Source organism: Sapajus apella, unplaced genomic scaffold, assembly GCF_009761245.1.
Source record: "Sapajus apella isolate SASKATOON/1434 unplaced genomic scaffold, GSC_monkey_1.0 scaffold31, whole genome shotgun sequence".
Lineage (NCBI taxonomy): Eukaryota > Metazoa > Chordata > Mammalia > Primates > Cebidae > Sapajus > Sapajus apella.
This window is the reverse complement of record NW_022436971.1, coordinates 14,135,422-14,207,204: the sequence shown is the minus strand read 5'-3', so window position 1 is coordinate 14,207,204 and position 71,783 is coordinate 14,135,422. Positions and strand designations below refer to the sequence as shown.

The 71,783-nt window shown below is 44.2% G+C and overlaps 2 protein-coding genes and 1 pseudogene across 9 annotated transcripts in view; 2 read left to right on the top strand and 1 right to left on the bottom strand.

Moving 5' to 3' along the window:
* Positions 1–8,698: 8,698 nt before the first annotated feature.
* LOC116561902 lies at positions 8,699–10,361 on the top strand (annotated as a pseudogene).
* Positions 10,362–29,449: 19,088 nt separating this feature from the next.
* E2F6 (E2F transcription factor 6) lies at positions 29,450–49,984 on the bottom strand. Of its 8 annotated transcripts, XM_032294110.1 has the most exons (8): positions 49,581–49,977; positions 41,710–41,764; positions 39,924–40,056; positions 38,459–38,675; positions 36,142–36,297; positions 34,557–34,671; positions 32,513–32,660; positions 29,450–31,597 (listed from the first exon to the last, which is right to left on the bottom strand). In XM_032294110.1, exons 4-8 carry the CDS (start codon positions 38,611–38,613, stop codon positions 31,551–31,553), a joined length of 621 nt encoding a protein of 206 aa, XP_032150001.1. In that variant the 5' UTR covers positions 38,614–38,675; positions 39,924–40,056; positions 41,710–41,764; positions 49,581–49,977; the 3' UTR covers positions 29,450–31,550. The 8 variants fall into 8 exon arrangements, 7 of the variants coding, with proteins under 7 accessions (XP_032150001.1, XP_032150000.1, XP_032149996.1 ...); XR_004273710.1 differs by lacking the exon at positions 39,924–40,056 and having other exon boundaries at positions 34,553–34,671; positions 49,581–49,984; XM_032294109.1 differs by lacking the exon at positions 39,924–40,056 and having other exon boundaries at positions 32,582–32,660; positions 34,553–34,671; positions 49,581–49,984.
* A 17,333-nt stretch (positions 49,985–67,317) lies between these two features.
* GREB1 (growth regulating estrogen receptor binding 1) overlaps positions 67,318–71,783 on the top strand; it is a 159,738-nt gene continuing 155,272 nt past the window's right edge. Inside the window, exon 1 of the mRNA XM_032294100.1 lies at positions 67,318–67,442. The gene's annotated coding sequence lies outside the window, so the exon portion shown is untranslated. The remainder of the gene's footprint in view (positions 67,443–71,783) is intronic.

Here is a 71,783-nt window from a genome sequence, read left to right as displayed (position 1 = left end):
ACATGACCACTCACATGTCTGGTGGTTGATCTGGTTGTTGGGCAGAACCTCAGCTAGGGCTGCTAATTGGAGAATCCACACGTGGCCTTTCCACGTGGCCTGGGCCTCCTCACAGTGTGGAGCCTTCAGGGTAGTGGTACTTTTCATACGGAGACTCATGACTCCAAAAGCATGAGCCCCAAGGAACAGGGAAGAAACTGCATTGCCTTTTTAAGGTAGCCTTGGAGAGCATCACTTCTGCACAGTCTGTCAATTACAAGCAAGTTCCAAGCCTGCCTAGATTCAAGGATCCAGGAAATAGACCCTTCCTCCTGATGGAAGGGCGGCAAGGTCACGTTGTAGGGGAACATGCAGGATGGGAGATATTGCCGCAGTCATCTATGGAAAATACCCTCTGCCGTTCTAGTGAGGACGTTCACCTCTGGGCTTTATCAACAGTAGTGAAGGGACATGCGCATCTGCCAAATACTGTTAAAGTACTGCTGGGACTGTAGCTCATGGCCAGTGACAGCTGCTTGGGTTTGAATCAGGTCTCTTAGCCAACAAACCAAATAATGCAGGAACCAGCCTATCTACAACAACACCCTATAAGAGTCAAATACTGGGCCAAGAACCAAGGATACAATAACGAATTTAAAAGGTCCCTACCCTCAAGGATCACCTGAATCTTAAATGTTAGTGTACATAAAACTAGTGGAGGAAAAGTTTAAAATACAGATGGCTGTCTGCCTTCCTCCATTCTAATTCAGTTGTCAGTTGCAGCTGGAGCCCAGGAATTTGCGTTGTAACAAGCCCATAGTGTGGTTCTAGCATAACAGATCTGAGGAGGGCACTTTGAGAATCATTGCTGCAGCAGAACTAGTGCTTTGAGGCGGGGCACAGTGGCTCACACCTATAATCCTAGCACTTTGGGAGGCTGAGGCAGCTGGATCACTTGAGGTCAGGAGTGATCACTTGAACCAGCCTGGCCAACATGGTGAAACCCCATCTCTACTAAAAATACAAAAATTAGCCAGGCATAGTGGCACACGCCTGTAATTCCAGCTACTCAGGAGGCTGAGATGGGAGGACTGCTTGAACCTGGGAGGTGGAGGTTGCTAAGATCGTGCCATTGCACTCCAGCCTAGGCAACAGAGCGAGACTGTATAAAAAAATAAAAAAAATTTAAAAAGTGGCTTCTCCAGTGAACAGCTCCTGCAGCACACATAGCTTCTCAAGCACACAGCTCCTGCACAAACTGTGGTGCATCCATGCCGTGGAAAATTATTCAGCAACAACAACAAAAAATGAGCTATCAAGCCACAAAAAGACATGGAAGAACCTTAAATACATATTGCTAAGTTAAAGCAGCCAGTCTGGAGAGGCTACAACTGTGTATCATTCTGGAAAAGGCAGAACTATAGAGACAGTAAAAAGATCAGCGGTTGCCAGGGATTAGGGGTAGGGAAGGGGAGATGAATAGGTGAAGCACAGGGGATTTTTAGGGTGGTGAAACTATTGGGTATGATACTGTAGTGGTAGATATAAGACGTCATGCGCTCAGCAAAACCTGTAGAGATGTACAACAGAAAGTGAATCCGAATGGAAACTACAGGCTTAATAATAGTGCATTAATATTGGGTCATTATTGTTAACAGGGGTACTACATCAATGTAAGATGGTGTTAATAGCAGGGAAACTGCACAGAAAGAGGGGGTTATATGGGAATTTTGTACTTTGCGTCATTTTTCTGTAAACCTAAAACTACTCTAAAAATATAATCTATTTTTAAAAGTCATCGAAGGCAAAAAAAAAAAAAGTTTCAGCAAACATTGATTTTAGAATTTTAGGTTCCCCTCCTCCCACAATTCTGCCTAATGTATTTGATGATTTCTTTTCACATTTACAGTGGCACAAAGGGAAAATAATGGACACTTTACATTTTACCTAAGACCATTTTGCAGTTCTATATAGAGGTGTTTACATTTCATTTTAATATTTATTTATTTTTTTGAGACAGAATCTCACTCTGTTACCCAGGCTGGAGTGCAGTGGCACAAAAAATCTCGCTTCACTACTGCCTCCGCCTCCTAGGTTCAAGCGATTCTTGTGTCTCAGTCTCCTGAGTAGCTGGGATTACAGGTGTGCGCCTCCACGCCCAGCTAATTTTTTGTATTTTTAGAAGAGACGGGGTTTCTCCATGTTGGCCAGGCTGGTCTGGAACTCCTGACTTCAAGTGATCTGCCCTCCTCTGCTTCCCAAAGTGATGGGATTACAGGCATGAGCCATCATGCCTGGCCTCATTTTTATCATATGCAACTCATCCATTCAAATTGCTGATGTATCAGCTAGGCACAGTGGCTCACACCTGTAATCCCAGCACTTTGGGAAGCCAAAGCAGGTAATCACCTGAGGTCAGGAACTCAAGGCCAGCCTTGCCAACAGAGTGAAACCCGGTCTCTACTTAATAAAAAAGAAAGAAAGAAAGAAAGAAATTAGCCAGGTGTGGTGGGGCCTGCCTGTAGTCCCAGCTACTTGGAAGGCTGAGACAGGAGAATCCCTTGAACTTGGGAGGCGGAGGTTACAGTGAGCCAAGATCAGGCCACTGCACTCCAGCCTGGGTGACAGAGTGAGATTTCATCTCAAAACACAAAAAAGAAAAAAAAAACTACCAATGTTTTCACTTCATAAGCCATGGTTTTATGCATAGGGTTTACTACAAAATCTTCATAGGAAAGGGAGAGTCCATGAAAAAGCTAAATTCTCCCTTTCAGGTTTGTCCACTATGTGCTAGTGGTAACAGCAATTTCTAGAAGAAAGGTCGTGGACAGCACTGCCAAGTTGCAGCTTCATAAACTATCAAGTGAGCTGTTTTCCACGAGGACAACGCACACACTTGCTATCACCATACACAGTGAGCTGCTAAAGATACCGCAGCTCTCAGGGCTGACGTCAAGCGGATATGAGAATGCGACACAGCTGATTGCCTGCTCCAAGTCCCAAATTGGAAACATGAGCTTGCCCACATAAGACGTTCCAACTAACCTGACAAATGAATCCTCAAATGCTCCTCACGATCATTTGTTTTAAAAAGCTCAAGTGATTTTTCATTGTCTCAGACGGCTGCTGTGGAAGATTGCCTATTAGGAAAAAAAACAAGGACAGAATCAAATGGAATATTTCCTAAGGTGGGGCAGAAAGAACAAAGTATTAAAAAGGACAAGAAGTTTCATTGCTGTAACAGAGATGGAGATTCTTGATCAAGAAGCCACATTTTTAGGAAAGTGGAATGTGCCGTTTTATTTTTAAAATGAGATGCAATCAGTGACACACACTGTACAGCATGCATTCTGTGTCCCAGCCTCTCCCCTGGTTTCAAATTATTTTTCTCTTATTTGCCCTTTGCCCCAGTTTGCTTAACTCTTTGAGAAAATACTGTATATTTTCATAAGATGTTGGAAATCCTATTTGATACATTGTGAAGTATAAATAAGCAGAAAATGCCATATTTCGAGCATGAATGATAACTTTCTAAATTTGCTGCAACTGATTATTTTTGGTGATTCTACTTAAAATATCTCAGATCAAATTCTCTATTTGAGTATAAGCATAAATATTACAGATTTCTGAAATCATGATTTAAAGGGGTCATTCCAGCATACGTGTATATACATACACATCCGTGTAACTTTCATGAGACATGTATTACCAGCTGTTCTAACTACGGTTCCAGAGGTTCACTGACCAACAGAAATAATCTTAGTAGTGAAGTACAAAACCAAACCCAGAAACCAGACCACGGATTTAGTAGCATCATTCAGTATGTATTCCTACCCACACATGCCGGTCAAGGGAAGAAAGAAGTGGTCAGTAGCAGAAGAAATGGGCTTAGGTAGTGATATGGTTTGGATTTGTGTCCCTGCCCAAATCTCATGTTGAACTGTAATCCCCAGTGTTGGAGGAGGGGCCTGGTGGGAGGTGATGGGATCATAGGGGCAGATTTCCCCCTTGCTGTTCTCACAATAGCGAATGAGTTCCCACAAGACCTGGTTGTTTAAGCGTGTAGTGCCTCCTTCACTCTCTTCCTCTTGCTCCAGCCACGTAAAATGTACTTCCTTTCTCTTCGCATTCCACCATGACTGTAAGTTTCCTGAGGCCTCCCCAGCCATGCTTCCTGTACCGCCTGTGGAACTGCGAGTCAACTAAACCTCTTTTCTTTATAAATTACCCAGCCTCAGGTAGTCCTTTATAGCAATGCAAGAACAAACTAATACAGGTGGTATTGTCATTATGATTTGCCTGTTTGCCCTAACTGTTGAAGAGCTATCTGACAATTAAGACCATCTCTAGCAACTACAGCATGAGCCAAAAGAATTCCATACCTCAAATCACATAGCCTGACAAGGCGTCACCTTCATTTTTAAAGGGAATATGGCTTGTGAACCATACTGTCTGGGGTCCAAATCCTGGCTCTCGTATTTCCCAGCCATGGAGTTCTGGGCAAGCCCACCCTTACCCTCCTGAGCCTCAGCAATGACACTTACCTGACAAGGTAACACAAATATTAACTGTTTCTCCTAGTCCAGGGGCCAGCACATAACAGGGGCTGACATTATTATGAATAGGTAATTATAACAGTAACAAAGTGTTAGAAGATTCCTGAAACTACAAGAGCCTTGAAATTGCTATAAACCACTCCCCAAACATGATATAATGTTTACCTACAACCCAGTTTTTCATTTCACACCAACTAAAATCCAGCTGTGCAGCTGAGAGGCGGTGAAATTGAGAAGAATGACTCTAAATTGTTGTAAATATATTTTCAAAGGATTGTAAATATATTTTCAAAGTTAAATGTAAAATGAGAGCCTGTTTGTAGACTACTGAGTTGGCTTGTGATGACATTTTTTACTAAAGCTGTCAGAGGATCTGAAAGAATTTTGCAAAGTACTGGACGTGATGTTCAGCTTCTCTAGAGAGCTGATGAGCACTAAGCAATATGCTGCCTTGTTGTAAACAGTAAGTCAGTGTCATGGTTTTACTCTCCTTCACCAGATAATATGATTGAGTAAGTAGCCACATGTTAGGTGGAAACAAATTTTAAAAGGTTCATGACTAAGCAACATTTCAATATTTGTTTGTTTGTTTTGAGATAGGGTCTTTCTCTGTCACCAGGCTGGAGTGCAGTGGTGTGATCACAGCTCACTGCAGCCTCAATCCTCTGGGCTCAAACGATCCTCCCACCTCAGCCTCCAGAGTAGCTGAGACCACAGGCATGCAGCACCACACCTGACTAATTTTACAATTTTTTTGTAAAGACAGAATCTCCCTATGTTGCCTAGGCTGGCCTTGAACTCCTGGGGTCAAGTGATCCTCCCACCTCAGGCTCCCAAAGTGCTGGGATTACAGGCGTGCACCTGTGCCCAGCTTCAATATTTCTTTTAAGTCTGGTTTGCTTGTTTTTTCCCTGTCAACACATTTTTATCTTAATGTTACACCCAAGTCAACCAGAAGTCATTTAAGAAATAGCCGGTGTAGAAAATAATTTTGCAAAATGAGAAATTAGTTCAATGGATGGATTCCAAACTGGCATGAGTCTGTCCCAGTGTTGGTGTCTCTTCTCCATATGGTCTTTTGCCAACTCATCTGCTTTTGCCCCCAGCCTGCACTTGGGCAGAATCCAAGGCAGATTCTCATGAATTTAGGAATGGTGTCTGAAGGCTTATTCAGGAGCCACCAATCATGACATCTTCAGCATTTTCTATTATGACGTTCAAACAGGTACCCGTGTATGAGGAGAAATGGAGGGCAAGCAACGTTAGACGATGCATGCTTCTCCTGACTGGTAAAACGCCCTTCCCTGGCAATATTAGCTCCACTGGTGGAATGGTTGTCTGTGACAGGAAGAGGTCATGGGGTAGGAGTAATCCAGTTTCCCTGCATCCTCACTAGCATTTGGTGGTGTCACTTTTTACATTTTAGCCGCTTTTTTTTTTTTTTGAGATAGAGTCTTGCTTGGTTGCTCAGGCTGGAATGCAATGGCGTGATCTCAGACACGGCAACATCCGCCTCCTAGGTTTAAGCTATTCTCCTGCCTCAGCCTCCTGAGTAGATGGGATCACAGGTGTGTGCCACCACCTTTGGCTAATTTTTATATTTTTAGTAGAGATGGGGTTTCACCATGTTGGCCAGGCTGGTCTCTAACTCCTGACCTGGTGATCTGCCCACTTCAGCCTCCCAAAGTGCTAGAATTACAGGTGTGAGTCACTGCGCCCGGCCTGTAGCTGCTTTTAAAATTTTAGATACAAAGGAATTAAAACCATTGTGCATTAAAGCCACTATGCAACTTGCATTTCTATAACACTAATGATGTCAAATGTCTTTTCACATGCCGATTTGCTATCTGTATATCCTCTTCGGTGAAATAATCTGTTTATGTCTTTTGCCAACTTTCTAGCTGAATTTTTTTTAACTGTTGAGTTTTAAGAATGTTAAAATGTTAGCTGAGCGTGGTGGCATGCGCCTGTAATCCCGGCTACTCGGGAGGTCAAGACAGGAGAACCATTTGAACCCAAGAGGCAGAGGTTGCAGTGAGCTGAGATTGTGCCACTGCACTCCAGCCTGGGCGACAGAGCGAGACTCCGTCTCAAAAAAACAAAAACAAAAACAAAAACAAAAACAAAAAACAGCTTTATTGAAGTATAAGTGACATAAATAGCAAATATTTTTAAAAATGTTAAAATGTAATCTATATACTGTTTCTGTGTTAGATATGTAATTTGCAAATATTTTCTCCAGTCAGTAGCTTGTTTTTGCATCCTTATCATACAGGCTTCTGCAGAGCAAAATTTTAAATTTTGATGAAGTCCAGTGCATCCATTTTCTCTTACATGGATTATGCTTAAGGTGTCAAGTATAAGAATTTTGCCTATCCCTACATCTGGAAGATTTTCTCCTATTTTTTTTCTAAAAGTTTTATGGTTTTACATTTTACATCTAAGTTAATGGTCCTTTTTGAGTTAATTTTTGTATTAGGTGTTGCAGGGCTGTTGGCCCCACAGGGTCGTGGGGTGTCCCTTATGCTGTGCTGAGGTGCAGGATCTGAGAAGTAAAGAGACAGGACACTGAAGAGCTGGAGAAGAGCAGCTGGACTCGGGGGGGGGGCACACCACCTATGAGCAGAGATCAGTGAGGCCCCGAACGCACAGAAGCATCTGTATTTATTAGGTACAAGCAGGGGAAAGGGTCATAAGTGAGGTCATCATCTATAGGCTTAGTGATAGGGCATACATAATCACGTGAGTAACAAGCGAGGGGGCCACCCCATTATGTCACCTGGGCTGAGAGGTGGGCCGTGCACAGTAGGGGCCATGCCGGGTGCAGTAGTAGAGGGTCATGTACAAAAAGAGTCCACCTCCATTAGGTCACCGAGGCAAGGACGTGGGCTGTGTGCAACAGGTGTCATGCGCAACCCTTTTTATGTGGGGGCTGGAGACTTCAAAGGATTTCTAATAGAAGGATACTGTAAGCCAATGCAGTGGGAGCTGACAGAATTATGCTCTTCTCTAAGATATTTATGGGAGGATGATTTGAGCTAGCACAGAAGTGAGAAAAGGCTGACAGGGTGTACAGCCATCGTGACCCGGTCACACCAGAGGGGTTCTTCTCCCTCGGTTATTTGCAGGATCTCAGGCCTGAGGCCCACTTTCCACAGGAACTGGATGTAAAGTACTCCAAATCCTTTTTCAGGAGGAGAGGCACTTGCTCCAAGCCTGCCATACAGTGTATGCCCTTTCAGGCAGGGACGCCACTGCCTGGGTCTTTGGTTCTTGTCCTGGTCTGGCTGTTTCCCCATGTACTGCTTCTGTTCTGTGACTGCTCTAGGCATTCCTCCTACTACAAACTACTATATGGTTATCTGGAAGGATTCTATAAATCAGCATTAAATGTGTAGGTACAGCTCCGACTATAATATCTATATGATTATATGGAAAGATTATATGGCGCTAAGTATGCTACATATAAGTTCTAAGTATGATTATATAAGCTAGATGTATGTAAGCCGTAAGTTATACTTCAGGCACTAATTCTGTAAACTAATATATGATTATATATAAAGGATTATATAAAGGAAATAGCTGAGTAATAACACTATAAGATATTCTTCAGGCACTAATTGCGCCTGGGGTCTGCACAGCTCTCCTTCCTTGGGGCCCATGTAGGGGTTATCCACAGGTGTGAGGTTTAGGCACCATTTCGTTCTTTTTTTTTCCTGTGGACATCTTAATGCTTCATACCATTTGTTGAAAAAACTATCCTTCAGGCCAGGCGCAGTGGCGCACATCTGTAATCCCAGCTGAGGAGGTCAGGTCACGAGGTCAGGAGACAGAGACCATGCTGTCCAATATGGTGAAACCCTGTCTCTACTAAAAATAAAAAAATTAGCCAGGCATGGTGGTGGGCACCTGTAGTCCCAGCTACTCAGGAGGCTGAGGCAGGAGAATCGCTTGAGCTGGGAGGCAGGGGTTACAGTGAGCCGAGATTGCGTCACTGCCCTCCAGCCTGGAGACAGACGGAGACTCCGTTTCAAAAAAAAAGAAAAAGAAAGAAAAGACTACCCTTCCTCCATTAAATTGTGTTTGTACTTTAGTCAAAAATTAATTGAGCGACCAAGAAGCAGCTTCTCCGCTCTTTCTGGAATCTCACTCCTGCCTCCACCATGTCCATCAGGGTGATGCAGAAGTCCTCCAAAGTGTCCATCTTTGGCCCCCGGGCCTTCAGCAGCCACTCCTACACGAGTGGGCCTGGTGCCTGCATCAGCTCCTTGAACTTCTCCCCATTGGACAGCAGCAGCATCCAGGGTGGCCTGGGCAGAGGCTATGGTGGAGCCAGTGGCCTGGGAGGCATGACCGCCGTCACGGTCAACCAGCCTGCTGAGCCCCCTTAACCTGGAGGTGGACCCCAACATCCAGGCCATGTGCACCCAGGAGAAGGAGCAGATCAAGACCCTCAACAACAAGTTTGCCTCCTTCATCGACAAGGTGCCGTTCCTGGAGCAGCAGAACAAGATGCTGGAGACCACGTGGAGCCTCCTGCAGTCGCAGAACACGGCTCGGAGCAATGTGGACATGTTTGAGAGCTACAGCGACAACCTTCGGCAGCAGCGGGAGACTCTGGGCCAGGAGAAGCTGAAAGTGGAGGCACAGCTGGGTAGCATGCAGGGGCTGGTGGAGGACTTCAAGAACAAGAATGAGAATGAGATCAGTAAGCCTACAGAGATGGAGAATGAATTTGTCCTCATCAAGAAGGATGTGGATGAAGCTAACGTGAATGAGGTGGAGCTGGAGTGTCACCTGGAAGGGCTGACTGACGAGATGACCTTCCTCAGGCAGCTGTATGAAGAGGAGATCCGGGAGCTGCAGTCCCAGATCTTGGACATGTCTGTGGTGCTGTCCATGGACAACAGCGGCTCCCTGGACATGGACAGCATCATTGCTGATGTCAAGGTGCAGTACAAGGAGATGGCCAACCACAGCCGGGCTGAGGCGGAGAGCATGTACCAGATCAAGTATGAGGAGCTGCAGATGAAGGCTGGGAAGCATGGGGATGACCTACAGCGCACAGAGTGAGATCTCTGAGATGAACCAGAACATCAGCCGGCTCCAGGCTGAGATTGAGGGCCTCAAAGGCCAGAGGGCTTCCCTGGAGGCCACCATCGCAGATGCCAAGCAGCGTGGGGAGCTGGCAGTTAAGGATGCCAATGCCAAGCTGTTCAAGCTGGAGGTCGCCTTGTAGTGGGCCAAGCAGGACATGACGAAGCAGCTGTGTGAGTATCAGGAGCTGATGAATGTCAAGCCGGCCCTGGACATCCAGATTGCCACCTACAGGGGGCTGCTGAAGGGCGAGGAGAGCTGGTTGGAGTCTAGGATGCAGAACCTGAGTATCCATACGAAGACCACCGGTGGCTGTGCAGGTGATCTGAGCTCGGCCTATGGGGGCCTCACAAGCCCCAGCCTCAGCTACAGCCTGGGCTCCAGCTCTCTCAGCCGCACCAGCTCCACCAGGGCCGTGGTTGTGAAGATCAAGACCCGCAATGGGAAGCTGGTTGTCCGAGTCCTCTGACGTCCTGCCCAAGTGGACAGCTGCGGCAGCCCCTCCCAGCCTGCACCTCCTGTGGCCACCCCAGAGCCCGGGAGGGAGGCTGCTGTGCAGGGGCCATCCTTAATGAGATCCTTAACCACCTGAGGCTCAGCCCTAGCACTCAGCCCACCATGGGGGAGTTTACTCTCTGGGGACCCCCCTTGCCCACGCCTCCAGCTATAAAACAATTCAATTGCCTTTTTTTTTTGGTCCAAAATAAAATCTCAGCTAGCTGCCCAAAAAAAAAAAAAAAATCCATTGAGTGCACTGGTATGGGCCTATTTCTTGATTCTCCATTCTTTTCCATTGATCTCTGTGTCTGTTCCTCTGCTAACACCGCATTGTTTTTGTTACCATTTAGTAGTTTTAATATTGTGTAGAGTCCTCTTATGTTACTCTTTTTCAGATAGATAGTTGTAGCTATTCTAGGGCATGTCCCTTTTTTTTTTGAGATGGAGTCTTGCTCTGTCCCCAGGCTGGAGTGCAGTGGCGGGATCTCAGCTCACTACAACCTCTGCCTCCCGGGTTCGAGCAATTCTCCTGCCACAGCCTCCTGAGTAGCTGAGATTACAGGCATGCATCGCCGTGCCACGCTAATTTTTGTATTTTTGGTAGAAATGGGGTTTCACCACGTTGGCCAGGCTTGTCTCGAATTCCTGGCCTCAAGTGATTCAGCCTCTCAGCGTCCCACAGTGCTGGGATTACAGGCATAAGCCACCACGCCTGGCCTAGGGCACGTCCTTGCTATCTAAATTTTAGAATGAGCTTATCTATATCTACAAAAAACCTTGCTGAGATTTTAATAGGAATTGCCTTAAACCTACAGATTGATTTGGAGAGAACTGATATCTTCACTATGTTGAGTCTTCCAATTCATGAACATAAGATATTTTTCCATTTATTTAGGCCTTCTTTGATTTCTTTCATTAGCATTTAGCAATTTTCAGCATACAGATCCTGTACATGTTTTGTTAAGTGTACACCTGAGTATTGAATTTTCTTTGGAGTAATTATACATGATAGTAAGATTAAAGTTTTTTATTAATTGAGTTATTAATAACAATAAACAAAAGGCACAGATCTTAAATGTGCAGTTATGAGTTTTGGCAATTGTATACATTCATATAATCACTACCCACAACAACAAATAGACTGTTTCCATTACTACAAAAAGTTTGCAACATGCTCTACCTCTTTCTATTGTATTTCCAGTCATGTCCTCATACCTACCCCATAACCAGGTCTTAATTTTTTCCAGCGCTAAGGTCTATCTAATACATGGAATTTTACATCATCTTAGGATAGATTGTCCCACATGAAGGAGACTATCTGCAGTGGTTTATGTTGGAACAATGACATATTGATGTCAATTCATACATTTTGTGGCCTTGTTTAAAAAATGCTCCTACTAGTAATTAAAATTGTAAAGACTTTTTCTTGTGAAAGTATAAAGTGATGCTTTTTTCTATTTTGAACATTATGAGTTTAAAAGCTCATTATTCTGATAGAAAATTTTATTTTGCATGTTTTAACTATGTAGGGAAATATGTATGGACAGAAATAAAACTAGGAAGAAATATAGATGATTCTTTATACTTCTTTGCATTTTCCAAATTTTATGTTAAAACCATGTATCACTTTCATTGGTATAATAAAGCAGTCACATCATTGTAAAATGTACTTATTTTTTCATAATTATGTTAAGTCTCTTTATATTTGTTTTGATCAAAGCGTCTTAGAGATGTGTTTTCAATTAGGAAGTCCCAGGGTCTCCAAGCTCAGTGGCACTGTCCCGTTTCTTCTCACACAAATGCTAATTGCCGTGGACAATGACACAGTCCTGGGAAGAACCCATGAGAGATCATTAGAGATAAGAGAGATTATTCACCATGTTTGTTTCACTCCCAGGAATATGTACGGTTTTCTTTCTCAAGGTTTTATTTTTATTTTTTTGAGACAGACTCTTGCTCTGTCATCTGGGCTGGAGCAATTCTTCTGCCTGAGCCTCCCAAGTAGCTGTGATTACAGGCACCCGCCACCACACCTGGCTAATTTTTTGTATTTTTAGTAGAGATGTGGTTTTTCCGTGTTGGCCAGGCTGGTCTCGAACTCCTGAACTCAGGTGATCCACCCGCCTTGGCCTCCCAAACTGCTGGGATTACAGATGTGAGCCACTGCGCCCAGCCTCAAGGTTTTAATTTACACTCTTTCCATCTCATAATGTGTAGTGATCATAAAATTGTCTTTATTCTTTTTTGGGGGGGAAAATGGGTAGCGATTAAAAAAAAAATGACAGCTTACATTCACGACAACTATGATATGACAGACTTATCTGGCCATGTGCTGTCAAGACCTGAACACAAACACTGCACCGTGTTGTCAAGCAGTCACACTCCAGGCAGCAAGCTCATTGTTGAATTCGTATTTGATGTACACGAATTCCCTATTTGTGGTTACCATAAAATTAATTGCTAAACTGCTTTATTGATAACTGTGCTCACATATAACTATTTTAATCGCTTAATGCCTGATTAGAATCACTATCATTAATCTTTGACACCAAAACATTTCTGATTAAATATTTTAAATAATGAAATGTAATTGGTAGAGCTCAGTTACAATGTAATAACCTTTTTGGAGGGAATATTATAATAAAAGTTGATAGCAGCATTGTTTACAAGAACTTTCTGTATGACAGAAATGTTCTCTGTGCCGTCCAGTGTGGCAGCCACTAGCCATATGTGGCTACTAGGCATGAGAGATGTGGCTAGTATGACTCAGGAATTGAATTTTACATTTTCATTTTAAATTAATTATAATTTTGATTTAAATAGCCACATGTGGCAAGTGGCCACTACATTAGATGGTGAAGGTTTAAAGAATAAGGCTTAAAACCAAAATGAAAGTCTGCTCCTACTATATACAAGGTTTTTTGCCTTCTATGAATTAGAAATTTAGTGTCTAAGAATCACTGATATTAATAAATCTGTGATAAACAACAGACTTTATTGAGACCAAAGCAGTAAAATGATTATTCGTTTTCATCTTTAGTTTGATTTATGGGACTATTTGGCCAAAGAAGAATGTTTTTCTTTTCTGATACAAAAGGAAGAGATCAATTCAGCAGAATTCATATTGTCTTAACTCGCATGTCGTAAGTTATTATTAGCCTCAGATGGCCTGAAAATAATGACTAAGATGAATGTTTGTGTGTTTTGGTGTCAGACTCATTTCCTTGTAATTAGAGTCATGAACAACCTCATGGAATTTCAGACAGTGGCAGACCACATGTATAGTGGTGGTCCCATGAGATTATGATACCATGTCTTCGCTGTACCTTTTCTCTGCTGAGACATGTTCAGACGCACACACACTTACTGTTGCTACAGCTGTCTCCAGCATTCAGCACGGTGGCCTGCGGGACAGCTTTGTAGCCTCGGAGCAGCAGGCTCCACTACATCTACTCGTGTGCAGTCGGCTGTACCAGCTGGGTGTGTGTGAGTGTGCTCCTTGATTTCACACAACACAACTGCCCAGCAATGCATTTTGAGGCAGAGTCTTGTTCTGTTGCCCAGACCGGAGTGCAGGGGTGTAATCTCGACTCACTGCAACCTCTGCCTCCTGGGTTCAAGCAATTCTCCTGTTTCAGCCTCCTGAGTAGCTGGGATTACAGGCACGTGCCACCATGCCCAGCTAATTTTTAGTAGAGTTGAAGTTTCTCCTCCATGTTGGCCTCAAACTCCTGACCTGAGGTGGTTTGCCCGCCTCAGCCTTCCAAAGTGCTGGGATTATAAGTCTGAGCCTACACGCCCGGCTGCCACCATTCTTTTTTTTTTTTTTTTTAAGATGGAGTCTTACTCTGTCACCCAGGCTGGAGTGCAGTGTCACAAAATTGGCTCACTGCAGCCTCCACCTCCTGGGTTCAAGCAATTCTCCTGCCTCAGCCTCCTGAGTAGCTGGGATTATAGGTGCACACTGCCACACCTGGCTAATTTTTGTATGTTTAGTACAGATGGGTTTTCATCATGTTGGCCAGGCTGGTCTCAAACTCCTGACCTCATGATCTGCCCGCCTTAGCCTCCCAAAAGTACTGGGATTACCGACATGAGCCACCACCCCCGGTCCATCCATTCTTAATGGAAGACTTACTTTCATCATTTTCTTTACACACTCTGACCACTCCTTCCTACATTTTCTGTTGTGTTCTCTATTGCAGGAATGGAAACAGCTTTTGGGGAAGCCTCGCTTTGTGTTATTATAAAGATGACAATTTCTAAGCCCCCAAGCAGCAGTTTTACAGTTGGAAAGGACCTCAGCCCTGCCACCGCGACCCCAGTGGCTTTGCATTCAGACTATTAGGCCTGGACAGCCCTATGGATACCATTGCTTGGCCTGTGCCACCTTTCAACAGGGACTTGCAGAGAGATAACAGTCAAATCCTCACGTGTCATTCCACATCGAGGTTCCTCATTTAGACACACAGACTGAAGAACGTCTGCATTCACCTTCTTGACTAGGGGTCTAGGTCTCCTTTGACTGGTTGGTTCTCCTTCCCTAGCAGGGCACATTTTTCAGCAGAGATTTCTAAAGCAATCAGCTGAAGACGTCACACCTCAGTAACCTAGACGTCCTCCTGGTTGGCTGCCTGCTAGATCTTGTGAAGCAAGACAGCTGAGCTTTCCCTCCTCCTGGGAATGGCTGGCCAGGAGGGCCTGTGCGCCCACATTTTAAGTGGGGTTGAGAAAAGCCTTGGGCATCTTCAGAAACCTTGACATAGTTTAGCTGCTTCCTCTTTCTGGCAGGACTACAAGTATAGCCACAGAAGGCTCCGTGCACAAAGTAAAGACACACCCTTGAGGACAGCACAGCCACAGCAAACTACTAATTAACCACAAAACCAGCTCTAACACATCCAGCTCTTGGGCATAACGTTACTTATACAATGGGCTTAACAAAACTGATACCCAGACAAAGACAGCCTAGGTAGGCCCTTTTGACAATTATTCCTGAAGACAACAGCACTGTGGCTGCTTTAGGAAATTAACAGCAAATGTGTGAAAATTTCTCACCTTCTTAAAACTTGTGAATCACCATCTACTTCTCTGGGAGTGGGAAACTCATTTGGTTTTGGCTGGAGCTTTCACTGGGACAACAATCCGTTCATGGAGGGTCTGAATGCTGCAGAGAGCTTCATAGGTCACGTGTGCTAGCATGCAGCTCAGCCTAGGATGCTTCAAAAGAAGAAGTGTGCCCTCCACCATGTAAAAAGACCCTAGGGTGAATTACTGTAAGAGTCTAAGTAAAAATATTCATTTAGTTACAGCCATAATTAACATAGAATTCAGACCAGCCTTAATTCTACTAATTAGAATTTTAATCAAATACTTACTGATACAATTTGAATGTACATTCCCGCCAAATCTCATGTTGATTTGTAATCCCCACTGTTGGAGGTGTGGCCTGGGAAGAGTATTTGGATCATGGGAGCAGGTGCCTCATAAATGGCTTGGGTCATCCCCTTGGTGATGAGTGCACGCTCTGAGTTCACAGGAGATTTGGTCATTTAAAAGGGTGTGGTGCCTCCGCCCCCACTCTCTCCCTTACTCCTGCTCTTGCATGTGATGTGCCTGCTCCCACTTCACCTTCCACAATTATTGAAAGCTCCCTGAAGCTTCATCAGAAGCCAGGCAGATGTCAGCACCATGCTTCCTGTAAAGCCTACAGAACTGAGCCAGATAAACCTCTTTCTTTACAAATTACCCAGTATCGGTATTTTTTCACAGCGATGCAAGAACGGCCTAAAACACTTACATCGTACTTACTGTATGCCAGGCCCCATACTTTAAAAATACCTTTAAAATAATTAAATAATAATAATAAAAATAATAATAAAAATACTAACTCAAACAGGCACGGTGGCTCATGCCTGTAATCCCAGCACTTTGGGAGGCTGAGGCGGGAGGATCACTTGAGGTCAGGAGTTCATGACCAGCATGGCCAGCATGGTGTAACCCCATTTCTACTAAAAAATTTTAAAAAAAAATTAGCTAGGCATGGTAGCGTGCGCCTGTAATCCCAGCTACTTGGGAGGCTGAGGCAGCAGAATCACTTGAACCTGGGAGGTGAAGTTTGCAGTGAGCTGAGATCACGCCACTGCACTCCAGCCTGGACGACAGAGAGAGACTCCATCTCAAAACAAAAACAAAAAAAAAAATGAACTCATTTAATCTTCACGTAGCAAGCTGTGTGTTTGAGTACTCTTGGGCACATGGTAAGTGCCTCTCCTTTAGTTCCTAACGGATGCTAGAGCCAAACCCGGAACACAAATCCCATTTGTGCTCCGAAGGAGCCCTACACCACGTTTTGAAAATTAATCCAAGTATTTAAAAGCAAAATGTCCTAATCAATATATTCAGTACATTTTCTAAAATGACTGAACCAGAAAATAAAAATAATCTTGTTTCCTGGCTACTAGTCACGTCTCTCCTCAAGCTGCTTTCAATCCTAGAAGGGACAGAGTTGACATTTACTGAACACTTATTTTAAGCCAGAACATGCCTCCCTGTTCCCTCTCCCCACTTAACACTTCAGTAGTAAGCCTGAGGCTCACGGAGGTTCAGCAAAGAACTTATGGTTTTAATGCTGGTAAGTGGAAGACAGATCAGACCTATCAGTCTGAGACCTTCTTCATGGTGAGACCTTGGCTGTTTACCTCTGTGTATCTAACACTCACAAAATGTGCAACATATATTTGTTAAAGAAATGAAGGAATGAACAAATTCTCATCTTTCTGACTGTAATTTCACCCTCTTTCACTAGGTTACTCTGCAGCCATCTTTCTTTTTTATATATATTTATATTTATTTAATAAATTCTCTATTTTTGGTCATTTAGGGCAGCTAGAGCTATTATTGTAGATATTGCTGAGATAAATGTCCCTCTAACAATTGTGTGATTATTTTCTTTTTTAAAATTTTGCTTTAAGTTCAGGGATACATGTGCAGAACGTGCAGGTTTGTTACATAGGTATACATGTGCCATGGTGGTTTGCTGCATCCATCAACCCATCATCTAGGTTTTAAGCCCCACATGCATTAGGTATTTGTCCTAATGCTCTGCCTCCCTTTGCCCCCCATCCCAACAGGTCCCAGTGTGTGATGTTCCCCTCCCTGTGTCCATGTGTTCTTATTGTTGAACTCCTGCTTATAAGTGAGAACCTGCAGTGTTTGGTTTTCTGATCCTGTGTTAGTTTTCTGAGAATGATGTCTTCCCGCTTCATCCATGTCCCTGCAAAGGACATGAACTCATTCTTTTTTATGGCTGCATAGTATTCCATGGCGTATATGTGCTACATTTCCTTTATCCAGACTGTCACCGACAGGCATTTGGGTTGTTCCAAGTCTTTGTTATTGTAAACAGTGCTCTGCAGCCATCTTTCCAAAACACAACTCTGATCCACTAACGACTGGTTAGATAACAATAATCACCACCGCTCCCGAAACAACTCTTTATCTTATAGGAACAGGACAGTTGCAGAAGCTCTAGCGCCAGGTTTTTCTTTTCCTTTCTTTCTTTATTTTCTGTTTTTTTGAGACAGAGTCTCTGTTGCCCAGGCTGGAGGGCAGTGGCACACTTCAGCTCACTGCAACCTCTGCCTTCTGGGTTCAAGCGACTCTCCTGCGTCAGCCTCCTGAGTAGCTGGGACTACAGGCACATGCCATCACACCTGGCTAATTTTTTGTATTTTTAGTAGAGATGGGGTTTCACCATATTGGTCAGGCTGGTCTTGAACTCCTGACCTTGTGATCCGCCTGCCTCAGCCTCCCAAAGTGCTGGGATTACAGGCATGAGCCACCACGCCTGGCTTCTAGCACCACGTTTTTCATACTGCAGCTTGTGACTGGTTAGGTCTTTAGGCTGTCATTTTTGTAAATAAAATGGAATAGACAGAAAAGTATCTTGAGAAGTTCTTGTGTGTGCACTTTCAGCCATGGAAAATGTCTTCATCACTGCGGGTTGTCATCAGAAGTTTGGAAACCACTGTCTTAGCAGACTGGGTCCCTCAGCACACCCTTTGACTCCTCTATTTTTGTATAGCTTGACTTCTCAACTGGAATGTTCTTCCCTTTTCTATGCCTGGGGAACGTCTAGTCATCTTTCGAGTCCTGATTTAAATGTGTTAGTCACTCCACGCTCACTCATTCTTTCCTCTGTTGGGCATCTGTTCCCGTCGCGGGGTAGGTAGGTAGCTGTCCGTTTGCTGGTCTCCCCTCACGCTGTGGGTAAAGGCAGGGAACATGCCATTTTTATTTTTGTCATTCCAATGCCCATAACAGAGCTTGATCTATAGGAAGGACTTTAAAATGCTTACTATTTTATAGAACCCTGCAATTAATTTTTATTGAACATACATTTAATCCATATGTTTTCTATGTTTTTCTAAGAGACTAAATCTTGCTCAGTTGCCCGGCTGGAGCACAGCAGCATGATTCTCTGTATCCTTGAACTCCCGGGCTCGAGCAATCTTCCCGCCTTGCCCCCCCCGAAGTGTTGGAATTACAGCTGTGAGCCAACACACCTGGTCCCAATTTCCAGTTATTGTCATATTTAGCTTTTTAAAAGCAACCTCATTCCTGTGTTACTAATGCTTAAAAACAGTAAAAAGTTTTAAGGCAACTCACATTCATTGACTGTGATGCTGAGGTCTGTTCTGAATGAGGTGAAGTATGTTCTGAACTATGCAACATGATTATGATGCAATATGCTCCTAGTTTTTTCCCAATGCGGATGCAATCTCATTTAAATCAAGAATGCCATCAGGAGCAGACTTCAGATATCCACAGAGACCTGGCAAGGTGGCTCACACCTGTAATCCCAGCGCTTTGGGAGGCCAAGGTGGGAGTATTGCTTGAGCCCTGGCATTTGAGACCAGCCTGGCCAACAGAGCAAGATTCCGTTTCCAAAAGAAGACCCATACACATTTAATCACAAAGAAACAGCAGTGCGTCGAAAGGAGGCTTATTAACTCCTGGAGGAATAAAGCAGAACACAGAGATTAGTAAAACTGAAGTGCTTTGATTTCAACTACATCTCATTCTTTTTTTTTTTTTTGAGACGGAGTTTCCCTCTTGTTACCCAGGCTGGAGTGCAATGGCGCGATCTCGGCTCACCACAACCTCCGCCTCCTGGGTTCAGGCAATTCTCCTGCCTCAGCCTCCTGAGTAGCTGGGATTACAGGCACGCACCACCATGCCCAGCTAATTTTTTGTATTTTTAGTAGAGACGGGGTTTCACCATGTTGACCAGGATGGTCTCGATCTCTTGACCTCGTGATCCACCCGCCTCGGCCTCCCAAAGTGCTGGGATTACAGGCTTGAGCCACCGCGCCCGGCTACATCTCACTCTTTATAAACAGGCAACAATAGGGATGGAAAGGGAACAAGCTGTAGACAGCTTGGATTAAATCTGAAAATAGTTTTCCCCCATCAGCTTTGCTGTGTTCTTTAGGTTTTCAATAGTCATTTAGTTTTCCAGCTGCCTTTTGGAAACACCTACAATTCTGGAAGAAATATGCAAAGGCACTCAATTCCTGACGTGATTTAGGGTGGGCGGTTTTCTTTCCTTTCCGCCCACACCACCCTGTCGGTGCTGTGCTTCATGACTGAAATGCTACAAAAATGCTCAGGAACACTTCCCAGCCCCGACCACACATCCACTTCATGTGTGAGCTTTGTGGTTCTGTGTTGAGACACGTTCAGCTTCAAGACCAGTGGGTCTACATTCTTGGCACAAAATTTCAGGACGGTGTAAGCACTTGATGTTGCCACCTTTGTAGATATCACTGCCAGGTTTTAACCTGGCAAGTTAAAAGACTAAGGTTTTAACTTCTCTCACTATAGTTTCAGGCCATAAATAGAGGAGAGCCAGGTAGGTGCTATTCCTTCGCATGTGTGTGCACTACAGTCGCAAAGAAAACGGAAGGTGACCTTGAGGATGAAAGGGCCATAAATCGCCATGGCAAATTATTGTACTAATTACTAGAAGGGAGAATGAAGATGAGGAAAACAGTAGTACCAGCCAGTGAGGCTGGTCTGTATTTATACAGATCAAATCATGTGACTAAATGTACCAACTAAGAAACAAATATTCCAGTTATCAACTTGGACTTGCCATCATCTTGGACTCAGATCTCAATTTAAGATCACAGAATATGAGAACTAAAAAGGAATTTGGCCTGGTGTGGTGGCTCACTCCTGTAATCCCAGCACTTTGGGAGGCTGAGGCAGGCGGATCACCTGAGGTCAGGAGTTTGAGACCAGCCTGGTCAACATGGTGAAACCCCGTCTCTATTAAAAACACAAAAAGTTAGCCAGGCGTGGTGGCGGGTGCCTGTAATCCCAGCTACTCGGGAGGCTGTGACAGGAGAATCATCTGAACCCGGGAGGTGGAGGCTGCATGAGCCTAGATCGCACCACTGCACTCCAGCCTGGGCAGCAGAGTGAAACTCCATCTTAAAAAATAATAATAATAAAAACAAATTAAAAGGAGTTTTACAATTATAATTTTATAATTTATGTTTGTAAGGTGTATCTAACGTCATGGTTAGCCAGGGACAGACCTGGGACTGCCACCCCACGGTGCCATGGTGGGTGGGAAGTGGACGCTGGGCATTCATGCTCTCAGATCCAAGTCCGCCCTTTCAGCTTCTATTGTGTGATCCTGGGACTGGCTCTCTGCAAATCCCATTTCCTGAATTTCCCTGCTAGCTGGTAGGTTCTGACACCAGGAGGCAACGGTAGGAGAGTGGAAAGCGGGTGGAGGAGGAACTTTTCTTCCTTTTTCTAGCTCCTGTCAGTGTTTCTACAGCAATAGAAGATAGTGATGGCTCCAGTTTCTGGATCCTTTTGGCAGCCCCAGTATGTGGCTGTACCCCTTTGGGGTGGCACAGCAGCTGTGCCATCCCCCAATCAGAGGATTAGCCCCAGCCATTTGGTGGGTGTCTCCTTGCCCACCAGAGGTCCAAGCACTGTTGTGGTACCTCCTCTGAGGTCTAAGTGCCAAAGGCGTGGGGACCTCTCCTATGAGCTCCTACGTTGCAGCATCCCTACTTTATCCTGGGGGTGGTAGTTGCTTCCTGAATGTATTTTTATTTTTTAAATAACTGCTCCTCAAGGAGCAGGGCTAACTCATAAGCAGTGTGCCCAGAGTTGGCCCTTGAATTTGCTGCTATCTGTTACCTCGACATCCCCTTTTTGCTTCTTAGTCTTCCAACATCAGAGCAACCATTTCCTGTCGTCACTCGCCTCTGCTGTAATACCTACCAGAGTTTTCTTACTGGACCCTGACGATACAGACCTTGCCATCAAAGTGCATTTACCGCTCCCTCGGCACACGGAGGTCTTACGAAGACACCTGGGGTGCTTTGCAAGTGCTCCTTCCTGCTCAGAAGGTCCAGTGTCACAGAACAGTGTGACGTCCTGAGGAGGCTCAAGAGAATTAAGATCCCTGCAGACCAGATTACGGCAAGAACAGAAACATTCACATAGCCAGGCCAGGGTATGACGCTGACTTCCTGAGAGCAAGGACTTCTTTCTCACCAACTTGATTCATTTAGGTTTGATATATAAAAATTATGTGGATTCATTTGTTAACAAGAATGTAATCCCAAAATGTCTTTTTCAAGTCAATGCTATTCTCTAGCAGCATCTGTTTAATTGAAAGCAAGTGAAGAAATCTGAATAATTGTGAGTTCTCTGCCAGATGGCAATCATTACCCAAATTTGTGTTAGGCACCCATTATACTAGTAGCAAATAAATGCATTCAGAGGTTTCCTTTTCACTGAGTGACTCGTGTTTCAACTTTGCCCATCATAAGCAACTGTCAACAGTTTTGAGTGTGTCGAAGACGTTTATGACACTAGTTTGTGAGGCTATTTTGACTGCATTATTCTTTCCCTCCCTGACATGCAGCAGAGACTGCTAGTTGTCCCCAAACATATTAGTTGATGGGCTAAGTTATGTTGCAGTAAAAATTAACCCCAAATAAATCTCAGTGCTTCGGCGCAGTTCACGTTGCACATAGACTGGCAGAGGCTCTTTTCCCGCTCAGTATCTGAGGGGTCCAGGCCAGTGGAGGCTCCAGCGCCTTGTAGCTGCATCTGGAACCTGTGGCTTTCTTGGCTGCCTTGGCGGGACAGAGCTACTGGAGACTATAATCTTTTCACCACGTGTCACTTCCCGTCATAGCCAGCTGGCTAGAACAAACCAGATGGCCTCACTAATAGGTTCCATCTTTTGGTACCCAGAAGGGGATGGGAACCAGAACTTGACAGACACTTGAGTGTCTACCATATCCTGTCCCTATTCTTCCCTTCTTGAATAGCAGCAGAGCTCTTGGTTTTTAGCTGGGCACATGGCTGTACCTCCCTCCACCAAATATTACATTTCTAAGTCTAAGTGGCTAAGCTCTGATCAATGGACGTCAGTTAAAGTGAGGTCACAACTTGCTGGAAGTGTCCTTAGGGAGAGAAACTGTACCCTTCTTCTCCTTCATCCTTCCTGCTGGCTAGCATGTAAATAATACATACTGTGTCTCTACAGCAATAGAAGATAGTGATGGCTCCAGTTTCCAGATTCTTTTGGCAGCCCTAGTACGTGGCTGTACCCCTTTGGGGTGGCATACCAGCTGTGCCATCCCCCAATCAGAGGATTAGTCCCAGCCATTTGGTGGGTGTCTCTTTCCCCACCGGAAGTCCAAGCAGTGTTGTGGCACCTCCTCTGAAGTCTAAGCGCTCCAGCAGCTCCCTTGGGTTTTGAAGTGACCCTGGGTATGGAAGCCAAGCATGAAGAACAAATGCCTGGAAGGGGCCTTGGTTCCTGACCTCTTGGAGAACAATACCAACTCTGGACTGTCCCTGGGCTTCCTAAATGTGTGAGAGAAATACATTTCTGTCTTGTTTAAGCCACCATTGTTTGTTGTGTGTGTGTGTCTGTGTTGCAGCTCAGTTCACTCCTTACTAAAATGGAGCTCAACACGAAGACTGTTACGGCTTCTTTTCCCAATAAGCAATATCCCTCTTCCCCTTTCACGGTTGGAACCAACCGATAGACAGAAGTTAGAAAGATAGAGGTCAACATTTCCCTCCTATTACTAATAAAGCTGATGTGGGTGTTGCTTCAGATTGGTGGGCAAAAGGGCTCATTAACGCTTCCTCCTGAAATGGACAGATCACCTGCCTCTGTTACGGACCACACTTGGGTCTCTTGGCCTCAGCACTGTTGGCACACTGGACTGGGCGACAGTCTTTGGGTTTATCCTGTACACCAGCTTTAGCAGCATCCCTGTCCTCCACTACTAGATGCCAACAGCACTCCAGTCATAATCAAAACTATCTCCAGACATTGCCCAGTGTCCCCTGGGGAACAAAATGTCCCCACTGAGAACAATTGGTGCAACCAAACAACTACAGGACCCCCTTGGGTCAATCCAGATGAGTGTCTCCACAGGTAGGAAATTCCCCAGGAGAGGAAAGCCAACAAGGACGGAGCCTCTCATGTCCAGTTCCCTTTTCCATACTCAGAGAAACCACCCCCTTTTCTTCTGAAGGGGTGTTGGAGGGAGTGGCAGAGGCCAGCAGTGTCACCCTGATCCAAGTTCCTTAACATGGAAGCCTAACACTAGCGTCGTGTTGAAAACGCTCCCTTCTTTTGTCATCAGCCCTGTGTACAGAGATGCATTTTTCCTGACAGACTAAATTTTTGCAAACATTAGCTAGAAATGATGTGAATGATTGGTTGGATCCAATTACTTTCATTGGAAATAAAAGAATGGGAACTAGAAAGGCTCAATGAGCAAGAATAAAGACACTAGGACTAGTGCTATTTTTTTTTAAGGGCAGCTGGCCACTGCTCTAAGTCCATGTGTTTATCCTGAGAGTCACTGTGGGTGTTTGGAGAAAGAAGGGAGTGTATTGCGTGTGTGTGTGTGTGTGTGTGTGTGTGTGTGTGTGATGGTGTGGTGTGCACATGGGAGCATGCAGGCCCCTCCTCAGCTCTCTCAGGAGGAGGCGGTGCCTGTAATTATGAGCCCTTGGGTAGAATAAGCTCGGGCCTCAGCACCTCCTTCAACTCTAAAACATTAAACACCCCAAAAGCTTTTGTTTATATATGTATTATACTGACTGACATGTAAAGTGCTGCACATTAAAACTACGAAATTATATAAGTATTTAATTCATCTAAAAATAAAAACAAACACAATACATGTTAAATGTGTTTATGAAAAATAACTACACTTTCCAAGACAAAAACAATTTAGTGAAGACGGCATTATATTATGTTTCACAAGTCTCTTTAATGTTTGGCCTAATAAAAAACAGATGGGGCCGGGCGCGGTGGCTCACGCCTGTAATCCCAGCACTTTGGGAGGCCGAGGCGGGTGGATCACGAGGTCAAGAGATCGAGACCATCCTGGTCAACATGGTGAAACCCCATCTCTACTAAAACTACAAAAAATTAGCTGGGCATGGTGGCGTGTGCCTGTAATCCCAGCTACTCAGGAAGCTGAGGCAGGAGAATTGCCTGAACCCAGGAGGCGGAGGTTGCGGTGAGCCGAGATCGCGCCATTGCACTCCAGCCTGGGTAACAAGAGCGAAGCTCCGTCTCAAAAAAAAATAAATAAAAATAAAAAGGCAGATGGTTTTTCTTTTTTTTTTTCGAGACGGAGTTTCGCTCTTGTTGCCCAGGCTGGTGTGCAATGGGGCGATCTTGGCTCACCGCAACCTCTGCCTCCTAGTTCAAGTGATTCTCCTGTTTCAGCCTCCTAAGTGGCTGGGATTACAGACATGCACCAACCACGCCGGTTAATTTTGTATTTTTAGTGGAGACGGAGTGTCTCCATGTTGATCAGGGTGGTCTCAAACTCCTGACCTCGGGTGATCTGCCCGCCTCAGCCTCCTAAAGTGCTGGGATTACAGGCGTGAGCCACTGCACCTGGCCCGCCAGATGGATTTTCCTATCTGCTTCTGCCTGCATTCTGCTGTTGTATGTTTTGGTTTACATACATAAAGAAAAACCCAGCCTCATACAAATATGTAGTTGGAACGTGGAAAGTTGTTTCGATAGTTCTTCAGATCACAGAGGACATCCTTCCTTGACACAACATCAGAACTCGCCAAGTGGTAGCTACAACGGGAGTTGCAAGCCTCCACCTCCGGGCATCTCGCCTTCGAGACCGGTGATCTGGGGCCGCTCCTCTGGCTGCCGTGATGCCCACCTTGCTTGGTGCACACCTGGGCTTTGGAGACTCCCATCTCCCAGGCCACACCGTCACTCTTCCTCACTTCTCCCACTGCTTCTCCTTTCTATCTTTCCCCCTTTCTTCTCTCCCCATTCTGTCATCCTGTCTCTTTCCTCCTTTGTTTTTTGCTCCTTTCTTTACCTCCCTCAGCAGATCTCCCCTTGCTTCTCTGAGCCCTTGCTTCCCGTCCTCTGAAGGCCAGGTGGAAAGCCCCAAACGCCATCCCTTTCCTGCTTGACTGGAGTGACAACAGGGCCTAAAGCTAACAAGGCACCAGGTCTGTCTTTAGTGGTCAGAGAAATGACAAATGCAAAAGATAAAGCCCGGAGAAGGCACTGCCTTAGTCTGCAGCGAACACCTGGCAAAGCCAGAGGGCAGCACGTGGAAGGTGGGGTGCGCCAATCGCTAATAGAATTTAAAAGCCAACTCTGAAACACTGTAACACAATGGGTTGCTTTTAATGATCCAGGTGGTTTTATTCTGATTTTCATTTTTAATTATGTTAATCATCAAGTGGCCCATTTCTGAAATATCAAGAAACAGTTTCACTTCTGAAAGTCAAATGCTGATTCTGTCTTAAGCCCCTCAAGCCCTCAGTGGTACCATCATTCACTTGCTAACCTTGGGCATTCACTTGACTCCAGCCAATACATGCATCCCTGGGGCCAAAACCATCAAAAGGGAGGCACGAAAGGAGTTGTAGCTGCCTGAAGTTTAAAGCCTTCCTCTAGACAAGGGGTCGGGGGGGCGGGGACGCATCTTTTGCTGAGGCAAAGGACAATTAGTCAGATATGCTATAACTTTTAGCAAAATGCAAATTTGGTAATCATTTTTTCCTTCAGTACAAATTCAGTTTGTTGGTTTTTGAAGTCATCTTTAAAAAAAAAAATTCTCAGGGTCAGGCACGGTGCCTATAATCCCAGCACTTTGAGAGTCCAAGGTGGGCAGATCACTTGAGGTCAGGAGTTCAAGACCAGCCTGGCCAACATGGTAAACCCTGCCTCTCCTAAAAAAAAACCAAAAATTAAATTAGCTGGGTGTGATGGTACATGGCTGTAATCACAGCTACTTTGGAGGCTGAGGCATGAGAATCGCTTGAACTTGGGAGGCGGAGCTTGCAGTGAGCTAAGATCACACCACTGCACTCCAGCCTGGGCGACAGAACAAGATTCTGTTTGAAAAAAAAAAAAAATTCTTGGGAATTGTGTCAAATGATGTAATTGGATCGCTTATCAACCAGCAACAACTTACCGAATATTGTATTAGTCCGTTCTCATGCTGCTAATAATGACATTCTTGAGACTTGGTAGTTTATAAAGGAAAGAGATTTAATTGACTTACAGTTCAGCATGGCTGAGGAGGCCTCAGGAAACTTACAATCATGGCAGAATGGGAAGCAAACACATCCTTCTTCATATGGTGTTAGGAGAGAGAAGAATGAGAGCTGATCAAAGGGGGAAGCCCCTTATAAAACCATCAGATCTTGTGAGAACTTACTATCACAAGAACAAGATGGAGGAAACCACCCCCACATTCAATTTTCTCGACCTGGTCCCTCCCATGACAGATGGGGATTATGGGAGCTATAATTCAAGATAAGATTTGGATGGGGACACAGCCAAACCTTATCATTCTGCCCGGCCCCTCCTAAATCTCACGTCCTCACAATTCAAAACACAACCATGCCCTTCCAACAGTCCCCTAAAGTCTTAACTTATTCCAGCATTAACTCAAAAGTCCAAGTCCAAAGTCTCATCTCAGGAATCCTTTCCACCTATGAGCTTGTAAAATCAAAATCAAGTCAATTACTTCCTAAATACAATGGGGATACAGGGATTGGGTAAACACACCTGTTCCAAATGGGAGAAATTAGCCAAAACAAAGGGGCTACAGGCCCCATGCAAATCTGAAATCCAGTATGGCAGTCATTAAACATTAACTTTCCAAAATGATCTCCTTTGACTCTATGTCTCCCATCCAGGTCATGCTGATGCAAGAGGTGGGCTCCCACAGCCTTGGGCAGCTCCACTCCTGTGGCTTTGCAGGGTACACCCCCCACCCCTATCCTGGTTGCTTTCACAGGCTGGTGCTGGGTGTCCGCAGCTTTTCTGGGTGCACAGTGCAAGCTGTCTACCATTCTAGGGTCTGGAGAACGGTGGCCCTGTTTTCACAGCTCTACTAGGCAGTGCCCCAGTCAGGACTGTGTGTGGGGGATCCAATCCCATATTTCCCTTCCACACTGTCCTATGCAGAGATTCTCCAGAGAGCAAACTTCTGCCTGGACATCCAGGTGTTTCCATACATCCACTGAAATCTAGGCAGAGGTTCCCAAGCCTTAATTCTTGACTTCTGTGCACCCACAGGCCCAACACCATGTGTAAACCACCAAGACTTGGGGCTTGCACCCTCTGAAGCAACAGCCTGAGCTTTTTGTTGGCCCCTTTTAGCCAAGGCTGGAACTGAAGCAGCTGGGATGCAGGGCACCTCATCCCAATGCACCATGGAGGGGGGTGGGGGGTAGATGGGTCATCGTAGGCCCCCAGGCTTCTGACAGGAGGGGCTCCTGGAAGGTCTCTGACATGCCCTGGAGACATTTTCCCCATTGTCTTGGTGATTAACATTTGGCTTGTTACTTATGCAAATATCTGCAGGCAGCTGAAATTTCTCCCCAGAAAATGGAGTTTTCTTTTCTGTCCCATCATCAGGCTGCAAAATTTTCCAAACTTTCATGCTCTGCTTCCTCTTGAACACTTTGCTGCTTAGAAATTTCTTCTGCCAGATTCCCTAAATCATCTCTCAACTTTAAAGTTCCACAGATCTCTAGGGCAGGGGCAAAATGCTGCCAGTCTCTTTGCTCATCAAAGGTGATCTTTACTCCAGTTTCCAATAGGTTTCTCATCTCCACCTGAGACCGCCTCAGCCTGGACTTCACTTCCATATCACTATCAGCAATTTGGTCAAAGCTATTCAACAAGTCTCTAGGAAAGTTCCAAACGTTCCCACATTTTCCTGTCTTCTGAGGCCTCCAAACTTTTCCAACCTCTGCCTATTACCGAGTTCCAAAGTTGCTTCCACATTTTTGGGTATCTTTCCATCAGCGCTCCACTCTGTGGTACTAATTTACTGTATTAGCCCATTCTCACACTGCTAATAAAGACATACCTAAGAATGGTTAATTTATAAGGGCAACAGGTTTAATTGAATCATACGTCAGCATGGCTGGGGAGGCTCAGGAAATTTATAATCATGGTGGAAGAGGAAGCAAATAATGTCTTTCTTCATATGGTGGCAGTAGAGAATGAGAGCCAAACGAAGGGGAAAGCCGTTAAAAACCATTAGAGAACTTACTATCATGAGAACAGGAAGCAGGGAAACTGCTCCCATGATTCAATTACCTCCATCTGATCCCTCCCACAACACACGGGGAATAAGGGATCTACAATTCAAAATGAGATTTGGGTGGGGACACAGCCAAACCATATCATACTTGAACACTTCGTTAATATGGGAAACACATATACATGTTAAAACATGACCTTATGCTCTGACAGCATGGAATGGCAGCTGGGAACTTAGTCACAGCAACTTATGAGGATGGAAGATGGCCACCTGTGTGCTGCGTACAAACTGCATGCAGGAATGGAGCAAAGGGGACTCATGGGTGGAGACAGGTCCAGAATGCGGATGTGATTTTGAAACACAGAGGACAGGAAGAGAATAGGATGAGCAAAGGCAGCGAGATGGGAAAGTTCACTGTGTGCTTTAGGCAGTGATGAGACTGATTTGATTGGGGAGAAGCCCTGCGAGGCAAGTACCACGGCAGGACTGGAGAGAGAGAGGCTGGGGCCCTTCTACATCCACAGTCTGCACTTCAGCCTGAAGGAAACACTCAAGGTTTCTGAAGGAAGAAGCGGTGCACACGGAACTGGAATAGTGAGGTTGGATGAGTTAGTGAGGAGGAAGGGCCCAGAAACAAGTTCATGGAATGCTTATTTTATCTGTTTTAAAAATCAGAGACCAAACACCAGAAGATGGAGTGATGAGAGATACTTCATTTATAACACACATCTGTAATTTACAGAGGATTTTCGTTTACATGATCTCATTTTACTTTCACAACAATTTGTAAAGAACATTTGTCACATTTCACAAGTAAGGAACTGCTGCTCAGAAATGATGCTATCACCTTTGGTAAGACCTTTGTTGGTTTTTGGGACACTGCCTTCTCCCTCCCCACCCACCCCATTATTTCTTCTTAGGAGAATTCCTGTATTTCTCTTTAAATATAGATGCCCTTGGGCCTGCTTTACTCTTTAGATAACCTCTCCTACTCACCAGTTTAAACTATCACATCTCAATTGATACCTGCCCAACCTACGCAACAGCTCAGACCTTTCCACGAGCACCTGAACTACAGACACACAGTGACCTGCAGAAACTACTGCTTTCATCAAGCTCGTCCCAAACCTAATTTTTACCTGAGGCTTCCCCTTCCTCCCGTATTCCCTATTCTGTCAAACAGTATAACCAAGCAGTCCGATGCTGAACAGCAGTGCCCCCTGCAGCTTTTCTTTGGCTAATTTCAAATAACAAAACAGGAGGAAAAGCATTGAGGCTCACCACTGGGGGAGAAGTACAGTGCATCCCCAGGTGCACAGAAACACGCCAGCAGGAAGTGCACTGCTGCAGGAAGGGCTGGTGCTCAGCAGAGGGACAGGACTGGCAAAAGCCACCAGAGCTCAGAGGGGCGTGGATCCTAAACACTCAGCATTATTTGTTAATAGTTTTTGGATCCCGATTTTCAGTCTTTTTAAACACAGTCTGACTTTGAAGTTGCTTCAAATATTTCTTTAAAAGCAAGGTTTAAAATCTGAATTCAAAAGATAGAGGAATCTTGTACGATAGACAAAACAGATATTATTAGTCTGATTTTACAATTCACTCACTCCACTCACTTATTTGTTCAAACATTTACTGAGCACTTCTTAAGGGCCAGGCATGGTGCGAGGCACTGGGATATAACAGTGATTATGACAAAGTCCCTCAAGGAGCTCACAGTCTAATGGTAAACTACAGAGTAAACTGAGGCACAGAGTGGTAAATGACTTACCCAATGAGGTAGAAATAGCTAGGTACGTGAAAACGTGGGAGTGGAGCTGGAGAGAGGGCAAGGTACAACTTGTCGTAAGTAAAACCCCTTTGACTGAAGAGCAAGGCTGCACACACAAACATTATAAAAGCTGCTTGCAAAAACCTTAAAAGAGTTTCCAATTGTCACCATGACTGAATTCATGTCTCACAATGAATTCGGCGTCATCTGACGGCATTTCTCTACCTGCCCCCAAAGCCACTGGGCATGCCAGCAGCCTGCTGGGAGACAGCAAGCAGGTAGACAGTTTGAAACCAAGAAGTATCCGACTCCAATTTCGGCACTGGGAACCATATCAAAATACTTTAATTAAATCCACAAACATAAATGTGTAGCACATTTATGATACTTCTACATGTAGAAGTTTGGAAAAACTCTTCTTTAACCCTCATCCAGAGGATTCTAATAAGTTATAGATACCAAAGAAATGAAAGAATTTGTCTGCCACTTCCTATATATACATCATTTTGGCTGTACAAGGGTGAAAAGTGTCACTCAGACATGTCATAAGTAATTTAAACATCATACAGGTATATACAAAGACATCACATTTAAATTCGTGTGTACATCTATCTAATGTACAACAGTAACTGCAAATATGAACCAGTGTAAGGCAATTTCTTTTGTGATATATGACATACTCCTTGAAGGGAAGAATCGAGTCCACGAAGAACTGTCCATTTCAGCCTGACCGTCTTCATGACACTCTGTGATGAAGCCATTTCAGGAGGCAAGATATCTATTTCACTGACAAAAAGCAGTGAATAATTATAAAATGAATTGTTTTCAAATGTGGAAACCCCAATTCCTCAGCCATCTAAGTAGTGAGCTCCTCAAAGACACTACCGGCCATGATGTGGCTACTGAGACGAGGGCAGAGAGCACTTCAAGGATAATTTATTGCTCTGAGAATCAAAGTTGATACATAATTCTCCACAAAAATGTTCCCAAAAAACTCGGTAATAAAGAAATTCTCAAATGCCATCAGTTGCTTACTTCAAGCAACTCTTCACTTTGCTGAGGATTTTCTTCTGAAAAAGAACACAAGAGAGAAATTCACTTAGGTGAAGGTTTGATAGGCAAATATGTAAAAGAATACACAATCCGACTACTTAAAACCCTGAAGATGCCTGGTCAAGAACATGTAAACTCAGTTAATAGCACAAAGCTAATTTTTCCAGTCGCTCAAGAATAAACTGTAACTCGAACTTGTGCCTGAAAGCACCCATCAGAGAATGGAGGAAGCCTTCCGTTATGAGCACTTTCTTGGTTTCTTTTGGAGGCATGATTCCCCGTCTTTGTAATTCTTTAGTCTTTGTGCTGTGGTCTGCGTGTGGGCAACAGCCCCATCTTCTGGTCACTCGAGGCATTTTCTGTCAGTGAAAGAGCTTCCTGTGAGTCCAGCCTGTGGATGACAACCACCCTGGCCTGCAGCGCTTGCTGAGTTCTCCAGTTGGCTGGGTCTTTGTTCGGATGCAGGCTGGGTACTGTAATGGCTTCTGCCCAGGCCATCACAAGATGTACTCCCTGCTCAGGCAATTCCACTATTTGGGATCTGCTGTTGGGCAGTGCTGCAGGCTGGGGTCCCAGGTCAGATGGAGTTGCTGCTCTGGCCAGGTGGGTCCAGAGATGACATCCTTAGAAATGTGCAACTGAGGATTAACTCTTATAAAGTGGGCTGTTGGCTGAGTTGAGTGAGTGTTCAGCTGCCTGGGTCAAGCAGGTCTAGACCTTCCCTTCTCCAAGATGTGCAGGAGGGGAAGTCTCCCAGGCAGGTCATGGGCAGGCTCTTTGGCTGAGTGCCCTATTCAGAGACCACTGCAAGTTGGTATCACCATGGGACCAAACATAATTCCAAGTTTCCACTGCTTATCAAAATACTGACAGCTTACTGAAAATACTGTTGTACTCTTAAATTTCCCTAATCACAAAATTGGTATATTTACCCTCCTCAGGGCGTTCTGGATGTGTGCTCTCAGATGAAGAAGTCTCGACACCTTCAGCCCTTTTGTTACCTGTCTGAGCCTGCTCCACTTCACACAAATAGACATCGATAGGTCCTTTGGTGCTCCTTATGTGCACTGTGATAGAATCCTAGCAAAGGACACAGGAACCGTCAAGATGAATAATAAATCATATTTTTTCATTCACTAGAACTGCAAAAATCTCAAGACGCATTTGAGAAAATCATCTTAGCTTTGTCACATGAAAGCACTGGCCAATTCACAGGCTGAAAACAGCTATACTTGATCCTGTGGTAATGGTTTCAGAGCCATCATGAGAATACCTCAGTACTCCAGGGCTGTCTTTTTCTACTCAGGACCTGACCCCTTCAAGGAGGCCGTACTTGAGTCAAAAATCAGTGTTTTGATGACAAAGAACTCTAGAATACCCTAGTCTCACAGGATAAATATGTGCTTATATTTCCAGACCAATGAACAGGTCTTGAGATAACTGGGCCATTCTTTTGTCCAGATGAAAGAACAGGAAAATATCAAAATATACTTCAAGTAAAACATCAAAAAGATAGGTAAGATTATTTATAAAGGACTGTTATTAACTCATTATGATTTTCACATCCTTTGATTTCGGATTTCCTCAGGATTAATCAAAATACTTTTTCCATAAGGTATCAGGCAATTTGAGTGCTTCTGCTGGGAATTATGCTAAATTCTTAAGGAACAGCTCCGGTTATAAATGATTGCTTTAATTGGGAGCTGGTTTAACTATAAGAAAGTCTGTTTTCTCCTGTTTAGTGCAGTTAGGCCTGGGCTAGACACACAGACACCACTGCTCCCTCCTGCTCTACACTTCACTGTGATCTCATACCAGGGTGAGTACAGGGAGCTGCAGCCTCTTAGACGGTCTCAGAGCCTCACTTGTCCTTGCTATGACTTCCTGGTACCCAACAAGTGGGCTAGAGAACATCTGTGCTCAGCTTCGAGAGTGCCAGGTCACATCTGGTTTGAATGAGGAATCCTGTACAATTTAATAGATATTTCTAAACAATAAAAGAAACTAATGTTACTCTCAACTGGAAGCCAGCTGAGACTTCACATTCCACAAAATTAGGTGTTGTCAAACTTCTGTAAAGGGTGAGCCAGTAAGTATTTTTGGCTTTGCAAGTCATACTATCCCTGTCACAATCCCTTAACTCTGCCACTATAGTATAAAAGCAGCCAGAGACAATATGTAAACAAATGGGCATGTGGCTGTGTCCTGTTCAAATTACTTCTAAGAACAAGGAGCAGGCCAGATCTGACCTGAGGGTCAGTTTGCCAGCCACCATACTAGGTCCCCAGATCTTCATGGTCAGGCTTTGGTCAGTTGGGCCCATGTGCACAGACTTGAAATGAGACTCTAAGAGAAGTCTCAGGCATGATCAAAGGCTCAGCCAGATTCAGCAATTACAGTCTGAAGCAGCTCATAACACAGGGAAAAAGCCAAAAGTCCCCAGTGCCTTGGTTGAGACCACACCTTACTTTTGGAACTTTAAGATGGGCCAATTCTTGGTGATTCTTCTAAGAAGTAACTATGAAGCCACCTTAACCAGGTTTGAATTCTGGTGACCCTGACAAAGATAACTCATCTTTGCAAGCTTTCGGGCCCTCATCTTTAAGATGAGAATAATGACTACTTGATTTGTTGTGTTAGTTAAGACAAGTTAAAGGGTGTAAAGTGCCTTGAGTACTGTCAGTATGAGATTTATAGTGCACGTGCACACAACGGCTCTGAAGCAGCCTCTGCCTCCTGGGTTCAAGCAATTCTCCTGCCTCAGCCTCCCGAGTAGCTGGGATTACAGGTGCACAGCACCACGCCCGGCTAATTTTTTGTATTTTTAGTAGACACAGGGTTTCACTGTGTTGGCCAGGATGGTCTCAATCTCCAGAACTCATGATCCGCCTGCCTTGGCCTCCCAAAGTGCTGAGATTACAGGCATGAGCCATGGTGCCTGGCTTTAAATCTTTTTAAAAATGCAGGGTTACCTACTTCTCTGGGAGCCGGAACATCCAATCTGGTTTCTGCTGGAGCTTTAACTGCAATGACGATTTGTTCATGGAAGGCCTGAATGCTATGAATGTCTTGATATGTCACATATGCTAGTGTAAAACTCAGTCAAGGATCTCTACACAGAATGCTATTTATTGGGGAGATAATGTATCTCTAGTAACTCAGTAACACAAGGGTAATATTAGAATGTCTTTAGTTTTTATGATATGCAAGTTCACAATTAAGGAAAGCAGTAAAAAAAATTCATTGATCATTTTTATTATTCATTTAAAATTAAGATTTTGTAGTGTTCTACAATATTTATAACTCAACCTAAAGAGTTTAAGCTGTACTATTGTAACGATGATAATTTCTAGAGAAAAATATTAATAAAGTCTGAGTCCCTAACACAAATATAGCTCATAAAGGAATTCAAATTTTCATCCTATTCCCTTTTCAGTTACAGTAAGCTAGATCTTACTATAATTTTGAGAAAAAATATTCAGGACTCATCCCCTAAAATGAAAGATAGAAAACAATCCATAAAAAGGTGTAAACAACTTGGAGATTGTTTCTCAAGACTATTATGTATGACATTACTTCTTCCAAAATTATTTTCCATCTCACTGTCTGAGTCTTTTTCGTCTGGTTTCACTGTACTGTCTCAAATTTTACCTCAAATTTATTGAGTTTCCCTAGCATTTTTTTTTTCCAATTGGCTGCAGTAATTGGTGCTTATTTTTTCTTTTCCTTCCAGTCACTGTACTGTAGGAATAGAGGTTTTTGACTGCTAGAGAGTTTTAAGTAAATCTGAGGTATGGAATATCTCAGAATCAGTGCCCCCTCACAAAGGGGGCCACAGGAACGGCACAGCATACAGGTCTAAGACACCCAGGAGGTCAGTACCAAAGACAAGGCTCCCCCAGGCCCATTCCCCAGTTCCCAGAGACACTGAGTTTCAAAGGAAAGCTGCTATTAAGCAACAACATGCTTCTGTGGACACGAATGGCAGTTTAAGCACCACTTCAATGGCAATTCACTGTTTCAGAAATCAACTTCCATATACAAATTTCTAGGAAAAACACGAATTTCACAAAAGCCAACAAAAATTTATTATCTTTATAGTATTCAGGCTATAAAAATGAATGCTCCACTGTTTTAAATGGCAGCATCAACCTTGGTTTGGTACTATACCCGAGGTCATCATCCAGAATTTAAGAAACGCCACACAGAAGTTAAAACAACCTACTGTGTAGTCTGTGTATGTTTGAGGCTACACTACCAACTTGTACTTACTTAAACTTTTTTTTTTTTGTTGAGATGGAGTTTCGTTCCTGCAATGGTGCAATGTTGGCTCACCACAATCTCCGCCCCCCAGGTTCAAGCAATTCTCCTGCCTCAGCTTCCCGAGTAGCTGGGATTACAGGCATGCACCACCATGCCCGGCTAATTTTGTATTACTTTAGCTTTCAGTGGTCTAATTTTATATTTTAAATATATAAGTTAAGTCACCAAGCTGACTCTACTACCTAAGTAATCTGCTCTGGAAGCAGAAATTTTAAAAAGGTATAGACTTAAAGGATATCTTTCATTTTCTTTGTCATCTGTTAACTCAAACAGCTGCTGAGCACAATCCTTAATTAACTCATCCAAAGCATCTTCCATTGCTGATAAGTCAGAAAGTTCCTCCTGTAGCTTCTTTTGTTGAGGAACTGCTCCAAAATTGCTAAGATCAGATCCTCTTTAAAAGAAAAAAAAAAAAAAAAAAAAAAAAAAAAAAAAATCACCATCAATACCAACTAGGAGATAACAAAGGAATTTGATGTTAGGTTACTGGAACCTCAAATGTTTACCATAGGTGTTTTCCACAACAACAGAAAGTAGAGACTTTTAACTTCTGCCGTCTTTGTTCTAGACAGTCATTATTCCTCCTGTACATAAATTATTTATAGTTCATCTCACAGTCTTTTGCAAAAAAAAAAAAAAAAAATTACATTCTAACAGAAATTAATAATTGCAGAGACAGCCTAAGGAGGCAAAAAGAGTATTGAACTAAGAGTCAATAATATCCAGCTTAAGCCTCAGCCCTACTACTTACAAAATAGCTTCTGATAAGTTAGTTGCAATCTTATAGTACATGAATTCCTAAATACGAAAAAAAGGTGTTGGCTAAATGACGGTTCCTCTGCTAAAATGTGATGAGTCTGTATTTTTCCCTAGCGTACACATTCTATCTGAATATAATGGTTATATTCAACATTATAAAAAAGACATATTTTCTGGCCAGGCTTGGGTGGGTCACGCCTTTAATCCTAGCACTTTGGGAGGCTGAGGCGGGCAGATCACCTGAGGTCAGGAGTTTGAGACCAGCCTGGCCAACATGGTGAAAATATAATATAAAATATAAAATATATTTTATATTATACTGAAAATATACAAATTAGCTGGGCATGGTAGTGCACACCTGTAATCCCAGCTACTGGGGAGACTGAAGTGGGAGAATCACTTGAACCCAGGAGGCAGAGGTTGTAGGGGGCTGAGATCAAGCCACCATACTCCAGCCTGGGTCCTAGAACAAGACTCTGTCTCAAAAGAAAAAAAAAAAAAGACATACATATTCTCTTTAGTTATTAGTGTCTACTCCAATATGATATGATCAGGCAATAGTTATTTTCATTTTTTTCTTTCAATTTTAATGGAAAATAAATTTGAGGACCTTAAAGGAGAAAGGTCCTTGCCTTTATCTTTTATCTTTTGCTTGGCAGTTTTCAAATCTGATTCTAATTAGTGATTCACAATGCAAGCTGATTTAAACTCTTAAGGTGTTTTTTACTGTTGTTTAGTAAGCATGCTCAAATTAGAATTTAACCTGCACTTCTGTACTATTGAAAAAATAACCTCTTTTATGAATCCCTTTCCTCTAAATACTAAGTTAGTTATTTAGGGTCATTTCAGGATCTTTGCTGGTAGGTTTTAATTTGCCTGAGAGGTCACTATGTACTTACTTGCTGCAGCTATTTCTCCCTGTCCCAAAATACTTGTCTATTCTAGGTGTAAGAGCTTTTTTCTTATGTGTGTGCACACACAAATACCATTCTTGACATCAATGTCTTAAGCTCCTCTTTCCCTGGGATCCCTTCTAATCATGTCAAGTCTTTAGCAACTTCCTTTTAGACACTGTCTGATTTTTTTTTTTCTCTGAGATGGAGTCTTGCTCTGTCATCCAGGCTGGAGTGCAGTGGCATGATCTCGGCTCACTGCAACCTCCGCCTCCCGGGTTCAAGTGATTCTCCTGCCTCAGCCTCCCAAGTAGCTGGGACTAAGGTGTGCACCATCACGTCCAGCTAATTTTTGTATTTTTAGTAGACACAGAGTTTCATTATGTTTGTCAGTTGACCTTGATCTCTTGACCTCATGATCTGCCTGCCTCGGCCTCCCAAAGTGCTGGGATTACAGGCGTGAATCACTGCGCCTGGTCTGAATTTTTTTTTTTTTTTTTTTAATAATCAGGGCAGTGTTTCTAACACTCCGCTATGTCATAACCACCTGAGCTACCTGTTCAGAATGTACTTTCCTGCTTTCCCTCAGAACTACTGAATCACAACGCCAGAGGCTGGAGGCCTCTAGATGTTTAGTACACTTAACGTGTGAAAACTACTGTTTTACAACCTTAACAGATTTTCCCAATATCAATCATCAATTGAAACTGAGGAAATACTCTTAAAAAAATTCATGTACTCTGTAGGATGATGCAAGAAAATTTTAGAATCCTCTTCTATCAAGAAGTCATACCTTTGTTTTATATTGTCGAAACACTGCTACTATGTAGTTTTTTTTAAGCATGGAATTGTCACTTGATAAGAGGGAAAAAAAAAGCCATGAAAAGTTTGAAAGCAACTCACATCCACCGAATATGATTCTTGGATTTTTTTTCAACAAGTTCGATGCCGTCTAAGACGTTGGTGATGTCATACACCCTCCGCTTCCGGACTCCCAGCTTTGTTGCAACCTTGTTTAAGTCAAGAATACCCCCAGGAGCGGATCTGACGAGATCCATAAATTTTCGAGTTAAATAAACCAGTGATACATCAAAACGAGGTCTCTTCACTTTTAGGGCTTCTGGGAAACAAAACAAACATATTTGTAAAATTTTAAATAACATTCCTCGACTCATTTAAAAAAATCATCTATTTACTCTTGATCAGATAGCAAACATCTACAAAAATTCCCACACATTGACCAAATCAAAGCTGATTTCTATGAAATAAATTTTTCAAATTGGATTAAAAAATTCACTGGCCTATCCTGGGTCTAAACAATGGCTTTTGATTTAAATAAAGGAGTATCTGAAATCTGCAACCAGTGTCCACTTAACGTGGATTTTTACAAGTCTACTGCATCTTCTCAGACAAAGCAGTGAGTTTACATTTGCATCCATACCACTCTCAGGAATAGAATTAGACATGATTTTTAAAATTAAATTTCTCATTTGGTCTTCAAGTTAAGGAATTCTTTACAAAGCAAAAGCAGAGAACTGGCTTTTTCCCCCCTTTTAATGACTCTATCCATTTAATAGTTTAAGTTGTCTGATAAACTTTTTGAAAGAGCCCAAACTAGTCTTCGATTAAGACAATAAAAACATACCTTGATCAAAAGTGGTATCTCTATTTTTAAAAATATTCACTATCCTATATTAACAGATAGACAAATGAAACAAAAATTATCCCTTTAATTCCCTCACTCACTACGATGATTCAGGGTTTTCATACACACACACACCTCTAATACACTCACACTTGTGTGTCAATCATATACATAGTTTTTAAAAGCAAAAATAGGACCATGCTATTTTGTGACATGTTCTTTTAGCACAATACTGTGAACATCCTGACATGTCAACAAATGTATCTCAACATTTTTCTTAATGGCTGCATACTTAACTGTACGCAGTATTCGCTATTTATCCCAATATCAGAAATTCAGGCTGTCTCCAACTCTACTATTTTGCTTAAAACTTCAATGAATCTTTTTGTGGTTAAATTATTTTATGTTCCCTTAGCTGGATATTTTTAAGGAATTTTGATACGTACTGCTAAACTGCTATTCAGGTTGTGGGTTCTACCGTATATACCATTTCATGCAGTATACACAGGCCTCATCTCATGCCCTTGCCAGAACTAAGTATCTTGTCATCTTTTCCAATTTGCTACATTTGATACTAAGAAAAAGTTCTTATGGCTTGGTTTGCAGAAGAAATAATCTCTAAAATAACTTTGTTGTCATTCTGGGGTGGAATATATGACTTTCCTTTTCTTTACTTCCACAGCACACCACAGTCAGTATGCCTCCAAGAAATGTCCATCCTACCTTCAGCCAGAAATGTCCTTACTCAGAACCTCCACAATGTCACATTTAGTTTAAAGACCACTGGTGGTTACTTCAGGAACAAAGGTACATATTTCATAATATAAATGTCTTCTCTCTGGAGCCCATTCCTACACTTAAGATTAAATAGGGGTAAATTAGGAAATTTGAAAGGATTTTTAATTGGAAGTAGAAGGTCACAATTCTACAACAAACTCAGGAAGATTACAAATGAGAAATTATAACTTTAAAAAGCATATATTTATACTAATTATTAACAAGGCATGGTCTTATATTATGCTCAGGATAAGTCTATTTCTATGATGTCATTTTATAAAGAACGCGTATAACCAAACACCGAAAACGTGACAGTTGCTGAGGGGATCTAAATAGGACTACAGAGGTCTTCAAACCAAAGCAACTCCATAGTCTAATAAGGAACTCCATTACGTCCCAAGGTAAGTGCTAAGAGAGGTATTCAAAGGCACCTGATGCCACAAAATAAAACCTTCACTGAAGTGGGGAACTGAGAAGGCCTCCTGATAGGAGTATACTGGGCACAGGGAACTGCAGGGTGAATGCGGCGTGTTTGCTCACTCTGACAGAGGGTGGGAGGCTGAAGTGATGGAGAGGAAACCACACCTCAGAAGACAAAGCAGCCTTAGAGAACCTGGGGTGCTTTGGGAATCACAGGTGGCATAGCTTGAGCCAGGGAGGAGGGTGGCATTAAGCAAGAAACAGCCTGTGAGGGCCCTGTCTGTTCTAGCCATTCTCTATTGCCTTGTTTCTTTTAATATGAAATGACTTATTGATTTAATATAAACACTTAAAATCAAATATACGAGGAATCAGAGTTTTCTCCATATGTAACAGAGCATCACTGAAGAACTTAGGTTGCATGATATCATAATCCCATTTCTGTATTAGACAAATCCCTCTGGATTTTTCTAGCATGCAGGCTGGAAGCTGCCTGCCTTCTAAGAACACCCAGCAACTTCAGCTACAGAGGAAGTTAGACCCTGAACTAGGAGAATCAATTCAATGTAGGGGTAAAGACTCCAGGCTCTTGCATCAGAGAGGCAAGAGATTTAACCCTGACTCTGAGCAAGTCACTTAACCTCCCTGGGCCTTTATAAAATTAGAATTCTAATCCACACCTATGTTTTGAAGGGTGGTTGTGACAATCCATGCAGAGAGCTTCGGACAGTGCCAGGCACTATATGAGCTCAATAAATGTTAGGTATTATTATAAATTGGAGGTATGGGACAGATGCAAGAAACACATCAAATGTGAAGCTGAGCAAACTTGGTGACCAACTAGGGGTGAGACTGGCAGGCACTGAGGAACAAAGGGTTAGTATTTCTAAGATCCACATTGACATATCTATGCACTATCTACCCACTGAGATTAGGAAACTGAGGTGGGGCAACCTATCACAAAGACTTCCAGAAGGAGAGGGAACTAGAGATACTTATCTCCTTTAACAGACACCCTAAATATTAACCTAAGATAAGGAACAAGAAAGAAAGAGTAGATTTCTCTACCAGGAGGCATTCTGAGAGAACAGCCTTAATTTAAGAGACTGTTCTGTGGAGAAGAAACGGGCACTTGGGCACATTATTCAACCCATAACCTCAAGAGTTTTTACTAAAACTTGAAACTTTACATTTCAGTGTACAAATATCACATTTCATTTCAGTTTCTCAACTCACATATTTAAAACAAATCATTTTAGTTATATGAAGTTCAAACTGACAAAACCTACAGCCTATTCAGGAATCAACTTACTTCTCATGGACACATATTGTACGTTATCTTCTAAATTAATCCTTATTTTTGATGGCTGAAAAAAAGATAAAAAATTTGACTTAGTGATTTTAAAACAACAATGCAAACAAATAGCATTTTCTCTACAATGTAAGGTCTGGGAATAGGAATATAATTACTGGCCTGGCACAGTGGCTCATGCCTGTAATCCTAGAACTATGGGAGGAGGCCAAAGCGGGTGTACCACCTGAGGTCAGAAGTTTGACACCAGCCTGGCCAACATGGTGAAATCCTCTTTCTACGAAAAATACAAAAATTAGCTGGTCATGGTGGCAGGTGCCTGTAATCCCAGCTACTTGGGAGGCTGAGGCAAGAGAATTGCTTGATTCTGGGAGGTGGAGATTGCAGTGAGACAAAATCGTGCTGCTACACTTCAGCCTGGGCAGTAGAGCAAGACTCCATCTCAAAAAAAAAACCCACCCCCCCCACACACACAAAGAATATGATAATTACTGAATATATCAGGTACTGAGGATAAAAGGAACATGAAGATCATTTCGACACTGTCCCTGACTTGGGAACACTCAGCAGAGACAGGAGATCTATCTCAACCAACACATGCTCACTCCTTGTTATTAAGTATAAATGGTTCCCAAAAATTTGCTCATAAGCTTTCATAGGCAGCTATGTATTCCCATTATAATTAATGTAAAAACAGCAGCATTTCTAATAATGGAAAATAATGTATGCTGTGGATAACTAGAAACTTTTGCATTAAAGTTTCTTTTATATTCCTGAAACAACCAGGAAATTAGTAGAAGCTCCATTATCAATGTCCACCATTTTACCAGCTATTTAGAGGCTCTGAAAGTTTGCATAAACTGGTAGTAACATTTAGAAACTGTTTTTTTGTAAAATATAAATAAAATGAAATCAAACGTTAAAATGAAAGCATATGAACAGAAACTCCTAGTAACATCAATGTTAATGTGTCTTCAGACAGGCTGTAATCAGGTTCAACTCTTATCTAAGAAAAAACTGGCCATAAAGCAAAACTGGGGCAAGTGAATTCCACAGGTGCTCTAAGAAGAGAATCAACAGTAGTACTATGGATATACCCAGACAGGGAAATCACAGAAGGATTCATGGCGAAGGTAGCCCCCAGGTGAGCCTCGCCAAGCAAGCCAGATTTGCCTGAATAAACAACTGTGGGGAAAGAAGAAACAGACAGGACTGTAGTGCTGGAAATGAACAAAGGTGCGAAGATATACGTGGCACGGCATGTTTCTGGGAACACACCTAAGTGGTCAGTGTGAAAGTGACTTGATTTTGAAGCTGGGAGGGCATGCTGTCACCACATAAAACTCATGCTGAAGAGTTTGGGCTTTATGTCATAACCAGTAGAGAATTACCAAAGGTTTCTGAACAAGACTAGGACATAATGAAATAAATGGTTTAGAAATCTAAGTATGGCAGCAATATAGCAAAAGGACTGGGAAACGAGCAAGCCTGAAGGCAAGGTGAACAGTTAAGCAGCTCTTTGTTAGTATTAACAATATCCTTGGCACAACGATTTCCTTACCATCTATGACAAGATGATAGCATCTATCAGCAAATTAACCTGATATGGAATACTTCCATCAAGATAGAATCCCACTGTAAAATTAACTTAGTTGTTAGAACTGAACACACAGATCTGCTAGGAATGCTGGCCTTGGGGGCAGGGACTGTGTCTGGCCAGCTCTCTCAAACAGTGCTGACGATGGTGACTTGCAAACATGGTATCCAACAGTGAAACCCTGAAGCAGTCCTATCAAAGTCAGACATTAGACAAGTGCGACCAACTGCCATTGCTATTTTTACGTTTAACCCTTGCTAATAGTATGAGACGGGCCAGCTATTGCAGCAAGATTCTTGAATGAAAAGAAATAAAATTTGTTCTTATCACATTGATTTGAAACACACATAAACAAATATCCTAAATTATTATATATAAGCTCAGAGGTGCCTTGCTGCAGAGGTTCCCGTTCTTAATTCAGAGTAGCAGGCCCAGGCCCTACATACTGGCTCCCAAAGAGGCTGCCTCACTACCTATGCATTCTAGAGGGGCATCTTCTCTGCTCCACACCTCCCTACCCATCTCATCTAGGCAGTGGATCACAGGCTGGTACAGGGATAACACCTCAATTAGGCATACGAAAAAAGATGGCTTTGTTTTCCCTACTCTTTGCTGTTAATGCAGTTCCATTACATACTGGCTATATTGATGTATGTGGGAAAACAGTCTCCAACAGCATTCTTTTCTTTTTCTTCCTCTTTGAATATAAAGACACTATCTCTTTAACTTGGGGGAATCACAGTAGTACCATCGCCCCTCAGGGCAGACAGCATATACAGATAAATAGATAGAAAGATGGTAAGTAGGTAGATTGTTTGCATGTTAGCTGCAAAATGAATGCATAAGGCAAAAGCTTACAAAATGAAAATCACTCAGGCTGCTCTCGTGCCCTGACAGAGTACACAGCTCTCTAGGAGCCAGCAACTTCTGGGGCAAGTCTGCACATTTTTTCCAAGTTCCAGGCTATTTCACCACCGCTCCAAATCACCTACCTAAACACCTATACTTTTATGTGTAGCTATGAAGAGATTCTTCAAAGGTGGAAGAAATAAAGAAAATGTGAATTTTAGGGACTAAAATGCTAAGCATTGCCTACAAGCTAGTTAGACATTGCTGTATACAGATGTTTCTCTGTACCAATTCTGTTTTGGGGAACAATATTCCTTCAAGAGGTCTTTGGAAATATACTATTCTCAAAATTATTGCATTCTCACCCATTCCAGTTTTCCTTATTTTTCAATATGCAGACCAAGTTCTACCTCTAATCAATGCTATTTTCTCCCTTCTCGAAGTCCAGATCCTCTGGGACTCTCTTTTCCAGTCTGTCCTTGGACAACAACTTCAGATTCCCTGACCTTTGGACTCCAGGAGTTACACTAGCACGCTCCCAGGTTCTCATGCTATGGACTTGGACTGAGCCATGTAACCAGCATCCCAGGGTTTCCAGCTTGCAGCCAGCCTGTCGTGGGACTTCTCAGCTTTCATAAACATGAGCCAACTTCCCTAATAAATCCCCTCTCGTATCTCCACATGCAATCATGCATCTTCTCAGAAACATCATTAGGTGATTTTGTTGTGTGAACATCATAGAGTGTTTAAACAAACGTAGATGGTATAGCCCACTACACACCTAGGCTATATGGTATAGCCTATTGCTGCTAGGCTGCAAACTTGTATAGCATATGACTGACTGAATACTGCAGACTGGTAACTAACACAATGGTATTGTGCATCTAAACATAGAAAAGGTAACATTCGGTGTTAAGACCATTATGATGGCTACAATGTCACTAGGTGACAGAAATTTTTCAGCTCCATCATAATCTCACAGGACTACCCCCGTATATATGGTCCACCACTGACCAAATCATTATGCAGTACATGATTGCATGTGTGTATATATATATATATATATATATATATATATACATACACATACACACACACACACACACACACACACGCACACAATTGGTTCTGTCTCTCCAGAGAAACCTAATACAGATTTGGTACCAGAAATGGAATGGGTCATACTTTGTACCTCACCTTTAAAGGCCTGCTGGGACTTGGGTCTAGTTATAGGTCTAGATGCAAAGAGGGGTGGTGGGCATGGGTCCTGATGAGAATCAGCATTGTCTTGCCTGGGAACTAATAATGTTTCAGAGGAGGCCATTACTATTTTCACAGGCAATGCAGAATGAATCCCCCCAGACAGGGATGGAAAGGCTGATACCACTGTAGGTAGAAATGCTACTGCCCCTCTGGCAAACAAGACTCATCCGAATTTAGGGGCTTAATGTGTCCAGCCTCATCTTCCCACATGATCCCATCCAAACTTGCAGAGATCCCACTCTTTCCCAACCAATACCCTCACTTTAACAGTAGATGCTCTGTGAGGCTGAGAGAGTACAACTTTCATTGTAATATGCCAGTTGCATGATGAAGGCTTGCGTTTCATTTTCAGGAGTTTCAGACCTATGGCTACAGGATAGAAAACTCCAACCCAGGACACACTTAGAAACTTTTAGGTCACTTATGTGGAGCTCCAATCACGAAACTGAATCCCCGAGCTCATCCTTTTCTTTCGTCATGTTGTCTAAAGACACTAGGAGCAACCAACCAATGCCATTATAATCCTTGTTTTTCCAAAAATGTCTGAAAGCGTCACTAAATTATTTGCCTCTTATAAGTGGTGAATTAGAATGTTAAAGGCATTTATTTTGCATATCTATGAACAGTTCAAGCCAAGGGCTACCAGTGCTCTCTCTACGAGAAGTAGAGCCCTTGGCATTTTTAGGTTCTAATCAGGTGAAAGGATCAATTCTAAAAACCCCAATTAAGGAAACTCATCCTTAAAATTCTGTTCCCCTAGAAGGATTCCTGGTACCAAATCTGTATTAGTATTGGTCTGTCTCTCTGGATAACCCTATCAATACAGCAATAACTTTAATTTTAGATATACAGTAGTCCACCCTGTATATCTAAAACCACAGTGGATACCTAAAACCACAAATAGTACCAAACCCCTATGTAAACTAATTTTTTCCTATACATACATACCTATGATAACGTTTAACTTATAAATCGGGCATAGTAAGAGATTAACAGCTAATAATAAAACAGAACAATTATAGCAATATACTACAATGAAAGTTATATGAATGTGGTCTCTTTCTCAAAATATATTATATTGCAGATCTTAGCAACCTCAGAATAAGATACCTTTTTCTTTCCTTACTAAGAACTTAAATCTTTTCACTTAAAGGAAACACCTTCATCAATTCTCTTAGGCATACTGGAATTGCCAGCATCACTACTCTTGTGCTTTGGGGCCATTACTAAGTAAAATAAGGGTTATTGAACACAAGCATGGTAACAGTTGTTCTGAGAATCAAGACAGTTACTAAGAGACTAAGGGCAGAGAGCAAAAACAGCATGGGAACTCTGGACAAAGGAAGATTTGGGTGCTGGGCAGTACTGGACAGCTGGAGATTTCATCACACTGCTGAAATGGCAAGCAATTTAATACTAACAAATTGTTTATTTCTGGAATTGTTTATTTTAAATTTTCATTTAAATTTTAATATTTTGGGAGACCACAGGTTAACTGAAATCAAGGAAAGTGAAACCTCAGATGAGGGGGGATTAATATGAGTTTGAAACCTAAGTAGGAAAATCTAGTAGACAGTTGGAAAACCCTCAGGGAGATTTATAGATTTGGGAATTATGACATGGTAACTGAAAATACCAGAAGTATATGTCTAAGATTTCAAGGGATGTCTGTATCTGCTGATATTAGATGCGAAGTGGGTTTTCCACAGTGAGCTGAGTTTTTATCAAATTCTCAAATTTTAAGATGACCAATATAGATGGTACCAATATACAGTTTGACTCTCAAATAACACAGGTTTTAACTGTGTGGGTCCACTTAACATGTCGATTTTCTTCACCCCCTGCCGCCCCTTAGATAGCAAAACCAATTCCTCCTCTTACTCTTCATCAGCCTACTCAATATGACAAGATGAATACCTTTACGATGATCTAATTCCCCTCCACGAAGACTGTCTCTTATGATTTTCTTAACAACATTTTATTTTCTTCAACTACTTTATTATTAGAATACAGTATCTAATACATGTAAATACAAAAGAAGTGTTAATCAACTGTTTATGTTATCAGTAAGGCTTCCAGGATACAGTAAAGGTTTGGGGAGTCAAAATTATATTCAGATTTTGAATTTCATGGGATTTGGTGCCCCAATCCCCGAGTCATCCAAAAATCAAATGTAGATAGTAACAGAAGTCATGGGAAGAGTGAATGAACTCCCCTGAGAAAAATGTGTAGAGATGGTAGAAGAGAACCCTGAATAACATCAACATATGGTCAGCTGCGGCGGCTCATGCCTGTAATCCCAGCACTTTGGGAAGCTGAGGTGGGAAGACTGCTTGAGCCCAGGAGTTCAAGACCAGCCTGGGCCCTGTAGGGAGGCCTCCATCTCTAAAAATAAAAACTAAAATTAGCCAGGTGTGGTGGCATGTGCCTGTGGTCCCAGCTACTTGGGAGGTAGAGGCAGGAGGATCACTTGAGCCTGGGAGGTCGAGGCTTCAGTAAGCCATAATCATTGCACTGTGCTCCAGCCAGGGTGACAGAGTGAGACTCTGTCCCGGAGAAACAAACAAAATCAAAATGAAGGAATGGGAAGAGGATGAGGACAAGGGAAGGCCAGAGAAGCAGATGGAGTATCAATGTCAAGGAAACTCAAGGGAGAGTTGTGTCAAAACTACAACAGCTGATGCATTTGACAAGATTGTCCATAACCCAACAGCTGATGGAACTGACAAAACTGTCAGTTAGAAAGGTTTTCTTAGAAGTGTGCTTAGGGTAGGGGGTCCCCAGGAGTGGGCTGGGTAGTAACAAGGGACGATCAAGTGGTAACACTGAGTGTAAATAACTTTTTCAAGTTTAGCTGTGAAGGGAAAGAGAGACAGTAGATGGGAGGGAATATGGAATTAAGGGAGTGATCTTTTAAGATGGGGATGGATTTAGAATGCAGTTTTAGTAGTGAAGAATTTATCATTTGGAGTCAGAAACTTGTAGATTCAACCCAAGTTTCACCACTTACTATCTAGCCACAGGCAAGCCAGCATTACATACATCTCCAAGTCTGTTTTGGCAACCGTAAAACAAGAATAATACTATTTTATTCTAAAACACTGCTGCGAGAAATTAGGCAACGATCACAAACTATTTGGCATGGGGACCAGAATTAATGACTTGGTAAATGTTTAATTACTACTAGTTATAAGAAGAAAGCAGCAAAGAAATGGAAACTATGGGGAGAGGCCGGGGGCGGTGGCTCATGCCTATAATCCCAGCACTTTGAGAGGCCGAGGTGGGTGGATCACCTGAGGTCAGGAGTTCGAGACCAGCCTGGCCAACATGGTGAAACCCTGTCCCTACTAAAAATACAAAAATTTGCCGGGTGTGATGACGCATGTCTATGATCCCAGCTACTTGGGAAGCTGAGGCAGGAGAATCGCTTAAACCTGGAAGGTGGAGGTTGCAGTGAGCTGACATTGCGCCATTGCACTCCAGCCTGGGCAACAAGAGTAAAACTCCATCTCGGGGGGCAGGGGGGAACCCAGAAAAAAAAAAAAAAAAAAAGGATAAAAAAAAAAAAAAAGAAAAAAAAGAAAATACGAGAGAAATGGAAAAGGATGCATTTGTTAAGGGTCCTGAGAACTGCAGAGAATAAAGCTGCTGAATAAAATCAGAACAAGAATAAAATCAGCTTTGGCAGGAAAGGGAGCCAAATCTCCTAAACATTTTCTCTGTCATACAGGTGGGGAGATAATTTGCTGGACAGGAGCTGTGACGTGGGAAATACGAAGCGTGGACAAGGTTTTAAACGGCTGCAGTGGAGTAAAAGGATGGGAGAGGAGGCAGAAGAGAACAACAAATGATAGGTTGCAGAGATACAGCTAGAGTCCGTAGAAGGAGAAAAACATGGACTTCCCAATGCAAAGTTGAGCAATTTTCTCCAACAGTGCCTTCAAGTTCCGACGTAAAAGGGCATAAGACTGACACCACGTCTGTGAGCAGGTGCTGAAAGCAGAAAGGCGGGAGAGCGCAGTTCGCAGCACGTGACGGGCAGCGCCTGGTCCAGGGGGAGCCGACCACCGAGACGAGGACAGGAGGGGTTGCCGGCGGCGCGGGCGGGAGGGGGCCAGATCTGGGAGACCCCCGCCCGTGCCCGTCCCGTCCCGGCGCTTACCAGCAGGCCCTCCACGTTGATAGGGTCTCGGCATCGACGGCGAACTGTCTCCTCCGCCGGGTCCAGTAGGAGGCTGGGCAACTTCCTCGCTGGCCGCTGCTGACTCATGCTGCCCGGCCGGGCGTCCCGCTCCCCTCGCACCCCGAGAGCTCTCCCGCCCTCTTGCGACCAGCTCGAGCGCCGCCCCCCCAAGCGCCGATTTCCAAGGGCCCAGCACTTAACGTGTCTGCGGCCTGCTCCGAGGCGCCGCCCGGCTAGGCCGTCCCGCCCGCAGGCAAACGCGCCACGGCCTCACGTGCCCGTGAGCTCCGGACGCAGACCGTAGAGAAGGAGGGAAACCCGCGCCTCTCAGGTCGCCTGGGCCGCCATCTTCCCGCATGCGCACTGTACTGCCCCCCGCCCCGCGCATGCCCTCCGCGGCCGTACCGCTCCCACGCAGCGATCCTCTCCTGGATGCCGGAGCCCTGAAAACCCGGACCGCGGTATTCACGGAGAGGATAGCAAAGGAAAAGGAAGAGGTGGAGCTGGATTTTAGAGGAAGGGGAGGGGGTGAGAGAATAGAAAGAGGCAGCCGGGGAAAACGCAGCGCCCGCCTGGAATTCTCGACGCTGCTAACTGAAAGTTCTGAACTGCACAGATGTTCATTTATTCTCTTTTTTTTTAAAAAAATATGTATTTTTGTCTCCCAGGCTGGAGTGTAGTGGTGTGGTCACAGCTCACTGCAGCCGCGAATCCCCAGGCTCAAGCGATCCTCCCTTCTCAGTCTCCAGAGTAGCTGGGACTACAGACGCGCTCCACTGTGCCCAGCTATTCTTTCTTTCTTCTTTTCTTTTCTTTCTTTCTTTCTTTCTCTTTTTCTTTCTTTCTTTCTTTCCCTTTCTTTTCTTTCTTTCCTTCTTTTTCTTTCTTCTTTCTCTTTCTTTTTCTTTCTCTTTCTTTCTTTCTTTACCTCCCTCCCTTCCTCCCTCTCTCTTTCTTTCTTTTCGAGTTGGAGTTTTGCTCTTGTCACCCAGGCTGGAGTGCAATGGCGTGATCTCATCTCAGCGCAACATCCGCCTCCTGGGTTGAAGTGATTATCCTGCCTCAGCCTCCCAAGTAGCTGGGATTACAGGCATGCACCACCACACCCGGCTAATATTGTAGTTTTAGCAGAGACGGAGTTTCTCCATGTTGGTCAGGCTGGTCTCAAACTCCTGACCTCAGGTGATCCTCCTGCCTTTGCCTCCCAAAGTGCTGGGATTACAGGCATGAGCCACCATGTCTGGCCTGCACCTGGCTAATTTTTAATTTTAATTTTAGTAGAGAAAAGGTCTCAGTATATGCCCCAGCTGGTCTTGAACTCTGGGGCTCGCCATGGTCTACCAAGCGCTGGGACTTTAGGCATGAGGCACCACACTCAGGCTTCATTTATTTGTGTCACAGGCTGGTCAGTGTTGATGCTTAGTAAATGTGGGTGACCAAACCTCTGTGGAATTGTTTTACTTTTATCCTCCCTCCTTCCCTCTCTCCCTCCCTTTCTCCCTCCCTCCCTCCCTCTCTCCCTTCCTTCCTTCCTTCCTCCTTTCCTCCTGTTTGATGAATGAGTTATTGTTGACCTATTGTGTCAGGTAATGGAGTGGGCACAGGACATACTCATTTGAATATGCCATGGGTTCAACCTCCAATTTCAGTGGGGACAGATAAGTAAACAGAGCACATTAATTAAGCTGGAGCTAGAAGGTGTGCTTTCAAATCCTGGCTGCTTCTACTTATAAACTAGAAGACCTTATTAGTCAGTTACTTAATCTGTCTGTGCCTCAGTCTCCTTGTCTGGAAAAGGCAAATAATGACAATACTTACTTGATAAGGTTGTTGTGAGGATTAAATGGATTAATGGATACAGGTTGCTGTGATTGGAACAGAGACCAGCACGTGTTTGAAATAAAAAGGCAATACATCGTGGTATGTACAGGGTTGGAGGGAAACAATTGGTTAGACTGGGGGTTTTTACCCAGCCTGAGGTGGGCGAGGTGAGGCAGGGAAAGCTTCCCAAGGAAGCTGGCTCCCCACTAGACTATGAGGTCAGAGGCTTCTCAAATCTTTTTTTTTTTTCTGTCACCCAGGCTAGAGGGCAGTGGCATGATTATAATTCACTATAAGGTCAAACTCCTGGCCTCAAGTGTTCTCCCAGCTAAGCCTCCCAAGTAGCTGAGAGTACAGGTGCATGCCACCATGCCTAGCTAATTTTTTTTTCTTTTTACTCCCTACCTTAAGCGACCCTCCTGCCTCAGCTGCCCAAGGTGCTGGAGTTATAGGCGAGAGCCACCATGCCTGGCTTCTGATCTTTGTATCTCTATCATCTAGCACAGCAGTGGCAAATAAAACATGCTCAGTTAATATTTGCTAAATAAATGATGAGAAAAAAAAAAAAAAGAACCTAGCAGAGGTCTTGAGGAGACAGCGTACTGTTGAGGAATGGAGAATTTCCCAGAGCTGTTAGAAATGGCATTTTTAAGGCATTTATTTAGCATCTGCTATGTGTTTGGCATTCCTCATACTACTGCTTATGTAAATCTTATATCAAAACTGAAAGATCGATATTTTTCTGCCCAATTTACAGATCAGCAAAATTAAGATAAGCAGAATTACAAAAATTCACTCAAGGTTCTAGATAGGCAGTGGTAGAGGCAGGCTTTTTGACTCCACAACTGATTAATTCATTTGGCATTCAGATCTTTGGGAAGATTCTTGAAGGAAGACTAGATTCTCTACAGCCAGAGATGGGGTTGGGCAAGTAAAGGTGGGGCGTGGATCAGGACAGGGGTAGCAGGTGCTCGCTCCAGGCTAAAGAAAGAGCATGAGCACAAAGCTGGGGAGAGTCGGGAAAATGGCACAATCCTCACACTTACTGCATCTGTGACCCGGCTTTTCCCCGAGACATAATCTTTTGCACTTTTTTTTTTTTTTTTTTTTTTTAGATGGAGTTTCGCTCTTGTTTCCTAGGCTGGAGTGCAATGGCATGATCTCAGTTCACCGCAACCTCTGCTTCCTGGGTTCAAACGATTCTCCTGCCGAAGCCTCCTGAGTACCTGGGATTACAGGCATGCGCCATTACACCCAGCTAATTTTGTATTTTTAGTAGAGATGGGGTTTTGCCATGTTGGCCAGGCTGGTCTTAAACTCCCGATCTCAGGTGATTCACCTGCCTCGGCCTCCCAAAGTGCTGGGATTACAGGTGTGAGTCACCGGGCCTGGCCTTTTGCACTTTTTTATGGGCATCTCTCAGGTGCTGAGCAGTAGGGTAGGTTTTGAGGGGAGGACTGAATCTGATGGGGCCTTACCTTGTGTCCCAGCCTGGTGGAGACTCATAATCAGAAAACGTAAGTACTAAATTAGAGTATGTCTAACACACAATAGCAGCACAGCAGAGGAAGAAAAAACAACGGAATGAACTGTAAACTACAGGTGCTTTTTCACACATCTCCCTGTGAAGTAGCTATTTCAAGAATACTCTATAGAAGGCCTGGTGTGGTGGCTCACACCTGTAGTCCCAGCACTTTGGGAGGCTGAGGCAGGAGGAACACTTGAGGTCAGGAGTTTGAGACCAGCCTGACCCGTTTCTACTAAAAATATGAAAATTAGCCAGGCGTGTTGGCAACCACCTGTAATCCCAGCTACTCAGGAGGCTGAGGCAGGAGAATCACTTGAACCCAGGAGGTAGAGGTTGCAGTGAGCCGAGATTGTGCCACTGCACTCCAGCCTGGGCAACAGAGCAAGACCCTGTTTAAAAAAAAAAAAAAAGAAAAGAAAAAGAATACTTTGTAAAAGAGTGTATGGAGGCTCAGAGAAGTTTGTTCCAGTTGCGTGGGGTCTCGAATACCAGGACTTTTGCCATTACATCCTTGGCCTTGTCCACCATGGTCTTGCATGGTATACAGTCACAGTTCCAAGCACAGAAATTCTAATATTTCTCAGTTCCAGCACTGTTTTTGTGTGTGCTTCCTGGGGCAAAATGGTGCTAGGGCAGAATGGGCATGGGCTTTGGGACTTCTAAGTTAGGGCTGAAGGCTGTATTTCCAGGGCTTATTTCTGAAGTTAGTGATGAAATGTAGGCCAGGCACACAGGTGTGCTTGAGCAGTGCTGACAGGCCTCACCTGTCAGAGGATATTTTACTTCCCTTCTACTTGAAAATGTCCTCTCCAGAGGTCCATGAGGAAATGTCTGTATCCACTAGGGCTTTCTGTGATGATGGGAATGTTCTGCATTGTTCCATATGGCAGCCACTGCCCCATGTGGCCATTGGCACTTGAAAATATGGCTGGTGTGTCTGAGGAAATGAATTTTAATTTAATTTGTAATTTAAATAGCCATGTAACTAGCGACTACCATATTAGATAGCACAGGCGAAGACACTGAAATTGTAGACATCACTGAGTCCAGTTGCTATGGTCAGAATGTTTGTGTTCCCTCAAAATTCATACATTGAAATCTAATCTCCAATGTGATACTGTTTGGAGGTGGGGCCTTTGGGAGGTGATTAGGTCATGAGGAAAGATTGCCCACCAGTGGGATTGGTGCCTAAGCCAAAGGGAAAAGCCAAGCTGAGAACTGCATCATTCAAACCTGCCTCCCATTCTGTTCCTAAATAAGATAGCACAATGATAAAAAGCTACATGCTTCCTCTACATTTCCCACTAGGAAATTCCTCATGGGCCCCAAGATATTTACCCTAAAACAGTTCTGTTGGATTTCACCTGGACAACGTAGATTGACAGCTTATCTTCACAGGTATGAGACAAAGAACAGAATTCAGTCACCCCTCTGCTCACCTGAGACAAATGCATAGCTGATGGCTTCCTCTGCCCTATGTTTATTTTATCTAATGTAAAAGTGCAGATTCACTGAGCTAGGTGAATGCATAAGTGATTATTCCTCTACCTGCCTCTACTATGTGAATGGGATCAGAGGCCCAAAAGAATGAAACTGCTTAGCTCTTCTCTATTAACACCTTTTAAAAATTTCTTCCTCTTTTCCCAATATCTGCCCTTTCCTCTTTAAGTATTGAAGCCCTCAAAATCAGCTTTGGAGAAAGGTATAGACCTGTCTCTTGGGCATTGTCTTTAACCTTGTCAAAATAAACTTCTAAATTGATTGAGACCTGTCTCGGATACTTTTTGGTTTATAATGACCACTGTATTAGTCAGGGTTTTCCAGAAGGACAGAATTAATAGAATTGTTGTATATATGAAGGGGAGTTATTAAAGAGTGTTGACTCAGACGATCACAAGGTGAAGCCCCACAACAGGCCGTCTGCAAGCTGAGGAGCAAGGAAGCCAGTCCAAGTCCCAAAACCTCAAAAATAGGGAAGCTGACAGTGTAGCCTTCAGTCTATGGTTGAAGGTCCAAGAGTCCCAAAGCTGGAGAAATTGGAGTCTGACGCTCGAGGACTAGAAGCATCCAGCATGGGAGAAAGATGGAGGCCAGAACACTCAGCCAAGTCTAGTCTTTCCATGTTCTTCTGCCTGCATTTTATTGTGGCTGCACTGGCAGCTGATTAGATGGCGCCCACCCAGATTGAGGGTGGGTCTGCCTTTCCCAGTCCACTGACTCAAATGTTAATCTCCTTTGGCAACATCCTCACAGACACACCCAGGAACAATACTTTGCATCCTTCAATCCAATTAAGTTGACACTCAATATTAACCATCGTATTATCTATGAACCAGGAAGCAAAGTGGACCCTCACTAGAAGCTGAATCTGCCAGTGCCTTGATTTTGGACTTCCCAGCTTCCAGAGCTGTGAGTTTCTGTTGTTTACAAGCCCACTCAATTTACAGTGTTCTGTTACAGCAGCCTGAACAGACTAAGACACCAGTTAGATATTCCAAGCGTGGTCTGTGGACCTCAGCATTGCCGTCACCTGCAAACTCATTAAAAATGCAAATTCTCTAGTCCTATGCAGACCCACTGAATCAGAAACTGAAGATCTGGGTGTACTCTGCAAGGCACTGGCCCCGTCCAACTATTTATTTTCTAGATAAGGAAACTGACCCCTGCCCCCTCTTCTGATATCCCTAAATTGATACTTGGCTAAATTGTAGCCAAGTTAACTTTACTAATGCAGCGTTTTGGGATTGAGGGCTTAGAACAAATACCAAAAGGCACCACTTGTCAGTCATTTTGTGCTGCTATAACAAAATACATTGGCTCACAGTCTGGAGGCGGCGAAGTCTGAGATCAAGATGCTGGCGTCTGGTGAGGGCCTTCTTGCTGCATCATCACACTCACTGCCTCATCAGTGAACATCTCCCATTGGGCCCCACCTCCCAGCACTGTCGCATTGGAGATTACGTTTCCAACACATGAATTCTGGGGGGCACATTCAAACCACAGCATCACTGTAACCTAATATTTGCTAGATGTGTGGGTAATCCCCCATATAGGCACCGAGGAATGAGAGCTAAGCAGAACCCTGGCACAGTTAGGGCTTGAGGAATAGCTCACTTTATGGTGTTACTGCTCAGCTATTTCCTTTTATATAATCCTTTACATAATCATATATTAGTTTATAGAAATAGGGCTTGAAGTCTCCCTTTATATAATCCTCTCTATATAATCATATAATAGTTGATAGTATGAGTGCCTAAAGAATATTTCCCTACATATATACCTATAATTATATCTTAGTTCATAATCGGAGGAATGCCTAGAGTGGACACAGTACAGAGCATGAATTAAGGAATAAGCAGCTTATGATCGGAGAAATGCCTGGAGCAGACACAGCGCAGAGCACAATTTAAGGGAAAAACAGTTATACCAGGACAAGAATCCATGGCCCAGGCAGCAGCGTTCAGTATCGTAAAGATACCCGCTGTATGGCAGGCTTGGGGTGAGAGCCACTCCTCCTGATATAGGAGTTGTAGGACCTTGCTCCAGTTCTTGTGGAAGGCTGCCCTCAGACTGGCAATCCACCTTGGTGACTGTGAACTTTATCAGCTCTTGCTACTGTGCTGCTTGAAAAGCATCTTCCCATAGAATCCATTGGAAGCTGCCAGAAGGTGGCAGTAACCTTGACAGCTCTTTCACTGCTCTGTGACTTAAGGCATCCTCCCATAAATCTTCTTAGATGTAGTTTTCCCATAGATAGGAGTATCGCACACTGCACCCCCTTACTGCACACGGCCCTTGCTTTTGTGGGAATGGGCCCCTTGCTGCGCGCTGTCCACCTCCTAGCCTAGGTGACCTAATGGGGGTGGACCCTATGTTTTATTGCTCATGACTCTATCACTATCCTTAAAGATGATTTCACTCACTGCCCTGCCCCCTAACCTATACACAATAAATACTCATGCTTCTGGACATTCGGAGCTCACCACCCTCACCAGCCTGGCCTCGCCGGCCTTGCCAGCCTCACCTGACCCCGCTCATAGGTGGCGTGGCCTCCCGAGCCCAACTGCATTTTCTTTGTACTTCTGTGTCCTGTCTCTTTATTTCTCGGATCCTGCGCCTCGGCACAGCATAAGGCTCACCCCAAGACTCTCTGCGGCACTCAGCCCTACAAGATGTCCCAACTCTCTCACTATACCTCTTGCTCCAGCATAGCATTCTTGGATCTTACAGATTGTTCCTATAGTTAAAGGTGGGTGGGGTGATAGTACAGAGAATATAGGAGGAGGAGTCAAACTGGAGGCAAGAAGAATTGTTAGGATGCTGCTATAGTCACCCAACAAATAGCCAAACTGTGTTGGGGATGGTGAAAACGGAGAGGGAATAGACTCAAGACAGGGAAGGCAGAGGTAGAAAGAACAGAGTTTGGAGGCTGATTGGATTCGAGGGAAGACTTGGCCTGAGATGGCAATTTTGGTGCTTGAAGTTTAGTCAAGGATCATTCAGGGAGCGTGAGTGAAGCCATGCAGGGCAAAGCCAAAGGATGGAACCCAGAGGAACACCCAGATTTTAAAAATTAGGCTGGGTGCCGTGGCTCACGCCTGTAATCCCAGCACTTGGGGAATGCTGACAGGGATGAGATGCAGAGAGTGAATGGAGGAGGGGCTGGGAGATGAGAGGAAGGACCCCACCTCTCAGGTGATAGGAGGAGGGGAGAAAAGTGTAAGGGCAGGTGTAGGTAAATTTGTAAGGTATTTTGGCAGGAAGTTGAGGAAATTCTTATTCTGTGTGGAGCACCTTGCCCCTCACTCACTCTCTTCCTCCTGCTCTGGCTAAGAGGAAAGGGAGAGGGTAGAATTGGAGATTTTGGAGACAGCAGGTGCTCAGTACATATTTACGGATGGGCAGATGGATGGGGAACAGTAGAGGAGACTGACTTGGGAAATGCAATAAGATTGTGGGGCCTTCAGGGAGATTATCTGTGCCTGTCCATGGCTATCTCACAGGATCTCCAAGTACATATCCTTCCATGATAACTGGAGTAGGGAGAGGCACTTGTGAAGCATGACAGAGGAGAAAGAGTGACAGCAAGGACTGTTCCCCATCAGTTTTCTGTAATATATAATAGTCTGGGTCCTATAACCTTAGAGCAGGAAGAGGTATTGAGTAAACCCTCTTATTGTAAAGGGGAGGTGTATTAGTCTGTTTTCACAGTGCTAAAAAGAAATACCAGAGACTGGATAACTTATAAAGAAAAGAGATTTGATTGGCTCATGGATGTATAGGCTGTACAGGAAGCATGGTGCTGGCATCTGCCTGGCTTCTGGGGAGACCTCAGAAGACTTACAATCATGTGGAAGGTGAGGGGAATTAGGCACATCACATGGCCAGAGCAGGAGGAAGAGAGTGAGTGAGGGGCAAGGTGCTCTACACTTTTTTCTTTTCTTTTGAGACAGAGTCTTGTTCCGTCGCCAGGTGCCAGGCTGGAGTGCAATGGCACGATCTTTGCTCACTGCAACCTCTGTCTCCTGGGTTCAAGCAATTCTCCTGCCTCAGCTTCCCAAGTAGCTGGGACTACAGGCACGTGACACCATGCCCAGCTAATTTTTGTATTTTTAGTAGAGACGGGGTTTCACCATGTTGGCCAGGATGGTCTTGATCTCTTGACCTCGTGATCCACCAACCTTGGCCTCCCAAAGTGCTGGGATTACAAGCGTAAGCCACTGCACCTGGCCAAGGTGCTCCACACTTTTAAACAACTAGATCTCCTGAGAACACACTCTGTCATGAGAATAGCATGAAAATCTTATCGCGTTTCCCAAGTCAGCCCCCTCTATTGTTTGCCATTCATTCGCCCATCTATACAAACGTGCTGACTGCTTGCTATGTCTCCCAAATCTCGGATTCTACACTCTCCCTTTACTCTCTGTCAATGACCCAAGGGGATGGTGCTAAACCATTCATGAGAAATCAACCTCAGTGATCCAATCACCTCCCCAAGGCTCCACCTCTAACCCTGGGGATTACAATTCGACATAAGATTTGGGGAAGGGACACAAATCCAAAGCATATTGGGAGGAAACTGAGAATAGCAGTCAAATGACTTGCTTAATTTCCATCAGATGGTCCCTATCAGAGCTGCTGCCTGAATGCAGGTCTGATTCTTCCCAGATGAGTCCACCCTTTAGGAAGGTGAGATGAAAGACCCAGAACAAACACACTTGACCAGAGAGGAATGTGGAAGAGATGGAAGGATGCAGAAAGAGGAGGGTGGACTGGAATGAGCAGATGAGCCCAGGCTGGAGTGTGTGCAGCACCAACTCCAATTACCCCTCATGGCAGGTAACCTCACCTTTACGACTCTCAGTGTCTGTATTTGTAAACTGAGGGCAGACATACATGCAATTCTGCTGTATGAGAGATAACAGGTGTCAAGTCCCTAGTGCAAAATCCATCTTCAATGGTAACGAAAGCTTCACAGTTTTACAGGGGCCATTTCTAATTGACTCTTGAAGCTCTCTACCCCAGTGACTAAGAATGCTTCTAAAATGACATCAGGGCCGGGCGCGGTGGCTCACGCCTGTAATCCCAGCACTTTGGGAGGCCGAGGCGGGTGGATCACGAGGTCAAGAGATCGAGACCATCCTGGTCAACATGGTGAAACCCCGTCTCTACTAAAAATACAAAAAATTAGCTGGGCATGGTGGCGCGTGCCTGTAGTCCCAGCTACTCAGGAGGCTGAGGCAGGAGAATTGCCTGAACCCAGGAGGCGGAGGTTGCGGTGAGCCGAGATCGCGCCATTGCACTCCAGCCTGGGTAACGAGAGCGAAACTCCGTCTCAAAATAAAATAAAATAAAATAAAATGACATCAGATGGAACAAGGAGGGGTACAGTGAATGCTTTGTCCTGAGGTTTTATTCAGAACTTGACAGGCTATCCAGAGGGCTCCCAAGATGGTAGCCCATGGAGGCTTTCATTGGTCCTAGCACATGGATTCAGTCTCCGCACTTAGCAACAATATCTGCCTCCTGCTTTGGAAAGGGAACAAAAAGGTAAGCCTCTAGTCAAATACACCCACAACAGCAAATCCCCGTGACAGCCTGTCCACAAAGAGCGGTGGGAAAGATGAGCGATCGCTGTCCGCCTCAGTGAACTCCAATGAAAGGGCGACAAAGGGAAATGAGGGGGTGGGCACGGGGGCTTGTCAGCTATGCCTCCAAAAAGCATTTCAGCCTCCTCCTCACCCTCGATTCCCGCTGCCCACTATTCTCCTCATCATTGTTCCTGGACTATTATAGCTGCTTCCTAATTCATCTCCCTGTCTTTGGTCTCTCCACCTTCAACTGGCTCTCCACTGTCACTGTCAAATTAAAGAACTGCTTTTTCCTTCTTCTTTTTTATTTTTATTTTTGTAGCTGTTGACCCACATTGCCAGAGAAATCGTCTCAAAGCACAGATCTGACCTCACCTGTCCTCTGATTGAAATCTGTTGTGTGCTGCGTTTCATACTCCGTGTTAGTATTTTCCCTGTAAACTGGCCGCTTGCCTGCCTGGCGGCCTCCGCATCACACTGCAGGTGGCTCGAGGGCTGGATCTGTTTCTGAACACTCAGGAGCCCCTGACCACCGCCTTATCATGGACTACTTGGTGCATTGCGCTCTCTCTGCTCCAGTCACACTAATATTCACTCAATTCCTCAAAAGCTTTTCCTCACTACTGAGTCTTCTCATGTTTTCTTTGCCGAAAACATTATCACTTTGCTGCTTCCTCTAGCAAACTCCTTATCCTCATTTTAGACATCATTCCTTCGGGGACGCCTTCCCTGGACCCCCAGCTGAAGCTAGCATCCCAGTTTCCTCTCTGTAGGTACCTCGATGACCCCAGCAACCTGGACAAATGACAATAACGATGTTTCACTGTCAATGTGTGTATTACATTGTAAAGAACTAAATCGAATTTGGAAAAAAGAATCTTAAGAATGCTGACTTTGAAATATGAACTCTAAAGCAAAACATGATGACAAAATGCAATAATTTGTCTTAAATCTTGTTGGTAAATATTACAATGGATTTTGTTTTGATTCAGCACTATCAAATTATTGGTAAGTTTAGCAACTTCTATTTTTCCTCCTGCTTGGATTGTATGCTGAATAATAAGTTTTTTTTTAGTATTGTTTAAATACTGTTGATTCAAATTAGCTACTTGGGAAGCTGAGGTGGCAGGATCTACTGAGCCCAGGAGACCAAGGCTGCAGTGAGCCATGATGGCACCACTGCACTCCTGCCTGGGCAACAGAGTAAGACCCTGTCTCAAAAAACAACAAACAAAAAAAATGTATATAACGTACCTGGTGGATATTACATACTATCACATGCCTTAAGGAATGAACTCCCAAGGGGTGTTCTTTGGAGAAAGAAAGAGAAATCAGGTGATGAGGTTAAGTGTGGTGGGTACCAACACAATATCCACTGTGATATTGTTTCTACCCTTTGTGTTTTCTTGTCCTATGTAATTTGTTCTGTAACTGCCATAAGAAATTAGGAAGGTGGTCCCTAAATATTGCTGCACACCTGACAGAAAGATGTATTTCTGCACATGTTATTAGAACAACAGAGTATCTTCTCATTCAAACATTTATGTAATTTCATATTCTTTGGTTATCGGGGCCCAGGTTTCGTGTGCACCCACACTACACCCAGACTTTTAAAGAAAGCTCCATCAGAAGGTGAATTACTACCTTCTATTCTTGAATTCTATGCAAATACTATTTAGTTTGTTTGATAATGTCTTCTTGATTATGAAATGTTCTTCTTAAATGTTCACATCCCATGCACTACCCCATGCATTATAAACTATAGTTTATGAAACTCTAGTTTCATAAACTATATTGGTTGCATCAAATTCATTTTGCCCCTGATTCCTTCCCATCTTATTTATCTAACATTTTTTTTGAAATTGAGAGCTTATTTGATTTTATTTAGATATTAAAACAAAATTTGACATTCAAAGAATGACAGGAGATAATTGCATTGTACATACACATACATAAACACTAATATATGTAGACATACACACATAAATACACGGGTATATACAGTATATACCCATGTTCAGTATGCAGAACATACAAACATGCATACTCATTAGCAATTTATTAAGTTGAACTTGATAGTGTATATACAAGAATGTCAACCAAGATGCATCGGGTAGTGCTGTTACCAGCTTCTCTATCATTTGCGGATATGTAGTGAATTCAAAGTGCTGTCCACCAGGTGGAGTGCTTTCACCTTAGGGAGCCCATTGAATAGAGCCCTTGAATTTTGGGTGGCCAATATCCCTGATAAGCTCCGGGTGAAGTGGAGGGGAGAGGAGAGAAGTCGAATTTGAGTTCAAGGTTTCCAGTGAGGAACTACCACATCTAGGCTTCAGATTTACTACTGATCAAGATGGGGTTTAGTATTTCTGATCTAAACCTCACGCAGAAACAAGCCAGACCCGAACCTTACTGCTATGCGTCAAACTGTGTCCTGCTGGTGCCACGACCCTTCCAAAAATATATATGTTGCAGTCCTAACTGGTACCTCAGGATGTGACCTTATTTGGAGATAGGATCTTTTCAGAGGTAGTCAAACTAAATGATGTCATTAGGGTGCGTCCTGTCCAAAATGACTGGTGTGTCTTTATAACAAGAGGAAATTTGGACACAGATTTGCGTAGAAGGGCTGGGCGCGGTGGCTCATGCCTTTAATCCCAGCACTTCGGGAGGCCGTGGCAGGTGGATCAGCTGAGGTCAGGAGTTCGAGACCAACCTGGCCAGCATGGTGAAAACCCCAATTAGCCGGGCATGGTGGTGCATGCCTGTAATCCCAGCTACTCAGGAGGCTGAGGCAGGAGAATCACTTGAACCTGGGAGGTGAAGGTTGCAGTGAACTGAGATCATGGCACTGCACTCCAGGGCGACAGAGTAAGACTCACTTTAAAAAAAAAAAAGATTTGCATAGAGTGAAGACAATGAAGAGACACAGGGAGAAGGCCATTTACAAGCCAAGAAGAGGAGCCTGGGACAGATCCTCCCCTCCCAGCCATGAGAAGGAACCAACCTGCTGTCGTCTTGATGCTAGGCTTCTAGCCTCTGGATGTGAGACAACAGATTCCTATAGTTTAAGCCCCTCCGTTTGTTATGGCAGCCCTAGCAAATGAATACACCTTCTTATCCACATTTTGGGATGATTTAAGCAAGCTGCGTGGGGGGTGTGAAAATGTGTGTATGGTCAAGGAAAAAGGTATGAGAAGAGTTGGGTCTGCACAAAACAGAAGTGTAGGTGCAAAGAGGACACATGTATCCAGCAGAGAACTGTTTGTGTGACAAGGCCTGCGTTTGGGTGAGAGTGTGGATTATATGTGAAAAAGAGCTGTGTGTTTGCTCGGAGCATGAGTACTGCATGCATTTAAGGAAGTACATATGTGTAAGAAATCAACATGCATAGCACATGTGCAGACATATAAGGGAGAAAGTGTGTGAGGATGTATATGTGTGAGGGAGAGAAGAATGTGTGTGTGTGTGTGTGTGTGTGTGTGTGTGTGTGAGAGAGAGAGAGAGAGAGAGAGAGGGATATTCTTTTTTTTTTTTTTGAGACCAAGTTTTGCTCTTGTTACCCAGGCTGGAGTGCAATGGTGCGATCTCAGCTCACAGCAGCTTCCACCTCCCGAGTTCAAGTGATTCTCCTGCCTCAGCCTCCCAGGTATCTGGGATTACAGGTATGCGCCATCATGCCTGGCTAATTTTGTATTTTTAGTAGAGACAGGGTTTTCCATCTTGGTCAGGCTGGTCTCAAACCCCCAACCTCAGGTGATCCACCTGCCTTTGCCTCTGAAAGTGCTGCAGTTACAGGGGTGAGTCACCGTGCCCTTCGGAGAGAGATATTCTTTAGGATAATGCTGGCAAAGACACAAAGGGCAGAAGAGAGCCACATCTAACTGCCTTGCCCACACTGCCGTTTTTGGGGAAGGCCTCTGCTTATTCAACCGGCTTGGAGAGAGATGACTCCTTCGCAAGTTACAGCTTGGCCATCAAAGTGTTTTAGCTTGGCCTCATTCTTGTCAACACTTGAAACCAGGCAAATTCAGCTCATTTGAGAAAATATTTTGAAATTACTTTTCCAAGTTTTGGTTCAAGTTCAATCAAGACATAAAATAAGGGTCAGGTTCCAGGAAAAACAAATCTAATCATTTGTACTTGTGATGCTGGCATTTAAATCAATGAACTAGAAGCAGGGAGATGATTCATTAAATAAGAAAATAATAAACAACTTTTTCATCGAATTTCATTGCTTTTCTTAGTTGAGAAAAGAACTAACTTAATTAGTTCTACCAACTAATGAATTCTTAGTTGGTAGGACTTTACGCATTTCTAAAATTCATTATAGATCTTCAAAAATAGGATTAAATTGTTTCTGTCAAAGTCATTGTATTAACTAGTTAAGGTATGGGACATCTTCCCAGAAATTTTTCCCTCAGAGTAACATCATATTCACTTTGATTCTTCTGTTGAACCAAATTACACTTTTGTCACGGTTGAAAGTGATCACCTATTTAAAGAAAGGAATTCATTTTTGGAATGAATTCTTCTATAGCAGGAGTGGGAAAATGAACTATAGCCCGGGGCCAAATCTACTCAGTTGACTACTTTTTGCTTTTTATTTTTGTTTGATAGTCCATGAGCCAATAGGTATACTTTTTACATTCTTAAAAGGTTACCTTTAGGGGGGGAGCAGTGCCTCTTACCTGTAACCCCAGCACTTTGGGAGACTGAGGCAGGACAATTACTTGAGGCCAGGAGTTCCAGACCAGCCTGGTGACAGAGTGAGACCCTCATCTCTAAAAAAAAAAAAAAAAGAAAGAAAACAATGAAGTTACATTTTAAATGGTTATAGAAACCTCAATTCTGCCTCCTAGAAGGCATTGACTAAAACATCGACCTCTTGCCATTTAAGAAAAATTTGCTGACCTCTGTTCTATGGGATTTCATCTGCCTGGTAAGACATAAGCTGTCAAAACATAAAGAGAAAAAAGTATAAGGGCATTTTTCACAGTGATTATTGGTTTAGCAGTTACAGTAACTAATCCAAACCATGGAGTGGACATTTGGGCTAATGTTAGTTAATTCAACATCTTATTCTGCACATGTTTTTACTAGAGTGGCTGAAATGAGATGAGCTATACCCTAGAAAGATAAATGCAGTTCCAGAATGTTTACTGCAGTGTGGTTTATAATCTCAACAGAAGAATGTATGTATGACTTGTGCCCAACTCATACAACGGAATACTATTTAATAGTTAAAATGAATAAACTAGAGCTATATATATGATAAGATGGATCTTATAATCTTAAGCAAATCAAGACAAACTGACCGAGTTTCAGAATGAAATAGGATGGTGACACGCGGGAAGTTGTAAAGCCGATAAAAATTCTCTATATGATGTATGAACACATGCATATGCAGTAATAGCATAAAAACAGGAATGGGATGCTTTGGAAGAGTACCAGGGTGACCTGAGGAAGGCTTCCGCTGTTTGCAATATTCATGTCTTATATAAACAGTTGAAGCAAGTGTGGCACGATGTTAGGATTGGCTGGTTCTTGAGCACATGGGCTCTTTAGGTTACTCTCTTAGTTTAGCGTGTGTTTGAAAATTTCACAATGAGAAAAGTCAAACGTGGGTGTTTGAGCTATTTCATAAGGAGAAAAGGAAAATGATGGTGCTGCCAATCAAAGAACGGCGAGCTGCAGGGATTCACCCAGGCTGCTCTTTCACTGAGAACCTGCAGAGTGCTGGCAGGTGCTGGGGCCTAAACCTCACTCCCTGCTTTTATTGTTTAACCACCCAGTCCAGATTTGTAAACTGTGAGTTTTCAGGGCGTTTTCAAAGACAGTGGTTGTTAGGCCTAAGGCCTCACTAGGGGTCCTAGCGGTGAGCAGCAGGGGGCCCAGGGCTGGTTTCCTGAGTCCAGTTCTGTTTCTGGCTGCCTCCTGAAAACACAGGGGCCTGTGTTTCACACACACACACACACACACACACACACACACACACACACACAAAAGAGAGACAGTGAGGAAAGAAAGAAAGAAAGAGAAAGAAAAAGAGAGAGAAAGAAAGAAAAGAAAAGAAGGATCTCGAATTTTCTTTGTTTCTTGTCTCAGCTTCCTCCAGTTTTACTTCTGCCCCGTGCTCGTCCCTGGGGGCCACCTCAGCAGCAGCCGCCAGTGAGGTTTGCAGGGACTCATCTGAGGTTCGTTTATTTCTTCCTTCCTTCACTCATTTTTTTTCCGACCTGTCACCAGGAAAAGCTGGCCGGGTTCCACCCGCAGGGGCCCATAGTTCCAGAATCTTCCTCTTCCTCTGTTGATCTCAGGCCGGGACGCTCGCCGACCTCGGCTGTTGGGGACTGGGTGCCCCCATCTCCCGCGGCTTGAGCGCTCGGCGGCGCTGGGGAGAGGACCGTGGGCGCCGCGGTGACCCCGCTCGGTCGGGCTCAGTCCGGGTCGCCGAGCGTGCGGGGCCGGGGGCCCTTGCGGTGCAGTTTTCGGGAGGCCTGGGCTCCACTCCCGCAGCCTCACAGCCATGCCGCGTCCCGTCTGGGCGCCTGCGTTCCCAAGCGACAAAATGACCTCGGTCCTCCGAGGGGTCTCCCAACCTCTGTCCAGATCTTCTTCCCTGCTAAGTGCCCTGTGCCCGGAGGGGGCGTCCAGTGTGGCCCCGCAGGAATGTCGGGGTGCGTGGGCCCGGGGGTGGGACGGGGCCGTTGCAGGGAGGGCGGCCTCGGGAAAAGGAGGAGGACGCGGCACCGCCGAGCGCAGACTTGGCACGGAGCCCGGGGCTGGCGCTCAGGTGCGAGGTTCCTACCATCTTTCTGAACCCACGCAGGTGGGCGCGGAGTGGGACCCGGCAGCCGCCAGGGCAGGACCAGAGGGCAGGGCGGCCCCGCACGGCGACCTTCCCTGGGGCGCGGGAGCGGGGAGCGCGTCTTTGTTGGGAACGAGGGAGGGCGGGTCAGGATAAAACTGGGGTTCCAGGCCCGGGGCGCGAACCCGGGTGGGAGTGCGCGGGGGCTCCCCTCTGTCCCTGCCACCTGCGCCCCCCGCCGGGCGCCGCTGGGGGTGCCGGGCCAGCGCCCTCCTCCGACCCTTCCCAGGCGGAGGTCCTGGGGCGGCCGCGGAGGAGGGCCGGGCGGTGGGCTCGGCCGCCCCGAAGACCCGGAGAAGTGGACCACAGGGGGCGGCCGGTGTCAGGGGTCGAGTCCTCCGCGCCGGCCGCGGCTCCGGAGATCCGGGCTTTGCCGAGCGCCCCGCGCCCCGTCCGGGGCCAGGGCCGGGGCCGGGGCCGGGTGCGGGACCGGGCTCTGCGGCCGCCAGCGCTGCCTGGAGGCTGGGCTGGCCTCTATCGGCGGCGGGCGGTCGGGAGCGGGGCAGCGGCGACAGGACAAAGGGCCCGAGGTAGGCGCGGTTCCGCCGGGCGGCCGCGGGCGCGGGGTTGTTGGGCGCTCTGCTCGGGGGGCGGGGGGTGCTTGGCGCCCGGCAGGGAAGAGGCGCCCCGCCAGACGCGGGCCGTTCCTGGCCCTGGTCGCGGGAAGGAGGTGGGAGGTATCCGGGGTCGGCCCTGGGAGCGTGTGGGGACCTGGGTAGTGCCGCTGCCGTGCGCGAGTGCGTGCGTGTGTGCGCTTGCGTGTGCATGTGTGTGCGTGCGTGCATGTGTGTGCGTGTATAGGCGTGCGTGTGTGCGCGTGAGTGTGCGCGTGTATGGGTGCGTGTGCGCGCGCGCGGCCGTGTGTGTGAGAGAGCACGCGAGGCGCCTGGCGTTTGGCACGTTTGGCACATGGTGAGCGCTGGGTAGGCGGGAGCTGTGAACGGCGACGGTGATAATGGTATTGCAAGGGCTTGTGTTTATCTGACTCTGTCTGTGTGTTTACGGAGACTGTCTGGAGCCTAGAGTGGCAGCCACATGTCCCCAGCACTTGGGACCCGGGAGAAAATTTTGGGGCATCTTTCCTGAGTGGCCCTGGGACGTTGGTTTAGGGGCTCCTGCACTTGAAGACGAGGGTTCAGGGGAGGTGGGGGCTTCCTAACTGGATCCCAGTTTAGGTCCTGGGAACAAAGGCTGCTTCCCAGAAGTACAAGAAGGGGTGTGTGTGTGTGTGTGTGTGTGTGTGTGTGTGTGTGTGGCCCGGCCACCGGGGCGCCGGCGGTTGGAGACCGGGAGAGCCACCATTCGTGCAGAGGGACGCCCGGCCATTTTGCTGTCAACTCTCTTTTGATCCCTGGTCTTGAGGACCTGCAAAAAAGAACTGCTACTTACTTTGTATACTGAAGCTTTTCTTTAATAAACTTTTATTAGAGAGTTAAGTGTTACTTTAGGACTTGAAAGACTTTTTATTATCCCTTTAAAACAATAAATGTGTAAATTTAGCTTGAGTAAACACTCCCTTATTCCCAGTGAGAGCACTTTAATTTCTGCATTTAACCTGGGAATTAGACAAGGGGATTCTGAGCTTCGTCGTCTATAAATGCTGTGGTCATGCTGCCTGGTTTGTAGCACTTTGTAGGAAAATGTTATTGGGAGCTATAAAGGCCAATTAGAATTCCACGTCTCTATCCTTTTAGGATTTCTTAAATCTCTGGGCAGCTTTGCAGAATTGTTCATAAGCAATCCATTGTTTCCAGACCACTGTTTCTGAGTGCTTTCTCAGAAAAGTTTGTTTCTGGGAAACAGAAACCAAATTTAAATGTGAAACAATTAAACGGAGCAAGACAGGTGAGAAAATTTTTCTACAGGTCTTTTCTCATGCCCAAATCTGGTTCATTAAAAGTTTGCAATGTGATCTGTGGCATTTCAGTTCCCAGCTGCAGTGCACGAGGTGTTCTGCTGTACTTTCAGGGACAAGCATTCTTTTTTGCGTATGAAGTAAACTCGGGAGCTAGGCACAGCTCACAGTCGGAATTCCAGCTTCTTGGGAGGCTGAGGCCAGAAGACAGCTTGAGGCCAAGAGCTCAAGACTAGCCTGGGCAACATAGTGAGACTCCCATCTCTTAAAAAAGAAAGAAAGAAAGAAAATAATTAGCAGGGCACGATGGCACATGCCTGTAGTCCTCGCTACTTGGCACCTAAGCCAGAGGGTCACTTGAGTCCAGGGGTTAGAGGCTGCAGTGAGTTACAATCGTGCCACTACACTCCACTGCACAGAGCAGTGGGTAAAAAAAGCTCAGGCTGAAACTGAATTCCATCTTGGCCTTTCTTGTTATTGCAGATGGTTTAAATGGTTTATTGGTGGTTTAAAATGATCCTGATTCATGAAGATAGCCAATTAGATCATTACCTGGGTAGGTAATTAGAAGCAACATTTATTTTATTTATATTATTTTTATTTATATATAGTTTTTGAGACAGAGTCTTGCTCTTTTACCCAAGTTGGAGTATAGTGGCACAATCTCAGCTCACTGCCAACCTCTGCCTCCTGGGTTCAAGTGATTCTTGTGCCTCAGCCTCCTGAGTAGCTAGGGTTCCAGGTATGTACCACCATGCCCAGCTAATTTTTGTATTTTTAGTAGAGACAACGTTTCACCATGTTGGCCAGGCTGGTCTCGTTATCCACCTGCCTCAGCCTCCCAAAGTGCTGGGATTACAGGTGTGAGCCACCACACCCAGCCAGAAGCTACATTTGAATCATCTATATTTACCCCTTGTCACTTTCAATAGGAGACGTTTTGATCTCAAACAGCCTGTCTAAAAGGATTCTATGCTTGGTATGAAGTCGATCACTGTTTCTTTCATTTAGTAAGCAATTTATTGAATGCCTGTGGCATTATAGATGTTCATTCTATACCATACCATTTTACTTGGCATTAGAAACCCCCTTTTAAAGAAAACTGGGTCCACTTTGGGGATTCAAAATTTGAATTATTTAGAGATTCCAGAGTGTTCTGAGGCAATTTCAAAGTGGAGCTAATGAATGGTTAGAAAATCAGAATGGGAAAAAGATAAGTGTAACACGAAGGGAGAGGACAAGCCCCGAGAATGCTGCCCATGCCCATGCACCATAATCAGGAGTGAGAATGACTGGGACATTTAAAGGAACGGCTGCGGGATGGGCTTGTCTTCCTGTAACTGGTGAAGGGAACTTGCTTTCAGTCATCTCACCTTTCCCCTCCTAGCATTCTCTGTTCTAGACTTGGAAAGGAAGCAGTTAGAGCTTTTGAGGGGACAATGGACCTAAGTTAGGGCTGACTTTGGGCAGTTCATAGAACTCTGGGCTACCTATTCCAGAGCGTCCAGGGGCACCTCTAATTCCTTCATAGTGATTCCAGGCAGTTAACCCTCTCAGCAATTACACTGCTTAATGGGGAGTCTTAGCTATTGGTTTAGTTTCTGGACATGCACATAAATTGTAGTACTTTTTAAAAAATTTAGGTTTTTTTTTTTTTTTTTATTTGAGACAGAGTTTTTGCTCTTGTTACCCAGGCTGGAGTGAAATGGCGCGATCTCGGCTCACCGCAACCTCCGCCTCCTGGGTCCAGGCAATTCTCCTGCCTCAGCCTCCTGAGCAGCTGGGATTACAGGCACGCGCCACCATGCCCAGCTAATTTTTTGTAGTTTTAGTAGAGACAGGGTTTCACCATGTCGACCAGGATGGTCTCGATCTCTTGACCTCGTGATCTACCCGCCTCGGCCTCCCAAAGTGCTGGGATTACAGGCGTGAGCCACCGTGCCCGGCCAAAAAATTTAGTTTTAATTTTTATTTTTGTAGAGATGAGTTGTCACTATGTTTCCCAAGCTGGTCTTAAACTCCTGGCCTCAAGTAATCCTCCTGTCTCTGCCTCCCAGAGTGCTGGATTATAGGCCATCTAATGGTAGTACTTTAAAGCTAATTGCACTAAAAAGGCAGGGGGAGGCTCTCATAGAAGTAATATATATTTGTGAAATAAAATTTAAGAAAATACAGAAGAGTTAAAAAAAACAAAAACAAAAAACAGCTGGATGCCATGGCTATGCCTGTAATCCCAGCACTTTGGGAGGTTGAGGCGGGTGTATCACCTGAGGTCAGGAGTTTGAGACCAGCCTGGCCAACGTGGTGAAACCCCGTCTCTACTAAAAACACAAAAATTAGCCAGGCGTGGTAGCATATTCCTGTAGTCCCAGTTACTTGGGAGGCTGAGGTAGGAGAACCACTTGAACCTGGAGTTGGAGGTTGCAGCGAGCTGAGATGGCGCCATTGCACTCTATCCTGGGTGACAAGAGCAAAACTCCATCTCAAAAACAAAACAAAACAAAACAAAAAAGCCCCACAGAAATCTATGATTTAGATATAATTACTCTGAACACTGTCGTGTATTTTTTCCTGTTATAAAAATGAAATTCTAGATGCTTCTAGAAGTTAGTTAAAATTATATAATTTTATATCTCATTTTAATGTAATTTATTGTGGACATTGCCTGTTTCGGTATCAGTATTTCTTGACATTGTCATTTTAAATCACAATTTTATAGTCTATTGCGTTGATAAATTATAATTCAACTATTTCTCTAGTGGATGCTTGAGCTTTGCCTATCATTTGTGCTTTTAATGTTCTTTCTATTTTGATAAAATGTCATTGATTGATGGTAGTACACATTTCTCAAACTTGACTACTCTTAGGAAGTGACAAAAATGCTGAACTTCAGGGACGTGAGATGAAAAGAGATGAAGCCTTGCCTCAGTCCTCTTGATCTCAGTGGGAATAAGCTAGCTGGCTCTTAACTGCCTCTTATGCCACCGTTCCACCTGTAGCAAAACGGCTGTATTTT

Coding starts and splice junctions, on each gene's coding strand:
- E2F6 (XM_032294105.1), bottom strand. CDS start 49,688: ATGAGTCAGCAGCGGCCAGCGAGGAAGTTGCCCAGCCTCCTACTGGAC. Junction 41,765..49,580: donor TCAACGTGGAGGGCCTGCTG/GTAAGCGCCGGG, acceptor TCTTTTTTTCAG/CCATCAAAAATAAGGATTAA. Junction 38,676..41,709: donor ACAATATGTGTCCATGAGAA/GTAAGTTGATTC, acceptor TTTGTTTCCCAG/AAGCCCTAAAAGTGAAGAGA.